Source organism: Myotis brandtii, unplaced genomic scaffold (genome assembly GCF_000412655.1).
Source record: "Myotis brandtii unplaced genomic scaffold, ASM41265v1 scaffold181, whole genome shotgun sequence".
Taxonomy (NCBI): Eukaryota; Metazoa; Chordata; class Mammalia; order Chiroptera; family Vespertilionidae; genus Myotis; species Myotis brandtii.
This window is the reverse complement of record NW_005356712.1, coordinates 4167860-4239948: the sequence shown is the minus strand read 5'-3', so window position 1 is coordinate 4239948 and position 72089 is coordinate 4167860.

Here is a 72089-nt window from a genome sequence, read left to right as displayed (position 1 = left end):
TGGGGTGCGTATGGGAGGCAACTGATCAATGTTTCTCTCTCACATCTGTTTTTCTCTCTCTCTCTTTCTCTCTTTCCCCCTCTCTTTCTCTCTCTCCATCTTTTCTCTCTCTCCTTTCCCCTCTCTCCTTTCCTCTCTTTCTAAAGTCAATAAAATATATCCTTGGGTGAGGATTTAAAAAATCTGATTTTTTTAGAAAAATAGATATCAATGAGAAATAGTATGAAATCCAAAATCAAACTTCAATAGTGGTATTTACCATTTGTGAATGACAAATTTTCCAGGTTAAAGGCACGGGCTATAGAATTCTCACCTTAGCTCTACTACATCCTATCTGTATGATCTTGGGTGAGAACCTCCTTAATTCTCTATCTCAACATGGAGGGAGAAGAGGGAATCAATCACTTTTATAATAAGGTCACTGTAAGAATCCGTTGCAATCATGAAAGCACCCAGCACAGTGCCTGGAACGTAGTAACTGCTCAATGTGTTGTGTCTAATACTATTAAACCTGATGGATTCCATGCCCTTCAGCCAACTCTGGCTTTCTGCCCTTTATCAACAGTCAGTCACGCCAGCAGGCTGAACAAGCCCTTTGCTTCCTAATCTGATAATCCCATGGAGCCCTAAGAGGGGAAGAAAAGTGTTCCAAGCCCAACGGGCTATTTTGGGGGATGAAACATCATCCCATTATTTGCAGAAGAAAAAAGGGATGGGCGGAGGGTGGCTCTTTGTGTTATCCTAAGCCTACAGTTACTAGTAATAGCGCCTTGGGGAAGGTTCCATTAGATGAAGAAAGATATTTCAACTTCCTAGAAGACAAAGCCCCTTTACAATTGTCCTTGAGTTATGCCTCTCAGAGGGTGTCTTCTAGCTCCAACCACAATCCGTTTGGATCTGCCCGAGTTTCTGCTCATGTAGATTCGAAGGCACAGCCGCAAGCCTGGGGTGGAGTAAGGTTCCCTAGGATCTCATGTGTCCTGCTCTTTGGTGGGCCCCTCTCTTGAAGCCGGGGGACACGCCAAATTTCTTCAAAGTTGATTTCTCACATCTTTTAGAAGCTCACCTGGCTAATCTAGGTGTCGTTTTAGGGTAGTGACTTCACACACACAAAAAAAGGGGGAAAAAAGCTCATTTTGGGAGATCATGGTCTGTGGTCCTATGGGGTGGAAGTTAGTAGCGAAACATGGCTTTCTCTGTGATCAGATGACATAAAGCAAATAGCTAAGAGGTGCTCCCTGAATAAGTATTGATGGGGGCCCCACTGTTAACCTTGGCAGGTGGGAAGTGATTGCTGTGCCTAAACTTTCCATGCAGAACCCACCCAAAGAGGTACTGGTGTGCTCAACCCCACTTCACCAGGGTCATACTAGCACTAGAATGAAGAGGTGGCACTGCTGCCTCGGCCAGTGTGGCCCATTTGGTTGGGTGTCATCCCATGCACTGAGAGGTTCGATCCCTAGTAGGTGGCATGCAAGTGGCAGTCAGTCAATGTTTCTCTCTCTCTCTCCCCCTCTCCCTTCCGCTCTCTAAAAAAAAAGTCGATAAAAATTTTTTCAGAGTTTGACCAACACAGCATTCTCTAAGATCCTAGCATTAAACCATATAATTAGAATGATTTATACAATTATTGGGTGATTATCATGTTAAACTATGTATCTCATTTAATCCAGGCAGATTAAATAAGGTAAATCAGGCTTTAAAAACAGAAACAAAATGCCCCATGAACTCCCTCCTAGTTATCTACCCAACAGAAGTGATGGTAGATGTCACGAGAAGACAAGCATAGAATGTTCTTTATTTGCAAGAGCCACGGTGTTGCTTATAACAGCCTAACACTCAGAATGGTTCGAAACTGCTCTCAAGAGAAGAATGGGCTGTACTCATACAATGGAACACTACGCAAAAATAAGAAGTAAACTATTGCTGCACATAACCACATGGACGAAACTCAGATAGTATGTATGTTGAGTGAACGAAGCCAGATGCAAAGGAGTACATTTTGTGTGATTCTGTTTAGGTGAATTCCACGGACAGGACAACCTAAGCAATGGAAGATAGAAGTCGGAGTAGCGATTGCCTCTTGGTGGGAATACGGACTGAGCAGCAGCATGAAGGAACATTATCAGGGGATATATCCTGATCTGGGTGGTAGTTACACACACATGATGTATTTATATGTGAGACAGATAGAGACAGATATATAGATATCTAAACACTAGAGGTCCGATCACGAAATTCATGCAAGGGGCTCGGAGGGCTGAGGCAGCAGCCCCGGAAGGATGTCCGGAAGGACATCTGGTCTAATTAGCATATTATGCTTTTATTATTATAGAAGATATAGATATATAGACATATAGGTATATGGATATATGGACACAGAGATAGAGATAGTCATGTAATATTGGTGTACTATATGCATTTTAATTTTTCTGTGTTATACCTAAATAAATTTGCAAAGAAGAAAGGGAAGAAGGGAGGGAGGGAGGTAAGCAAAAGTACTTGCATAAATGCCCACAGCTATTAAATGGCAGAAAAAGAAATCTGACCCAGGTCTGCCTGGATGCAGAGAGCACTGTAACCACTGGGACACTGCCGCACGGCCGGCTTGATGTTGCCTACTGACCAACCCTTTGTGGATGGATGGTTATCTGTTTATGGAAACTCAGCCCCATTGGCTCAGTGGCATTCAGGATTTAGATCCCAGTGAATTCCCTCCGACCTTCCCTATCACCTTCCACATCTCCCAAGTTTCTTGACGAGGACACTGAGCTGCAAGGCTGGAATGAGCTCCCCGCCCAGGCTGAGGGTGAGGAAGAATCTGGCCTCTGTGTCCAGGCCCACCATCAAGGGAACGTGGACGAGAAGAGCAGAGACAGGTATTGATCCTTGTTCATTATTTAAATGCATATGGCGGCAGGCAGCCCTGCTCAATAAAACCTGACAGAGACGCCGCAGGCCTGAGTGATGGCCCAGCAGCACCAGGGCTCCTCAAGGGGCCTGAAACTCAGTTTCCCCAACTAAGAAAATGGGAGTGTTGCTAGGTCCCTCTGGTCAGACCAGATGGCCTGGGCAGCTGTTATGGTTACATTCACAGGGTGCGATGGGGTCACTTTGATGTGTTTATCTTCATGGAGCAGGGAAGCACTCAGTAATTTTTCTCCTTCTGAGTTTGCTTTTAAAACAGGGTATCTAAAATACTGTGGGTTTACAGACCCTCAGCCTGTTTGTAGGAGCAGCACAGTGATTAGGAATGCCGACCCTGGAGAGACCAACGTTTGTTTCGTCCTCACCCGCTGCTTGCCAACACCGTGAGCGTGGGCCAACGGCTGCCCCTCCTCACCCATGGGCTCCACTTCTGAAACTGGAGGGAGAATTCAATATACCTCACAGGGCCGCTGTAAGCATTAGACGAGTTCAAATGCTTATCACAAACTATACAAACTAATCTCCCCATAAGTAGTAAGCCAATATGGTATGGTAACGATGACATTCATAACCAGGACAACTAGTATTACAAACTCTAGAGTGACCCTTTAGCACTTCAACTAACCAGGTACAAGAAAGAGTAATCTTTGAGACACATATTATATTTAAGTAAAAGTCAATTCAAGCCCTGGTCAATTCAAAGTCAATGAATCATTCATTCATTTACTCCACATACATCTGAGGTACTTTTCAAGCCAGAATTGCTATTATGCTCATTCTCACTTATAATGGGCAAAGAGTACCAGGAATCCATAGGTGGGTCATCTGAGTGAATTCTGCACACCTGAGTTCCCTGCCCCGACTGTGTAAACAAATGCTACCTCCTCCTCCAGGAATGGGTCAAAAATCCTTCTCAATATGATAACTCCTCGCTTCCTTGTTTCTGGACCCAAGGAATCCAAAGTTAGTTAGAGCATTGTCCCAATATGCCAAGGTCGTGGGTTTGATCCCCGGTCAGGGCACATACAAGAATCAACCAATGAATGCATAAATAAGTGGAACAACAAATCAATGTTTCTCTCTCTCTCCCTCCCACCGTCCCTCCTTTCTTTCCTCCCTCCTCCCTCCTCATTATTATTCATCAGAAACTGAGCTAAGGGCTTTATATTCATCAAATAGCTGCAACCAACCAACCAATAGGAAGTTGATTTTATCTTCTTCATTTGGCATATAAGGAATCTGACACTCAATGAGGTTAAGTTCATTATGCTAGGAAGTGGTTTTTTCACCTAGTCTAAGAGACTTGAGGGCCTATAGAGTCACTTTTGGCTTAAAACGTAAATGTCTCTCAGTAGATGTTTCTATGTAACATTGAGGTTTGAACTTGACTTTCTGATGAGTTCAAACCCAGTAGAATGTGGAGCTTTGGAATAAGTCTCAAGTGCGAATGCACGTACACATATTCACTCACAGACATATTTTAAGAGGCTTATATACAAGCTCATAATTCTTCCTGGACATCAAATGGCTCTTTATAGGCTCTATTTTGATGACCTAAGTATCCTACAAATTAAACAGAAACATAAGGATTAAATTTCCCTCCAAGTACCAGGGCTCTGAGAAAAAATAAGGAGAAAAAAGAAATGCCTGGATGATCACGTTGTGATTTTTCCTTTCCTTTATGATTCCCAAACTTCGCAAAGATAGTCTTAGAGAGCATGCCAACCCAAGTGACATCAGCCACCACACATCACAGCAACACCCGCCCCTGAACCATCTCCTCCAGGAATCCTCCACCGGCAAGAAGGAAGTGAGAGGACAGACTCACGTTCTCGTCCCCGTGAATTAATGAGTGGAAGCAGAGTTCACAGACTGGCTGGGTTTTTGAGAAAAGAACTCAGACACAACACCCTTTGTTTCGATCTGAGAGCCATGAATTCATGATGAATGAGGAGTGACCAAGACTGGATAAGGGCAGGTCCGTCTTACATTTCTCTAGCGTTTGGTAATGGACAGCTGATATGTTAGCCTGGTTGGGTTCTACTTTCCCCTTTAATGGGGAGGTACCTCTCCCAGTCCACACCTAGTCCCTCTTCTGCATATGTGAAGCAGACCCTGCCAATCAGAGCCATGCACCCCAATACAGAGATTGGATCCGAAAAGAACATGTGACAGCTGACAGCCAATCAAAGAAGTGAGTGATTTCAGGTTTTTTGTTGGCTCTACTGGGAGAATATGATATAAACCTGGAAATTTTGTTGCTGTCTTATCTTGTTATTATGAAAGGAAAACCTGCTTGAGAATGGAGCCCATACTGAGGAAAGCCGGAACGGAGAGTGAAGAGAATAAAATCAAGTCTTAAATATATCAGTTGAGTCCTTGGATTCACTGTTACTTTTCAGTAACTTAAACCTATAAATTTATTTCCACTTAATCCTGCTGAGTTGCAATTCTATCGCTTTAAATCGAGAGTCCTGATTGAGCTAGCCTTTTGGAGGTGCCCACAATGTTATATCTATTACTTGTGTAAACTATTTTCATCATCATTTCACCCATGGATTAATGACAATAGGAACCTTTTGCATCTGGGCAACACTTCATCCTTTCCTGAATGTCTTCACCAAAGACGGACATTCAGAGTAGCCACCCTACTTGTTATAGCCAGCATCTGTCCAACATCTGTTCCAACGGGTCCATCCCATGCGATACTGATTGCTAAATATCCTGAATGTCACCTTTGTTTTCACCTACATGATTGCATTTAGACCATAAACCAAAGTGGGAACGGACTAAAAGCCCATTTCACAGATGAGCAAGATAAGACTCCAAACTGACTTCTCCAAGCTAATCAACGGTGTCCATCCCATGCGATACTGATTGCTAAATATTCTGAATGTCACCTCTGTTTTCACCTACATGATTGCATTTAGACCATAAACCAAAGTGGGAACAGGCTAAAAACCCATTTCACAGATGAGCAAGATAAGATTGGCCAAACCTGGTTTTGAAATTGGGACTTTTGTTCCAAAGCTGTTTGCCTCTCACTATGCTCTACACAGAATGTAGAGACTCGCTAATTACATTTTCCCATTATTATTCATCAGAAACTGAGCTAAGGGCTTTATATTCATCAAATAGCTGCAACCAACCAACCAATAGGAAGTTGATTTTATCTTCTTCATTTGGCATATAAGGAATCTGACACTCAATGAGGTTAAGTTCATTATGCTAGGAAGTGGCAAAGTCAGAATTTGAACTCAGATCTGCCTACTCTAGAAAATGATGTGGCTCCTACCCTCAAGAATCTAGTTGTAGACAGGATAGGCAAACCTTTATTAATCATAGGCTAAAAAATATAGTGGATGTGACTACTCAGAATATATATATATTATATGAGATCAGGACGAGGGGTCAACAGAGTTTGGGTCATCAGGAAAAGCCTGATTCATTAGGATTTCAAATCAACTCAAAAATATATTTGTGATTTCATAATACTGTGGGGACTTGTAGAAACTCGAACTGTATTAAATCCTGAATGGTGAATGGAGTTTGGTCAGGCAGAGACAAGAGAATTCTGGTAAGCACAGAGGCACGGGTGAACCTAGAATGCTGAGGAAAGGAAGCCAGTAGGCCCATGTCAAGGACGGTAGATCAGCTTTATTCTGCATATCAAGCTTCGCCGTTTGAAAATGGTTTCCTGAAGTACTACCTTGAGGACAGTGGTGAGACTGCATTATTATTCATCAGAAACTGAGCTAAGGGCTTTATAGTCATTAAATAGCTGCAACCAACCAACCAATAGGAGGTTGATTTTATCTTCTTCATTTGGCATATAAGGAACCTGACCCTCTATGAGGTTAAGTTCATTATGCTAGGAAGTAGCAAAGTCAGAATTTGAACTCAGATCTGCCTACTCTAGAAAATGATGTGGCGCCTACCCTCAATAATCTAATTGTAGACAGGATAGGCAAACCTTTATTAATCAGAGGCTAAAAAATATAGTGGATGTGACTACTCAGAATATATATATTATATGAGATCAGGACAAGGAGGGGTCAACAGAGTTTGGGTCATCAGGAAAAGCCTGATTCATCAGGATTTCAAATCAACTCAAAAATATATTTGTGATTTCATAATACTGTGGGGACTTGTAGAAACTCAAGGAACTGTATTAAATCCTGAATGGTGAATGGAGTTTGGTCAGGCAGAGACAAGAGAATTCTGGTAAGCACAGAGGCACGGGTGAACCTAGAATGCTGAGGAAAGGAAGCCAGTAGGCCCATGTCAAGGACGGTAGATCAGCTTTATTCTGCATATCAAGCTTCGCCGTTTGAAAATGGTTTCCTGAAGTACTACCTTGAGGACAGTGGTGAGACTGTGTAAGAAGTCAGAGGGAAGAGTTCTGAGATTGCTTAGTGATGTCTGCCATGGACATGGGATGGGAACCAGGTAGCACAAGTACTACATATCTGCCATCATAAGATTGCAGATACAGAGCATATTAAAGGATGAGTAAGCAAGAAGGCTGAAAGGCCACCTTAGGGTATATCACAAGACTTCTTTTTCTAAGAGGACATGGACTTTGGACTTGATTGAATAGGCAAGGATGGTTGTGAGTGTGAGTTATTCAACAAAGGACACTCCAAATAAAATCCAGGCTACAGTGTGTGGATGACTCGAAGGCAGCTATGTGAAATGTGGTCCTGGACCTCTGACAACAGCTTCTGAACCTGGTCTTCTCATGAAGCGAGTCATCAGGTATTAAAGTGATGCCTTAAGAGGAAGAAATTATATATTCGCGATTGGGTAAAAGCTCAAGTTGTAGGCAAGCATATGGCTTTCATGTGAACTGTAGGACTGGCTAATAAAATCCCAGCCATCACTTCCATGACCCAGGCATCTCAATGGTCATTAGGTTATCGCAATGGTATTCTTGGATATGTGTGGAGAGCGGCTACAGTGTTTGGACAGGTTCAAGCCTCGGACTAATGAGAGGGCACGGTCCTCTCGTGGCAAAGCCACGTGCAGGCCCCAGCTTGGAAGGCAAAGCCCTCCCAGCACAATTATAGCCAAAGGCTATGGTTGTAAGCTTGACCTTATGGTCCGAACCTGTGGTCCCAGGTGGCTGAGTGATGTAGGCTGCAGGAGGTGCAGCAAGTGCTGCCAAAATAAAGCTTGATAGAGTTCTCAGGTGCATATAATTAAGTAGATTCAAAACTCGCAAAAACCTGTAAACATCTTGACCACGCCCTTGCTTTGCCTCATGGGATCTGACTATAAAATAAGACTCGGCTTCGCAAAAACCTGTAAACATCTTGACCACGCCCTTGCTTTGCCTCATGGGATCTGACTATAAAATAAAGACTCGGCTTGCAGGCTGTATCACTCTCTCTCCATCCGAGAACAGTGTCCCACCTGGCCCCAGCTATATTCTCTTGTCTGTTTTCTTTAATCCTTCACGCCACCCCCCGCCCCTCAAGTTCACCACTGACTGTACTGGATATGGTGTTCCACTGAGAAAAATATGTCACTAAAAGCCCAGGTCTGACCTGATCTTATCACAGATTGACATCCCATGACATTTTATCACCATAATCACTCAGATTTATTGAGCATATGCCACATACTGGGATGAGCCTGATTTTATATTTTTATCTCAGTTTATCCTCACAACAACCCTAAGATGTGTCAATGTGTCCACTTATCAGATGAGTAAACTGAGGCTCAGAGAGTTCATGTAAACTGAGGTCTCTCGATTGCCATTTACCATTCTTGTCACTGAGGCCATGGCTCTGCACAGAGGGGCTCCCACTGACACAACATTATGAAAACCACAGACAAGCCTACACCAGTGCCCAGTGGACTGAGACCTCTATCCCACTTCTCTCTCAGATGACATCAACAACCAGGTCACAAGAACCTGGATGTTAATTTCTATGTTAGCCACACACTCCAAAATACGTACTGTCAAGAAAGAGGATTGGACGTGCCCACCAAAAAAACATTGTCTCCAGGGTCTGTAATAAACATATCTGAAGCATGACATACATTTCTAAAATTGGGGGAGGGGGGGCCCTCACAGATCATGATGGCTGTTAAACCCTGAGTTTCCTAAGATCCACACACCCTCTTGGAAGCCTGGGCTTTATTCCGGTTTTCTGAGACACCTAAAACTCCCAGTTTCTAAGTCCAGTTCTCCGCTCATGTGTGTTCTGTTTAGGATGCTGACAAAAAGAAAGCCTCTACAGAAACCTAATGTCCTATTTTAACTACATCTCTGAAAAGTTGGATGGAGACCAGAAACCCCCTCCCATTCTGGTTCAAGATGCCCTTGTTTATTTAACTGATACATAATAAGCCCATTTGCTTTTACCTTTGACCTCTTAAAATGCTCTGTGGTTTTCATAGATTTTTCTTTTCACATGTACAGTGATGCCCACTTCCATTTTCATTATATATAAAGGCTGTATACTTTCCATCGAGCCCACTTTTTTTCAATACAAATCCATTTCATGGTATTTCCGAGCTGAGTAGTATCTCTCTCCAAAAGCTAAAGAAGTGTTTTTGTTGTTGCTGTTGTCTTTATTTGGATCTGTACAATGGGGTTGCTGTAAAATGTGATGGAGGTATGGACCTCTGAAATATTTATTTACAGAATGAAGGTGTCGAGGGCTCAGTTTGCAGGCCCATCACTGTGTCAGTCAATATAGGACGGATTTTGGTGCAGTAACAACCAACCCCAGTTGTTTGCATTAAAACAGTAAAGCTCTATTTTCCATTTGCACAACAGTCCTATTGCAAGTCAGCTGGGGGCTCTGCTCCCCATGACCTTGCTCTGTTACTGGGCTGACAGAACCTTCATGGCCACCATGGAAGACAGAAAGACAGACATGGTAAATTGCACACTGGCTCTGAAAACTTCTACCCAGAAAGGACACATCACTTCTATTTATATTTAGTGGCCAAAGTAAATCACGTGGCCATGACCAGCCCTAACTCCAAGCTGCAGGGGAGCGTGACCCTTCCCAAACCAGAGCAGGACATCTGGAGCACCACTGATGACCTCCATGTGGCCACAGCACACGACCTATGCAGGACAGTAAGGGGAGCTCATTTGTCCTGAGTGCTTACCACAAGCACACATGGCTTTAAACACTTGGCACATACCGTCTCATGGAAGCTTTAAGACAGCTCTCTGACATAGGCACACTTCTCCCCCACTTTAACGATGAGGAAACGGAGGTACAGGAAAGTTGAATCACTTGCCCAAGATCACCTAGGCAGTAAAGAGTTGTGCTATATATATATTATATGAGATCAGGACAAGGAGGGGTCAACAGAGTTTGGGTCATCAGGAAAAGCCTGATTCATCAGGATTTCAAATCAACTCAAAAATATATTTGTGATTTCATAATACTGTGGGGACTTGTAGAAACTCAAGGAACTGTATTAAATCCTGAATGGTGAATGGAGTTTGGTCAGGCAGAGACAAGAGAATTCTGGTAAGCACAGAGGCACGGGTGAACCTAGAATGCTGAGGAAAGGAAGCCAGTAGGCCCATGTCAAGGACGGTAGATCAGCTTTATTCTGCACACCAAGCTTCGCCGTTTGAAAATGGTTTCCTGGAGTACTACCTTGAGGACAGTGGTGAGACTGTAAGAAGTCAGAGGGAAGAGTTCTGAGATTGCTTAGTGATGTCTGCCATGGACATGGGATGGGAACCAGGTAGCACAAGTACTACATATCTGCCATCATAAGATTGCAGATACAGAGCATATTAAAGGATGAGTAAGCAAGAAGGCTGAAAGGCCACCTTAGGGTATATCACAAGACTTCTTTTTCTAAGAGGACATGGACTTTGGACTTGATTGAATAGGCAAGGATGGTTGTGAGTGTGAGTTATTCAACAAAGGACACTCCAAATAAAATCCAGGCTACAGTGTGTGGATGACTCGAAGGCAGCTATGTGAAATGTGGTCCTGGACCTCTGACAACAGCTTCTGAACCTGGTCTTCTCATGAAGCGAGTCATCAGGTATCAAAGTGATGCCTTAAGAGGAAGAAATTATATATTCGCGATTGGGTAAAAGCTCAAGTTGTAGGCAAGCATATGGCTTTCATGTGAACTGTAGGACTGGCTAATAAAATCCCAGCCATCACTTCCATGACCCAGGCATCTCAATGGTCATTAGGTTATCGCAATGGTATTCTTGGATATGTGTGGAGAGCGGCTACAGTGTTTGGACAGGTTCAAGCCTCGGACTAATGAGAGGGCATGGTCCTCTCGTGGCAAAGCCACGTGCAAGTCCCAGCTTGGAAGGCAAAGCCCTCCCAGCACAATTATAGCCAAAGGCTATGGTTGTAAGCTTGACCTTATGGTCCGAACCTGTGGTCCCAGGTGGCTGAGTGATGTAGGCTGCAGGAGGTGCAGCAAGTGCTGCCAAAATAAAGCTTGATAGAGTTCTCAGGTGCATGTAATTAAGTAGATTCGAAACTGGCAAGAACATTGTAAACATCTTGACCATGCCCTTGCTTTGCCTCATGGGATCTGACTATAAAATAAAGACTCGGCTTTCAGGCTGTGGCACTGTCTCTCCATCTGAGAACAGTGTCCCACCTGGCCCCAGCTATATTCTCTTGTGTTTTCTTTAATCCTTCATGCTCCCCCCTCAGGTTCACCACTGACTGTACTGGATATGGTGTTCCACTGAGAAAAATTATGCCACTAAAAGCCCAGGTCTGACCTGATCTTATCACAGATTGACATCCCATGACATTTTATCACCATAATCACTCAGATTTATTGAGCATATGCCACATACTGGGATGAGCCTGATTTTATATTTTTATCTCAGTTTATCCTCACAACAACCCTAAGATGTGCCAATGTGTCCATTTATCAGATGAGTAAACTGAGGTTCAGAGAGTTCATGTAAACTGAGGTCTCTCGATTGCCATTTACCATTCTTGTCACTGAGGCCATGGCTCTGCACAGAGGGGCTCCCACTGACACAACATTATGAAAACCACAGACAAGCCTACACCAGTGCCCAGCGGACTGAGACCTCTATCCCACTTCTCTCTCAGATGACATCAACAACCAGGTCACAAGAACCTGGATGTTAATTTCTATGTTAACCACACACTCCAAAATACTTACTGTCAAGAAAGAGGATTGGACGTGCCCACCAAAAAAACATCGTCTCCAGGGTCTGTAATAAACATATCTGAAGCATGACATACATTTCTAAAATTGGGGGAGGGGGGGCCCTCACAGATCATGATGGCTGTTAAACCCTGAGTTTCCCAAGATCCACACCCTCTTGGAAGCCTGGGCTTTATTCCGGTTTTCTGAGACACCTAAAACTCCCAGTTTCTAAGTCCAGTTCTCCGCTCATGTGTGTTCTGTTTAGGATGCTGACAAAAAGAAAGCCTCTACAGAAACCTAATGTCCTATTTTAACTACATCTCTGAAAAGTTGGATGGAGACCAGAAACCCCCTCCCATTCTGGTTCAAGATGCCCTTGTTTATTTAACTGATACATAATAAGCCCATTTGCTTTTACCTTTGACCTCTTAAAATGCTCTGTGGTTTTCATAGATTTTTCTTTTCACATGTACAGTGATGCCCACTTCCATTTTCATTATATATAAAGGCTGTATACTTTCCATCGAGCCCACTTTTTTTCAATACAAATCCATTTCATGGTATTTCCGAGCTGAGTAGTATCTCTCTCCAAAAGCTAAAGAAGTGTTTTTGTTGTTGCTGTTGTCTTTATTTTTTATTTGACAATGGGGTTGCTGTAAAATGTGATGGAGGTATGGACCTCTGAAATATTTATTTACAGAATGAAGGTGTCGAGGGCTCAGTTTGCAGGCCCATCACTGTGTCAGTCAATATAGGACGGATTTTGGTGCAGTAACAACCAACCCCAGTTGTTTGCATTAAAACAGTAAAGCTCTATTTTCCATTTGCACAACAGTCCTATTGCAAGTCAGCTGGGGGCTCTGCTCCCCATGACCTTGCTCTGTTACTGGGCTGACAGAACCTTCATGGCCACCATGGAAGACAGAAAGACAGACATGGTAAATTGCACACTGGCTCTGAAAACTTCTACCCAGAAAGGACACATCACTTCTATTTATATTTAGTGGCCAAAGTAAATCACGTGGCCATGACCAGCCCTAACTCCAAGCTGCAGGGGAGCGTGACCCTTCCCAAACCAGAGCAGGACATCTGGAGCACCACTGATGACCTCCATGTGGCCACAGCACACGACCTATGCAGGACAGTAAGGGGAGCTCATCTGTCCTGAGTGCTTACCACAAGCACACATGGCTTTAAACACTTGGCACATACCGTCTCATGGAAGCTTTAAGACAGCTCTCTGACATAGGCACACTTCTCCCCCACTTTAACGATGAGGAAACGGAGGTACAGGAAAGTTGAATCACTTGCCCAAGATCACCTAGGCAGTAAAGAGTTGTGCTGAGACTCGAACCCAGGTAGGTAGCTTAGGGTAGATCTGCATTGCTAATAGGGCTGCAATAATGCCTCTCAATGTTACAGTTTCTACTACCACTCACACCCTCTTAGCTCACTCTCTATGTAACCATAACGACAATCCCTGACTCTCATGGTTCTTGTGTGGGTGACCTGAGAAAGTAAAGCAAACTGCTCCTGCAGCAGCGTTTAACCACACGCTACCCAGTCTGATGGAGACATAGAGACTCAGAAACCACCAAAAAAAGGAAAAGACAGCATATGGACTGGGAGATTTGCAAACCACACATCTCATAAGGGGTTAACATTCAAAATGTACAAGGAACGCATACAACTTAATAAAAATAAATAAACCAATTAAAAACGAGCAAAGGGAAAAAACGGGCAAAGGAACCAAATACATGTTTCCAAAGAAGCCACATAAATGGCCAGCAGATACATGGAAAGGTGAGCAACATCACTATTATCAGGGACATGCAAATACAAACCCAGTGAGCTATCAGCTCACACTTGCTAGGGTGGATCATCAAAAAGATAAGAGATAAATGCTGCTGAGGACGTGGCGAAAAGGGAAACCTTGTGCACTGTTGGTGGGAATGTAAACTGGTGCCGCCACTATGGAAAACCGTATGAAGGTTCCTCAAAAAATTAAAAATAGAACTACCATATGATCCAGCAATCCCACTACTAGGTATACATCTAAAGGAAATGAAACCTCTATGTCGGAGAGATATCTGCACCCCCATGCTCACTGCAGCATTATTCACAACAGCCACAACATGGAAACAGCCTGCATGTCCACCAATGAATGAATGGAGACAGAAAATGTGGGATATACTAGTATGTCGACAACGGAACATTTCTCAGCCTTTACAAAGAAGGAAATCCTGTCATCTGCAACAACATGGATGAACCTGGAGACATTACGCTAAGTGAAATAAACCAGACACAGACAAATAATACTGCATGATCTCACTTACATGGGGAATCTAGGTTGAACTCCGAAACAGAGACTAGAATGGTGTTTGCCAAGGACTGGTTGGATGGGGGAATTGGGAGAGGCAGGTAAAAGGGTAAAGTTATAAGATGAATAAGGTCTGAGGATCTAATGTATAACATGTTGACTACAATGGGTAAATAATGTACAGTTAAAATTTGCTGAGAGAGTAGAACTTAAGTGTTTTCACTAATATAAGGAGGGGTGTGCATGGGTGAGGTGATGGATATGTTAATTAACATGATAGTGGGAATCCTTTCACAACATATATGTATGTCTAATCATTGCACTGTATATTTAAAATATATTATAATCTTATTTTTTCTATCATACCTCAATAATACTCACCACTCACTCACACTCATCACATGGACGCACAGACACACAGACACCCACATTCACTCATAGCCTTTCTATCATCATCTTGAGTCAGAAACTTTATAGCCATCTTTTTGGTTGAGGGAAGAGAAATAACCTATCTCAGCCATCTAGATGTAAAAGCCAGACACTTAGAAATTATCCCCCCTTTAAAAAATGTTTTTATTGATTTCAGAGAGGAAGGGAGAGGAAAAACATTGATGAGAGAGAATCATTGATCAGCTGCCTCCTGCACACCCCCTACTGGGGATCAAGCCCACAACCCAAACATGGGCCCTGACCGGGAATCGAACTGTGACCTCCTGGTCAACCACTGAGCCACGCCAACTAAGCAGAAATTATTCTTGATACCTCTCTTCCTTACCTCCCACATCCTCCATCACCAAGTGTTGGCACATTATTTCATCTGTTTCTCAGCCATTCACTTCTTGCCCACCTCACAGCTGCTTAGTTCAAGCCACCATGCTTGTCCACTTGGACTACTGCAGCGGCCTCCCCTGAAACTGGCCTTCCAACTTCCGCTCTTGTCCTGGTCCGAGAGATGCCGTCTGAGCACAGCACACCTTCAGTGTGGTGATGTGCTGTCTGCCTGAGCCCTGCATCTGGCAGTGCCTGAGCCAGTCTTCCCCCACCATCCTGGACACCTCTTACTGATTTCATAGCCACCAGGCCTCGCCGAGGCCAGCACATATCACTCAGTGCACACTGGATCTGACGCTATTCAAAGTCCTGCTCAAGATCAAAATGGGGCCTCGAGAGGGAAAGTCTTTGGCTTTGGCCTTGAAAAACCCACAGAAACGTCACTACACAGAGACGCAAAAGTCAGACATAACGCTCGACAGTGAAGTGGTGCCACCAGCCCCTTCTCCTCCATCAAGCGGTTTTTAAGAGCAGTTTAGGGAGTTTTTCTCACTCCCTTAAATGTGGTTTTGCTTACTTACTTCCCAACCCTGGGAAAGGCTCTCATCTCCTGGGCCTCTTTCATTTTCAAGTCCAGCCCGGAAAAAAATGTGCATGTAGAAAGTCCTATAATTACTGAATCTGATTTTCATTTGAACTTTTCCTCTCTGACATCACCGCGGAGTTGTTTGGTGAATGGCGGCCGACAGGGCTCCAGTGCGTGTCTGTGATAGAGAATCTGCCGGCTTGTATGTGAGCACGAACGTGTGTGTGTGTGAGTATGTGTGGGTCAGGTATCTTTGTATGTGTGTGCTCGTACAAATGCATGTTTGAGTGAGTGTGTCAACGAAAGTGTAGGGGGTGTTTGTATGTGAGTGTGTGTGCAAATGAGTGTGGTGTGTAAGTGAATGCGTTTGGGATGTGTGCCATGTGTGCTGAGTGTGAGTGCATGTGTGTGATAAGGAGGAGGCTATGAGTGAATGTGGGTGTCCGTGTGTCTGTGTGTCCGTGTGATGAGTGTGAGTGTGTGTGTCTGTGTAAATTAGAAGAGCTTTCCAAGGGGGGGTGCACTGAAATGATGTTGGAGGTGCCAGACAACAAGCCAAGGAACGCATGCAGTGAGGGTGAGCACCAAGTCACCAGGGCGGAGATGGAGGGGGCCTCGGCTCCAGGCAAGAGGAGTCCACGTGAGGAAGCAGAGACGGGAGTGCACACTGAGGTGGAGGCTCGGAGTCAGCCTCAGAGAATGAAACCAAAGATTTGTGCCCACAAGAGTCCTCAGCAAGTCTTTGAAGAGAGCAATGATAGCAAATAGCATGCGAATGTTTCTTGCATTCAAAGAACATCCACGTGTGTGGGAAGACTGTGGGTGAGTTTTGTTCTTAGATAACCCACGCAGGTAGATAACCCAGGAAGGTAGATGGCCCACGCAGGTTGAATGTGTTAAGTGAAACGATACTTGTATCTCCCCTACCCTTTTGTCAACTGCTGTGAAGGCTGCCTGGTGGGTGTTCTCTTCCGCCACTGACCTGGAAGTGTGGTAACGTGGGCCTGAGCTTGTGGAGTGCCTGACAGGAGACCTCGGAGCAGAGTTCACCAGTGCGTGTGGGGTGTCTCAAAGAAGGGGGGAGCTCTCACATTTGTTAGCTACACCTAAAAACGCTGCTCACTGCAGTTCTGTGTCCTGGGCTTGGTGCTTTTTGCAAGAGTTGTCAGTGTTGGAAATTCTTTAAAAAAACTGATTTAAGTTAAAAAACTAACACAATGTTATATATCAATGATATCTCCTTTTTAAAAAAAAATCGGGATCTTTGAAACATTGAGCTCCTAGATCAAGACTTGCCTGAAGCCTTACTGCTAAACTTTCAATTCCATTAACTTCCCTTCTGTGTGAAATCCAGTTTCAGGTGTGTTTACTAACACTTGAACCTGAAAGATTACAATGGCTGCAGCCCCTTAATCTCTTTGTGCCTCAGTTTTCTCATTTGCCATACTGATATGAGCACAGGAGGAAGGCAGGAAGTGTTAAAAGCAGACACTTTGGAGTCAAAAGACTAGATCCAACTCTGTGGTCCATCATTAGCCAACTGCAAGATCTCAGTGGGTCACTTCATTGCCCAAGCCTCGGTTTCTTCATCTGTACAATGGGTCCAGTGCCTACTAATGACTCTGTAGGAAGTCTTAAATGAGATAACGAAAGCTCTGCACACAGCACCCCGCACATAGCAGGACTCATTAAATGTTGACCAGACATGAAGCTCATCTCCCACCTCATCAAGATTCCTACTTGTCAGGTGAGTTAAGCGACACGGAAGCATATCCCTATGTCACAGACCATTATTATTAGTAGTAAAGCAAACTGATGTGCAGAGTGGAGGACAAAGGGAAGCGAGATTGTTCTGGAAAGCAAACCAAGGAAAGCAGGTGGGCACAGGAGGAAGAGCCAGGCTTTCAGGCAAACACAGATGTTGTTACTCAGAGGAAGAGAAGAGCTGGTGCAAAATCGAAGAGGAGTATTTTCACACTTTAAATGAACTGTTTTTCCCCCAACTCAATTCAGAGAGAAGAGTGCAGCCCGATCTCATCCAGGGCAGGCAAAGAGCAACATATTTATTCCGGTAAAAACACTCACCGTTCCCAACTCACTTGAAACATTTCCTGCTTTCTAAAGACACGCTTAGGAACTCAGAGCTGCAAAGAATCACCTGGGGAGTGGCTGTGCCAAGAGGCAACTCAGTGCTTCCCGGAAAAGGCCACCCAGACCGGAGTCGGAGCCCAAGGTGGCCTTGAAGGGGCTTTGTACCTGCTGCCACTTAAGGGCTAATGGAGATGGCACTGTCAAGATGCCAGCCATAGATGGGGACGCCTGGAGAGGTGGCAGGGGGTAAACTGAGGTTGTTGCCGTCTTTTTCACTGTTTTATGCCTAAATATCCTGCTGCCGTCTCAAGGCCTAGAGAGGGTGAGGGTCTAGGTCCACACTGTCCAATAGAAAAACAATGCAAGCCACACTTGTACTTTTCAATTTTCTAGTAGAGACACATACACACACACACACACACACACACACACACACACACACACACGGGGGGTGGGGGGGGGGTAAGACAGGTAACATTAACTTGGATTAACATTTTTATCTAACCCAATCATACCCCAAACACTCTCATTTCAACATGTAATCGATGTGAAAATTATTCATGCGATATTTCACATCCGTTTCTGCCTAAGTCTTCAACATGCAGTGTGCACGTTATTTACACTTCAGCACATGTCATTTTGACCCGAAGGTCACAGAGGACGAGAGGATGAATGGAAAGCACAGTGCTAGAGGATGCGGTCCGCGACCTCCCCCAGGACTTACGTTTCATCCTCCTGGTGATAACAGCAAGTCCAGTTTCAGAGGAGAGGAGCCCTTCGGGAAGTTGGGAAGGGATGCCTCTTCTCATCGTGGGCGCCCTCTGTATTTAGTGTTGGGGGAGGAAGTCTATCTTTCTGTCTCTCTCTTTATGCCTCTCTTTTCCACTCCATTTCTCTTTGTGTTCTTCCAGTCTTTGCCTCTCCCTCCTTTTTTCTGTTTCTGTCTTCTGCTCGAGCTCTCTTTCTGCCTGTCTTCATCTCTCTAAATCTGAGAAAGTGAATTTTTCATTTCCATTCATTTTCCTTTAACTAGCCACAAAGGATGAATGGAATAACAAGCCCTTCTGTTAATAAAATTTAGGGCAGCAAACTTCTAGTTAAGGAAACTCTTGACTCCTCAGATTTTCATGTTCATGATTATTCATCCCCCACAATTCAATCAGTTTGGGAACATATATATTTGGAGAGAGAAAGAATATTTCCTTTTCCCTTAATGTGAGCTTACCAGTAATTATCATTTAGTTCCACGCTCCTCAAAGAGTCTCTTGTTCAATATTTACCATTCCTAGAATAACAGGCAGATCCAGTCCTTAGTGTACAATAAAAGTCAGCTAAGGCAGGACACAGATCTCCCCTCTCCAAAAAAAGAACCTCTTCTAGAAAAACTCAGCTTTTCTCATCTTGTGCATTCGATACTTCATGTACACAACTCTCCCATGGACTCCAGCTGCCCGGAGCACACTGAGCTCACTGGAAATGAGCTTAAAGAGGGAGAAGACCACATGGTTCAAGAGTCAGAAGAGAGTTGCTTATTGTATGACCTTGAGCAAGACCCTCTTGACTAGGGGCCTCAGTTTTCCCATCTATGAAATGGAAGCATCTTGGCTAAATGAGTTCTAGTATCTTTTCGATTTTAAAGCTCTTAATTAAAAGAACACAATTTATATGTACTGAGGTTTATTTGTTAGATACTATGTATTTGATGAAGTGAATGTAGCAAGTTTCCCATCTATGAAATATATGTGGGGGGGGGTGTACATATATATGACACATAGATATATGTATATATATACATAATTATAACATGTTGATATACACACACAATAGATAGTAAAATAGAAAGATAAACACACAAAGAAAAAGAAGTCTGGAAGTGTGCAATCCAAAGTGTAACCAAAGGTTAACAGAAGTAACAGCCTCTGGGTAGTGTGTGAACAACACCCATTGGTCTTGACCTGGGATTCCTAATTTCCCCTCTTCTTTCAGTCAGTGTGAGTTGCATGGAGTTGACTCCATGTCTCTTCTGCTGCTCCAGTGAACATGTGACTCAGGCCTGGCCAATAGGAGAACAGCATCCCCTAAGCTTTTCAGGTTAGGCACATGACCCAAGCCAGCCAATCAGAATCAATCCTGGGCCTTCCCTAGAACCATGTGGAAAGGAGGTACCTCTGGAGGATCCTTGGGGCAATTGATCTACCCTGTGCAGAAGAAACAGCTGAGAGATTGAAACTGAGGCTGGTGATCTGCTTTAAAGTTCTAGACCCAGCTGTATGTGACAATATCTCTACCCTGTGTCAATGGATTCCTTTTTCATTCTGAACCATGTGGGGTTGGCAGACACTTGCAACTGTTATTAATAACTAGGGGCCCAGTGCACGAATTCGTGTACCTTGAAAGGAACTGTGGGCTGTGAGGTTGCACTGGGCACAGGGGCCGGTCTCGGCCCATCCTCTGCACCCCTGCCTGGCCCCTTCCACCGAGGCCCTTGGTTCCCTGTCTGCCGGCAGCCTTGCTCCCACTGCCATTGCTCCCACGCGCTAATGGTGCCGGCCCCACTCACACCTGCTGACAGAGCTGAGGGATCGGGACCAGCGCTGGGCACTGGCAGTGGGTGCAAGCGGCAGCTCTGGCGCTAGCTACAGGTGCGAGCGGGGCTGGCATCAGCAGAGGGTGCGAGCACCGGGCGGAACTGTGGCATGCAGGAGCAAAGAATTTTCAGTAACCACCAGAGGCTCGCCCGATGACAGCGACCAGCGCCCCACCTTGGTCTGGCGCCCCTGCCCACCTGCTCCACCATCCTGCCATGAACAATGCCTGTCATGTTCCATGCTCTGCCGCCTGCTGCCCACTCCCACCATGTTCTGTGCGCGCCCCCTGGTGGTCAGCGCACATCACAGCAACCGGTTGTTCGGTTGTTCCGCCATTCGGTCTATTTGCATATTAGCCTTTTTTTATATAGGATAGGCCAGTAGTTTAAAAGGACAGACCTCCACTTTTTATTTCAGGAGTATGAATTTACTTTTTTAAAAATATATTTTTATTGATTTCAGAGAGGAAAGGAGGGATAGAGAGATAGAAACATCAATGATGGGAGAAAGTCATTCATCGGCTGCCTCCCACATGCCCCACAGTGAGGATCGAGCCTGCAACCCGGGCATGTGCCCTGACAGGGAATCGAACCGTGACCTCCTGGTTCATAAGGTCAACACTCAACCACTGAGCCATGCCAGCTGGGTTGAATTTACTTTTTAAAGTACTCTGATGTCCTTGGTCTTGATAATAAACATAATTCCCATGAAAACTCTTACTGTGGATCAAATACTAACCAAAGTGCCTTCCATGCATTATCTCATTTAATAGTCACTCTCACCCTATAAGGTAGGTACTATTGTTATGACCATTTTATAGATGGGGAGACTGAGTCTGGAAAAGGCAAAGCAACTGTTCAAGGTCACAGGTCTAATAAATAGGGGAGTCTGGGGTGGGACCCATGTCTGTCAGTCTCTGGAGACCCAGCTTTATCCCTTCTTTATTTAAGTTCACTGATAAGAATGCTTGACAAAAATGGTTCTTAATAAAGTTCTGTCTTTGTTTCTAGAATACAAGTTCCCACAAGGAGCCTTGTTCATTACTGAATACCCAGCACCTCCCACAGTGCCTGGCACAGAGGGGCTCAACAATCCAGTGCTGAATGAGCAAATGAATGAATGAATGAATGAATGAATGAGATGTGCTGTCTGAGATCTGAGGAGGCCCAGGTACATGAAACACCCATTTCAAGCCAACATCTAAAGCATTCCTTCCAACTTCATCAGGATGTACCTTAACAGCTCAGACATGCTTTCCAGTTGAAAACATTCATTTAATTAGCAGGCATTTTCCAAAACGGATGTGCCTTTCTCAATCACTGTGTCTGCCGCGGACATTTGTTGAAAAGGTGCCCCCTCCCCCAAACATCAAAGCATATGCTCCACAGACCTTTCTCCCCCAATTACTTCCACTGGAGAAGGACAGCCGGGCGGACGGGAAATCCGTCACAACACGCAAGATGTTTTCCCTTTGCAAGAGATGCTTGTGGTGTGAAGTCCTTTTTGGGGAAAGAAATGTATGTCTTTTTTAAGTCTGTGTCTTTTAAAATGTTTCTCTTGCCAACAGGGACTGCAAGCTGCGAACTGCCAAAATCACTTCTTATGGAGATCTACCTTCCCCTCCTGAAAACAGTACCAGGAACAATCTACGTGCTACCGTTTCATTGGGATTGCTGTACTTCTTCCTGGGTTTGGTGGCTACTGGGATGCGCGTTCTGGCCCATCCTTGTTTTATGCTTTGGTTTGACCATTAAATTCAGCTTGAATAGAGACACACACCTTCTCTCTCTAGTCCCTGCATCCCAGAACCAGGGGCAGCTGCAGCTATGAAGCGGAGATGGCAACTAGAGTCCTTAAGAAAACATGGTTCTCCAAGTCCACTGAGGTATGGCTGGAATTGGTTGGGTCAGTCCCTTGTCCTAAACCAGTGATGGCGAACCTATGACACGCGTGTCAGAGGTGACACGCGAACTCATTTTTTTGATTGATTTTTCTTTGTTAAATGGCACTTAAATATATAAAATAAATATCAAAAATATGTCTTTGTTTTACTATGGTTGCAAATATCAAAAAATTTCTATATGTGACAAGGCACCAGAGTTAAGTTAGGGTTTTTCAAAATGCTGACACGCCGAGCTCAAAAGGTTCGCCATCACTGTCCTAAACGCTTCCATTGCTCTCCCCGCTGCCATCTGGATAACGAACAAATGCCTTAGCGCGGCCCACAGACCTCAGTTGTGCCTACTCTTTGCCCTCCACTCGTCCAGGGCCCAGCCAAAGAACTTACCTGCTGTCTCCAGCATCTTCTTCCTCCTCTCACCACCGCCACTGGCCCCTTTGGACGTGCTCTTCCCACTTTCTGGAACATCCTCTGGGTCCCACCTTCTTCACCTGGTTAATTCTGCTCAGTCTCAGATCAGATACCACCCCCTCCACGTAGCCTCCCCTGCCCCTTCCCTCCACTCCCCATCTAAAGAACTGAATTAAATGCCCTCCCCAGCAAGATCACAGCGACCCCCTCCAGCACTGACAGCCGTTATAAACGTCCATTTATCTCCTCAGCACCCTCACTGGGCCTGGATCCCTTGGGCTGAGTGAGTCTCAGAGCCTGGCCTGTAACAGGCCCTCCGGGACAGTTATGAATGAATAGGATAAATAAACACATGGGGCCGGGCCTGCGAGGGAACGCAGCATCCAGGTAGAAAGTACTTCCGTTGTCCTCGTTGAGATGGAGTTGTGGACGGCTGAACCTGACCATGAGGACAGTCACACTCCAACCCTCACCTTCCACTCCAGGGTGCACAGGAGACTTCACCTGCCTGCCATGGCCCCAACACCAACCTCGCCTTGTACGTACAAGGTCATTCCAGCCGAACAGTTCTGCCCATAGTTCCCCAAGCAAGCGAACTTTGCCCTGCAGCCTAATCCACTTGAAGCCAGCCTTTGAGGTCACAAAGAGGCCAGGTGAGACCACGTGAAGGTAGGAATTCTTGGGCAGGAGGGCTCCCTCTGCCTGAGCACCAGAGCTGAGTCATAAAGATACAGTGGGACAGGGGTGGCAAGAACCTGAAACCCTGCAAGAGTCTTTTCCCTCCAAATCTCAGAGCCCCCCAAAAATGCCATCTTACTCTGTGTTTGCTCTGTCCCACGTGACACTTGAGCAGGTAAAAAGGCTTTGGGTGTTTGTTTTCTCCTGCCAGATGAGCATTGTGATGCCAAGTTCATTGCTGAACAGGAACTGCTGGCTTCTCTCGGCCTCCACCCACATGGCATCTCTCTGGGAGACGGTAAGTTGACACGTCCGTCTCAGTGTCTCAAGCCTCTTCTGGGCCACTCTAAGGAGACGCAAGTGCACTTCTGGGTCGGTGGGTTCTTCTCATTAACCGAGAACACTTTCTTGCCTCAAGATGTAGGCTTGAAAATCATGCTTAGCCCAGGATGGAGTTCACTCTGCCAGGGGTTTGAACTCGACCTTTGCATCTTTCAGGCTGTGTGATCTTGGGCAAGTGACCTAACCTCTCTGAGACTTAGTTTCCTTGTCTGTAAAGTGGGATAATAATGGACCTCTCCCATGAATCGTCGTGACGACTGAATGCAATGTTACATGCAAAGCACCAAGCGTGGCCCTGGCTTTAACGAAGTGCCTGTCGCCATCAATTCCCGCTTTGGCTTTAGAACGAATAGCCTTCTGGAGTGAGGGCTTGCATTAGGTGCCACTATCTTTTCCAACTCAGATTTTGTCATCCTAAAATAGTTTGTGGAATACACAAAAATAGACTTCTCTGCCTTCCATAAATGTAGAGCCTCGGAAAACGCAGAGGAGACAAAGGACTGGTTTACGTTGCCTCCAGGATGTGTCATGAAGGAGTTGTGTTATTTCTGTCGTTTAATACATTCCTGATAGCCACCGTTTCCTGGTTGCTCGCCTCTATGGCTCTGATTGGCCGACTTCCAGTTTCTTGAGGTTTTGACTACATTTGGAAGCTATGTTATGAAAACCTTGAAGCCTCCACACAAATGAAAACTTCCTTTTCTTCCCCTCCCTCCCAGAGTGTGGTGGCCAAGTACCCCTGGTTTTGGAGGACTTTCCGATTTCAAATGCCTTGCAGCAGTGAGTCTATACCCATCAGTTGTCCCAAAATGACAGCACTTTGGGGCATCTAAATGGTAATGCGCTTCCTCATCTCTCACACTGGGAACTGGTCAAGAAAAATGCACTGATGGTTCAAGAGTCCCCAGCTTTGATTCAGATCTTTAGACATATATTCATGATATACCTCACTTTTCCCTTCATGCAGTACCCCATCACCGAGCTATTACATTCGTCATCGATCACCTTCCCCCATTCCTAACAATGTCACGCACATACACACGAATGCACACACATACGTTCATCTCTCTCCTCTCCCTGCTCCTCCATGGCAATTCCTGTCATTACAATTTATGCTCAACAGAAACTTTGGTTCAAAGGTTTGAGGAAAACCAAAATGCCTTTCATTACCACAGGGTGTGTGAAGGTGTTATAATTATACCACTAACCAAAAAACACACCATTTTTTCCCCAAATGCCTGAAAGGATTTAGATAATCTTACAAAGTCACCGTCTTGTTTTCTGCTCAGTGGTGGCAGGCCAAAACACACCCACACACAGACATCCGGGTCTGGTTTAGCTCTAGCAAGCTTCTCAGAAGCCAGCCAGCCCCATGACCTGCAAATACAGCTCATTGGCTTCATTATCCTTCTCCACCCCAAGTGCCTATCCACACTCTTGCTTGAAAGACCAAGAATGGCACCAAAATCAGGCTCAGGAGTAGTAGCCAGGGGTGGAGTGCCATCTGCTGGCCATTTTGATAAGGCAGCTGCCTGCTTCTCAGTCCACACTAGGAAATGTTCCGGATTCAAAACTGAGGGGAAAAATTTCATGGTCGATTCATGGGATGGGAACAGATTATTTTTGCTGTATTAATATCCTACTATTGTGAATAGGCACTTAGAAATAAATCCTCCTTTTCTTTCAATGATTTTTAGGTATTTAAAGGCAAAATCAGAAATCTGAGAGACCCTGACTGCTTATAGTCGCTTTTATTGTTGCGGTGGTGAAAGTGTTGTGTTGGTGAATAATAATAATCAATTCTTTGTAATTTTGGTTTTGCACACTCATACTCAGGACCCCTCAATCAGCATATCACAATGTGCAAAGGGATTTGTGATCCTCAGTGAGTTTACAGAACTTAACACAACAAAGGGGGGGAATAATAAAACTGAAATGAATGAGCCCGTTTCCAAAGGAGCAAGAATACAGCTAACTAATGTCTATTTTTTTGCAATTAGGTGGCTATGTTTCACGTGAAAATAAGCATTTCTACTTAAACTCATATGTGCTCATTGCTTTTTCCCTGGCGATTCCATTTTTTGTAGACTGCTGAAATCCAGAGAAAACACTGGCGTCCTCCTTTCTACGCAAGTCTGCCTATCCTACGAGAGAGCACGGAAACTCTCATGCCTACGGGTGCCGCTTTCGAGCCGACTTTGCCTATATTCCTTCTGTTTTCAAATTAGACAGCGAACTGGCAAAAGTGGCAGGCGGGACAGGGACGCCTTCTTGCAAAGAACCTATGGCATATTTTTATTTGTAATATTCGCCAGGAAGAGTGTCTGATCACACACAAAAGTCAGATGTTTTCTTTCCAACTACACCATATGGAAGTTTTCCTTAATGACCGTCTACACAAGTTTAGACAAGCAGATACAGTACAAATTGCATGTACACACATACACACGCTGCGACCCGCCATGCCTGGAAGCGCTCGCCACTGAGGGGCCTTGCTTCTGGTGGGAGGCATAGCCTTCTCCACCCGCACATCTCTGGGACTCTGACGGTTCCTTCCCTCTGTGTGTGCTTTGCTCTGGCTTTCAGGGGCCCCCACACGCTCCCACCTTTCTACAAGGGGAGGTTTGGTTAATAGTTCCTAGTATTTTCAGTCCCTTCATTGATTTCCTTCCTTTCTAGTATTTTTAGTTCCTGAGACAAAGAAAACCTCATTTATAATAAAGTCAACGTCCCTGGAAAACATTTCGTCAATGAAACATCCAGCTTTGTTGTTCATTATTTTACTGAATGAATGTGCTTTTTCTTTGAAACCCGGAGACCTGGCTCTGATGACACAAAAGCAGGATTGGGGAGTTGGGGAGGTAATGTTTTAAAATGTAAAAATATTATTTGAAAAGTTTGCTCTTTGCCTAAAGTTTGCTAGGACCAACTCTTTCACTTTAAGGAGCTAGAATATGGCATTGGCAGATTCCATGTTGGTAGATCCTAGTTAAACATCTATCTCCAACTCTTTTTATCATTGGTCCCTGGTCTAAAATGTTGAAATTTTGAGGCAAGATTAGAAGACATATTTAGTTGAAACTAGTCAAATAACTAGTTCTATTTCTTTTCTGGTTTTTAAAGTTCTATTTCTTTACAGGGTTCTTTCATTACTTCCCCAGAAATTTGGGGAGGTTTCTGCAATCATCGTACATTTGAAATACCAGCTGCTAACTTCAACTCAATTTTCTGCCCTGTTTGAAAAGGATTTTTTGTTTGGATTTAGAGGGGTTAGGAGTGTGAGAGAGAGAGTGTGTGTGTATGTGTGTGTGCATGTGTGTGTGTGTGTGTGTGCAGAAAGATAGAGAAAAAAAGGGGGGAAAGCACACAAATAAAATAGTTTTGCTTTGAAGTTGTCACATAATTACTGTTAAGATCTATCAAAATGTACGGAGAGACAGCGCTCCTTGCTCCAATCTGATGAATGAACATGCAAGCAGCGTCCAGGAAGTCTTTTTAAAGAATGGATCAAATTAAGAACAAGAAGAAATACAACCAAGGTAGGTAGAAAGATGTGATTTTTGCCGTTGTTTACTGGTAGAGAAGGATTAGAAAAAAAAAAAGGAGGGAGGATGAAGGGAAGATGAAAAAAGAAAGAAGGAAACGGAAGGAAGGAAGGAAGGAAGGAAGGAAGGGAGGGATTGAGAGAAACATTTCTGAGCTGTTTTATCTTTGTTTTTTTCCTATTCAAAACCTTGTGTCCTTGGTACCGAAATTAAACGCTGCATATGGAGCACAGAGAGAAGGGGAAATAGTAGGTTTCCCTTTTTCATTTCCTTTGTTGGAACACTGGCTTGGAACATCTGAAGAGAAAATGGTTGCAAACTGGGAAGATTTTTCTCCTTTCAGCAATGATCAAACTAGCAGCCTCTTCCAGCCAGAGTTCTTCATGCCACAGTGCCCCCTGGAGCACCGCCTGGAAGGGACCCCAACTTCCCCTTTCACCCCCCACTCTTGTTTTTCTTACAATGGGGAGGAGAGGGGAGAGGAAGCGGATTGGAAGGTTTTTAAACAATCTCAGCTCTTTTGAAGGGTTGCCACTGGCCAGGGGAGAGGAGGATTTTGAGAAATAACTTCCAATTTATTTCGAATAGTTAGGAGAAGGGGGAAGGAGGGAATAAAACCCTTCTCTTCATTTTTTTCCCTTCCCCCTTTCCCCCTTAATCCTATTTTAGTTGAGGTCTGACCTTGGAAATTTCCAAAAGACTTTAATCTCTTGTACTCCAAATTGCTAAAGGGAGCTGAAAGAGAGAGTGTGTGCATGTGGGTAAAAGCGGTTTAAAACTGTTTATTTATGAATGGGTTAGACTTTCCCGATAGTAAGAATGTTAACTAGTTCATTAGGCGCTCTTCGTAAATTTAATTTTTTTTTCTTTTCATCCCCCCATTTTTTTTCCAGACAAATGCATTAAAATCATTAAAACTCAGCTGAGGAAAAATGATCTTAAGCCATGCCTTCCGCCTGTGGGCAGATCTGACCCACTCAAATGCTAATATTCTCAGATAGTTGGGAAATGCCATTTGGTAGATTTTTTTTATAACTACACCGGCTCATCTCCACCCTCCCAACTCTTCCAGAGAAAACAAATTACCTTCATGTCAAAAGAAGGGGCAGGGGAGAGAAAACAAGAGAAAGAATCATTTCCATAAATATGTTTGAGCTACAAAAGAAACGCAGGCACTAGGCAGATCTCACATTTGGGGAGGCACGAACTCATTGAAATCATTAAGTATTTCATTTTTCAGATGAAAGGCTCTCCTTTTGAATTACCGTGTAGAGTTCTGATGTAATTTGAAGTGTCACTTTGGAGGGGCTTTGGTGATTAAGTCTTTTTCATTTCTTTCATTAAAGGGCCAATTTTCCTGATGTGGGTTATAACTTCGTTCCGATCTGAAATTTCACCCCCTCCCTTGCCCCCCTTGAAAAGGGTCTATATGTATGACTGATTTTGAAAGAATAACAAATCCAGTTGGATACTGATTTTTTTTAACTGCTTTTGATTTTATTGACCTACGCAACGCAGAAAGCCCTTTACTATCATTGTCAAAGGTCCGTTTTCAATCACAGGCTGCGTGAAGGTGCAATCACTCATATTTAAAACATTCTGTAATTAGAAGAAGAAAGAATGGAAAAATGGCCCTTTCTTTTTTTTAAGAAAAGGATTATTGTAAGCAATTGACTCTCCAGAAACGTCTGCCTTTTATAAACTTTATAATTTCCCAGTAAATTCTTTTAAGTTAATAAACATCTTGAGCATGAAGAACCTTAAAAGCTACCCCCACCCCAATTTGCCACCACACATACACAAACAGGAAATAAAAAACCTAAAGTCTTTTAAATATGCATTTTTTTAAGACCTCAGAGAGACGGAAATATTTCTCAGGAAATGTCAAACACGAACGTCTACATAATATCTACATGAAATAATAAATCAAAATCAGCTTTTGTTATCTGACAAAACACAATAAACGGGTTCGGAACATTATTTTTGTGCCTGTTTTTGAACTCTCCAAAATACCCAATAATAGAGAATGCCCTTTTGGGAAAGATAACGTGTGTTTTCTTGTAACTTGGTGGGAAAAGTTTTTTTCGTCTTTGTAAAGGAAATTAGATATATTGGGGGGGGGGGATATAATGTTTCACTGTGATACATTCCAACAAAAATCCAGGAAATTCGAAGTCCAACTGATGCTCTGCTAAAAATTCACACCATTGTACCCCTTAACTGCCAACAGATTTAAAAGCCCAGAATGTCAGGGTGAACCTCAAATTTCCTGCCTCCCACCCTCTCGCGTCTAAATTCCAAATTGTTATTTAAACATCAGCTGGCCATAGCAGGGCTGCCATTTTTGGTTCTTCTTTTGTTTCCCCAGGTGTATTTTATACCTTTCCAGCCCTTGTTTTGGGTCACCTGAACTATATATATTGCATTTTAACCTCAGTCAGGGGCTGATGTGCTTGCTGGGGAAACTGAATTCTTTTTTCAATGAGAAGAGGATTTAACAGGAGAGGAAAAGAATCATGGATTCATGGAGTTTCCGAGCTGGGAGAAACCAAGGCTATAGAACAAATAAAAAAGGGGGAGAGTGAGAAGGGACCCCCCAGATTTGTTCATAAAGTAGATCTTTTGGGCTGCGCTTAGAAAAACATTCACTGTCAGGGTGTCACGCCTTTGTGAAAGTTTCAGTTACAAAATCAAATTCTAGAAAAAGCAGCACGCTGTCAGGAGCCCCTTCTGCGTAGTTAAGCCCTGTAGTTCCACACCATTTGTGGATTCCAGACCATTAATTTACTACTGGATTGTTAATTACAACGGAGTCATGGAAAACCGGGCTTGTAGGTTTTATGGACACGGCTTCTGTGCAAGTAACTGTTGCTACAACCAGGGACTAAAAGCTTAAACTTTAACTACATTGTAAGTAGTTGGGACTGGGTGAAGGGGGACTTGTGAGCAAATGCGTGGAGCAGGTAAGCAGTTAGTTATTAAAACGGGCTTTGAAGCTCTCTCGCTATACGTCTGCATATTTTAAGGGTCCCAGCAAAACAACTTTTTTTAATGCGCCTAATTTGGATTTCATTGAATGTTCTGCATGCACCGATGTGAGGATATTTGGGTGAATTTAATTCCCCCAACTGCTCCGTATGGAAGAAAAGAAACTCGCTCTTGGAGAGATTTAGAAAGGGAAGGAAAACCCTTTTTTAAAAGGCTTAGGGGAGAGTGGAGTGGAGGGGCTAAGTGGGAAGTAGGCTTTCTTTTCTAAAGCTCAAATTCCAAAGGAGGAGGACTGTCTATGTAAGAACTGAAACTAATTTACCTGAGTCCTTTGTCACTGCTCGGCTCTTGACTATCAAATGATTCTTTCCGCTAGCCCATAAAACCAAATCAAAAGTGGGTTTGGGGAGCAGGGTGGTGCCAGGCAGGCCCCCACACATGGAAAGCCAGCTTTCTAGGCTGTGTTTGTTTTTATTTCCCCAAGAGGGCTTTCGGAGAGAGAGCTAGGGTTCTTCTTTGATGAGGGAAATATGGGGGACTCACTGGCTCTTGTCTGTGAACTAAATGCCTCTTTGGTGTTCCCCAGAAAGGAAAGAGAAAGGACCTGCCTCCCAGCCAGGTCGGCAAACGGCAGACACGTTTTCTCTTTGTTTCCCTCTCCAAGGCTGTTTCAGGATCTCTGCCAAACGCACAGGGTTGGGAAGTGTTTGTTCCTCCTCAGAAAACAGCTCCGACTTTCTGCACCTCATTCCCTACCTTTTCAAACCAGCAGCAATGCTCACTGCGCCCGTCCTGGGAGGCGGCCGAAAGGAGGTGTGAGAAAGGTTTGGGAATCCTTAGAAGCAGGGAGCTATAGCAAAATACAGACTTTTAAACACACCTATGACAGTTCCCTTTATTCCCTTCTTGACATCCTATTGGTTCGGATGACAAAGAATACATAAGAACTGCACAAAAAGTGCCTGACAATTATTAGTAAAATAAGCAAAAGTACCCAACACAGAGTAGGCATTTAACAGGTAATATTTCATTTTAAGAGAGGCAACAGGCTTTCAGACTCTTTCTTCCTGTCTTTAAGCTAGAAAGGATTTTTGTTGTTGTTGTTGTCATTTTTCTTCCTCTTTTATCATAGCAAACACAGTGGAGGGAGAAAGGAAGGTAAGACTGCTCAGTAGTGACTTCCCCTGGATTTTTCATGCTCGAGCGAGGTTTGGAGGCCTTGTTCTCAAGTCTCTCTTCCAGACAATGACCTGCACCCAATTGAAAAAGTGGATGAAGGAAAGCTTTCGACATTCTCCTGTTCCAAATTGGATTGGTTACCCAATTTGACTGAGTGCTTAGAAATTAGTCAATAACTAATTAATAATTTGACGGGAGTGGGGGGACAAAAGTCAATTTCTCAGCTGCACACGTGTAAGTCGGGGGGCATCTCGAGGCACCTCACTGCATGATTCCAGCAATGCCTCGCTGCATTGAAAATGTGCAGTTAAAGCAGGAATTTATTTAGGCTTTTCTTCCCAATGGAATGGTACATTGGAGGGAAATTAAAAACAAAACAAAACTGAGAGATAATTAATTTAATACCAAGATACAGTAGTAATAGATTCTCTGTGACCTACTAGTATATTTATAAACTATACTGCACAGAAATAATGATAGTCATTATAATCATGATACAGTAAGTGCTTATGATGGCCCAGGGACCGTGCTAAGTACCTTAAATAGATTATCTTCTTTAATCTTCATTGTCCCACAATGAGGTAGGTACAATACTCTCCATTTTATAGGTAAGGAAACTGTAGCCCAGAGAGTTCAGCCACTTCCCAATCAAGATCATAATGACAGTAAATAGCGAGATTTTGTGCTCGGACCCATGAATTTCAGATCTTGCTTTCCTGCTCCTCTCCTCTCGGACCAGGGACAAAATCAAACCAGTGGCTTGTGACCAACTGTCTTCCTTGCGGCCTAGAGGAAAACTGAAGGGCTTCCAAGAGTGGCCCCAATCTGCTATGTGACTGTGGACAAGGCGTGTCCCTCTGGGCCTCGGTTTTCCCTGAACAAAGTCATGGAGGTCCACCAGCAGTAGGTCCACAAAATAACCTTGACCTTCGACACTCCTGGCTCTAACAAGAAGCATGTTTTTGAGAAAGGACACGTTCAATCTGTACTCAGAGATGACAAAACTTGAAAAGACACTAGGATTTTTTTTTTAATCTGGACTAGACCCTAACAGAGAGTTTGGAGAGGTTTCATAACTTAGTTGTTAAAAACAAAAGCAGACTGGATTTCATTCTGGTTCTACTGTTCACTCAGAAAGCAGGGTCTCACCTCCCTGAACCTTGGTTTTCTCACGTGTAAAACTGGAACATCAGTATTCATAATACAGCAGGTCCTTGAATAACATCATTCTGTTCAACATCATTTTGTTATAATGTCAATGAGATGCCATAGGGAAGTTAACTCCTGTTTATGTCAATGAGACTGTGGTAAAATTGATTTCATTATTCGTCACTTCACTTAAAATTGCAGAATCTATGGATGATGTTAAATGAGGATTTACTGTACAGATGTGCAGACGTACATGCCTCATAAGGGGGTAGTGAGACTTAGATAAGAAGATACTTCACACAGTGAATGGAGAATGCTCAGTACGTCATCCTAGGATAAGGACGATGAGGATAGCAGTGGAGTTGATGATGATGACAATGGTGATGATGGTATAATGATGGTGGTTATGGTAAAAATGGTGATGAAGATGATGGTGGTGACGATGAAGATGAGGGTGATAATGACAGTGATAGTGATGATGGTTATGGTGAAAATAATGATGAAGATGATGAGGGTAGGGATGATGATGATAATATTATTTACCCAGATTATAGCTGAGGAAACTGAGCCGCCCCCGCCCCACCAAAGTCTTATATATACTAATCACTAGCCGAGCCAAAACCAGAACTCCATCTGCTCAGGGCTGGCCACTGTCTCTTCCATGGCCCCAAGCTAAAAATAACTGGGAGAGGACTTGGCTGCAGAAAGCTGGGAGCTGCAGGTCATGGCTGCAGTCAGCAGCTCAGGCCTTCCCTCCACCCCGGCTCACTTTACAATGCCAGAGACATCACTTTGTCCTCACCAGACCTCGCTCACTGCCTTTTATGGATGTTGATGCCACCTCCTGCTGCTTCACTGAGAATGAGAGGCAAAGGAAGAAGGTGGGTTCCACAGACCTGCTTCCACCGAGCAGCTCCTGGGACTCTCCTGCAGCTGGTCTCATGCAGCATTCTGAGAAATTCTCCCTCTGGGAACTGATTTACGTTCTGGTTTCAGCCCAAAAAGACAAAAGAACCTATTGAATTTGTCAATTTAGCTTTCCAGATGGGGCTAAGTGGTCCCTCAAGGGGCTCATGATCAAGACTATGAGAAACCAGAGTTGAAGGGAAAGAGGAGAATGAAAAAGGGAAAAATTACTTATATTTCATGCCAAGTAGTAGCAGCAGAATTGATATTTTGCGTCATCCTAATAATGAGAGAGGGCTGGTTTTAGGACTCAATTGAGTTCTGCCGTGTGGGGTCATAGCTAACCAATAGGAACAGGTGATGCTGTTTCCCTTAAAGTATCCATGGCAGACATTGCTAACAGATAGTGGCATTCTCCACCATGCCCATAGCAGTCTCCCAAGGCTTCTAACAGAACTCCAGGCAGCCATGAGCAATTGATCAGAGTGGACACAGGGATTAAAATGATTTTCCACTTGGCATGTGGAAGCAAGATCAGTAAATGATTCATAAAATCTGTGCCTTTTCAAAAAGCCATTAAGTGACTATGTCAGGAGAGGGGTGACCCTGCAAAAAACCAAGTGGCAAGGGCTAGATTTAGGCCTCCCAGCTTAATCACATTCCAAACATTGTGGGTGACATTTCATTCATTCATCCATCCATCCACCCACCCACCCATCCATCCATCCATCCATTCACTCATTTATTCATTCATCTATCCATTCATTTACTCAATTAATTTTTCATGCTATCATTCATTTTCATTTATTCCCTCACTCATTCACCCCTCAATCATTCATCTACTCATTCCCACTATCATTTTTTAATTCAACCAATATTTACTTATTGTGCATAAGTGCCAGGCACTGTCCTAGATACTGGAGACATAAAAATGAACAAGAGAGACCCAGCCTTGTCTACATGGAGCTTACAGTCTCACAGAAAAAAAATTAAACAAGTGCACAACTCATCATTTCTTTTGACTTGGAATCATTGGAACAAGGACCAATACTGAATGCTTTGAAAGCATAGATCAGGGACTTAGTCTAGCAGGAAAAGGTAGGGGTAGAAATCAGGGGACATTACCTAGAGAAAGGAACATTTGAGGGGAACGCTTAAGGATGAGGGGCAAACTCGACAGAAAGAGGGAACGGGTTTCCAGGTGGAAGGAACGGCTTCTGCAAAGGCCTGAAGGGGGTAGCAGCCTAGCACATTGCTGAAAACAGGAGACGGTCAGGTGGACCAGAGTCCAGGGAGCGCAGACAGGAGTGATGGTGCTACAGAGGTGGGCAGGGGGCAGTGCCACCAAACAGGAGTCCGAGTGGGACCCTCACCTGCTTCAGTGGCTGTCCTCACCCTCAGAATGAACTCCAAACCCCTCACCATGTTCTGGCCCTGCTCACCTCTCCTTGCCCCAGACCACCTTTCTCACTGAAGACCCTCAACCCGACCAGACATCCAGCTGGTCGAATGGGAAACACTAGGCCAACCCACAGGAGCAGACACTAAGTGGGTTTTCTTTCCTGCTGGGTCCCCAGGGCCCAGGGTCTTGACACAGTGCCAGACACCTAGATGGACTTGAGAAATATCGTAAATGTACAAATGACGGATTCTTTGACCCACCCTTGGCACAATGCCTGGCACAATGCCGGGCACAATGCATTGAAGGTTTCGATGCTGTAAGAGAGGAGGGAGGGAAGAGGAAGGGAAGGTGGGAGGAGTGCAGAAGGAGGAGGAGGAAAGGGAGGAAAACATCTTCTGTGAGTATTAGGAAAAGGGCACGCCATAAACAAAGGTTTCCAAAAGCTCTAATTCCCTTAAAAGACCCAGTCATTTTAAATCACTTCCAGAATAAATTATTTTAAATTTTTTAAAAGAGTCAGACTCCCCAGCCTGGCAATGCAGGGTCCCGTGGTGAGAAGGAGGCCTGACTTTAAGCGGGGTGGGGCCCATTTGGATGTTTCAAGCCAAAAAGCATTTTTGTGGCCTCGTAATTTCTGAAAGCTCTTGGCGAGCTGAACTGGCTCCTGGTTCAGTCTCCTGTGAAGACTTCATCTTTGCCTGTACCTCAGGTCCACCCCGTGTACCTAGCACAGGCCAAGCTATCTGTTGGGCCTCAGTTTCCCCATTTGTAAAATGCAGTCACTGGTTAGATCAGCGGTTCTCAACCTGTGGGTCACGACCCTTTGGGGGTCGAACGACCCTTTCACAGGGGTCACCTAAGACCATCAGAAAACACATATATAATTACATACAGTATTGTTTTTGTGATTAATCACTATGCTTTAATTATGTTCAATTTGTAACAATGAAATTGGGGGTCACCACAACATGAGGAAGACCCTTTCACAGGGGTCGCCTAAGACCATCGGAAAACACATATATAATTACATATTGTTTTTGTGATTAATCACTATGCTTTAATTATGTTCAATTTGTAACAATGAAATTGGGGGTCACCACAACATGAGGAACTGTATTAAAGGGTCACGGCATTAGGAAGGTTGAGAAACACTGGGTTAGATCATCTCTAATCCAAACCTAACACTGTGTGTCTCTCTTACATTCATTTCTCAGAATTCCTTTCTACCCATCCCCCTCGATCCCCAAGACATTAATGATAACTATGATGATGATGATAACAGCAATTATGATTATACTAGCTACCACTATTGAAGCACTGTTTATTTCATCTTCACAACTGTTATATATGGCAGATCTATGACCTTTATTTTACCTGGAGGAAACTGAAGTTCAGAGAGTTATGCACCTTCCCCAAAGTAACACAGCTAGTAAAGGGAAAAGCTGGAATTTGATCTCAGACATGTCTCAATCCAAAGCCCACACTCCCACCTCTATCCACAGCCCTAGCAGGTCCTGGCAGGGCCCGTGTTTACCAAACACAAACACAGATTCCCTCCCCAGTGTGAAAGGCAGAGAGAAAAGAGGAGAGGGAATGTTTGTGGTGGTAACATCCTTATAGTCTGCCCAGCCTCCTGGTTTCTCGTTGGTTTTTTGTTTGTTTCTTTTCTGATAAAGGGTTCTCTCACACACATACAGCATTTTAGGAAATGCGCCCCCCGCCCCCACTCCATTGGGACATTGCAATGATCCGCATCCAGGACAGCGGTCCCACTAGATTACAAAGGAGCTGAGAAACTCCTGTTGCCTGGTAACGCTGTAGCTCTTGTCACATCACAATGTATTACTCAGGTGTTTGTGGTGATGCTGGCGTACCCAGACCTACAGCACTGCCAGTGCCATCAAAGTACACCTGAGAATTACAGCAGCACCATCTAGGTTTCTGTAAGCACACTCTGTGATGTACACAAAGCGACCAAGGCCACATTTCTCAGGACGTATCCCCTGGCATGACTCTAGTTCTGATGGAATCACCAATCACAGCCCCCTCCACAGGGAGGGTGTCACGTGTGGCCTAGGGTATGTGGCTCATGCCTCTGCCACTTAATATAGTATGCCACAGACTGGCCACAGCTATTGGTGATTGGTTCAAGAGTGGACATGTGACCAAAGAGAGCCAATCAGAGCCCTCCCTTGGTCAGAAGTCCACAAAGAGAAGCTTTCTAGAGCTGCTGAGATGATAGAAGCATAATCTCCTGTGACCTTGCCCCACTGTCACCCCAGGCATGTAAGCCTGCTGCCCTCCTTCCTCCTTCCTCCAGGCTGCCCCCTGTGCCTTCCTGCCCATCCCCTGGATGCCCCACTCTTACTCATGGGAAAGCATAGATGTGACCTCTTCAGGCAACTTCCTTGACCCCCTTCCCCCAATGGTGTTAGGCCCCGTAAATCTTCAGGCGGCTTCCTTGACCCCCTTCCCGCAATGGTGTTAGGCCCCGTAAATGATATCGTTGCTTTGTCAGTCTCACAGCTCGTTTCCTCTTTTCTGGTATCAGAAAACCCTTCCTCCTTGGAAGAACACATTCCATGGAGTTCATGTGGGGCTACCCTGAGCCTCCCCCCACCCCACCCCCGCCACAGGGGACCCCAGACACAGGTGACTCCAGCCTGGCTGTCACTGAGCTGAGCATCACCGAGACCCTACTAGTCTCTAAGGGCCACAGGTGACTGCAGCTACAGGTGACCCCAGCTTGGCTGTCACTGAGCTGAGCATCACCGAGACCCTACTAGTCCCTAAGAGCCACAGGCCTGTTTGCTTCACGGATCTGACCTCAGTACCTGACACAGGTAGATAACCTATGGGCTATCAATACATACATTCCGAATAGATAAAAACAGAGAACTTAAAAACTGCTTCCAAATTTGACGAAACAAAAAATAATGAAATTCCTGCCACCCGACATCCTTCTTTTGGTCACAGAGGGCCAACTTTCAATGCAGAGTGACCGGGGTCCCAATCCCAGCTTTGCCAGCTAAGAACTCAGTGGTCTTGGGAAAGTGGCTTACCCTCCTCAAGGCTCAGTTTTCTCGTTTGTAAAATAGGATTAAAAATGAACCTGCCTCGTTGGGTTGGCGTGAGGGATAAACGAGATTATATGTGCAAAATTCTTCGAGCAGGGGCTGGCCCACAGTGTGAATCAGTCCGTACACATCAGCTGCCTCTGAGATCCTATTTAAACTAAAGACAGAGCGAACGCATGGCAGACACTGCAGGGAGCAGGTGGCACCCTCTACAGATTTACCTGCGCAGAGTTGGATGAGGGGACACTTTGCAGAGGAGCAGACAGGGCTAAGAGAACCAACGAGGTTTGCTGGTGCACCCATGAACCAGGACAGCGGAGAGCTGGTACCACCCGTAGAGCTGGTACCACCCGTACAGCTTTTTTTTTTTTAAAGTGTTTATTTTTTTACTAGTAAGGATGAAACCGGGCAAAGAGGTTTACAGAAAAAAATGTGCATATATAAAGAAAGAAATAGCAAAATATTTTTGGTCATAATTTAGAGACAAATGAATCTATAAAAAGGAGAGAGTTTTCCCCAGTTCATCTCTTCCCTAGAAGAGTGTAATAAGAACGGCTCTCAGTTCCGTGATATCCTCAATAGGCCTCGGACACGTCTGACAAAAGCTTGTATGAAACTATAGCGAGATCGAACTTTTGAATATAATCCTTCAATGTCCAGAAGTTTCTTTTGTAGTGATTCTCCAAAAGCACTGATGGCGTCAGCCTGAAGCTGGTCTATGTCATGTTGGCTCACTACTGTCAGTCCACTTCTAAAATCCATATTGGCTTCTGAAGCAAAAGAATCTTGTAGCCTTCTGCTTTTTAACAATGTCCTGGAGGCAAACAAAGAATCTTGAGCAGCAGCTGGGAGGGTATTAATGGAGCTTGGTCAATGCTGGCTCTGTAGAAGTGAGGCCCCTCACAGGCAGCCATTGCAAGGAGCATGGTGAGGCAGAGCAGGGAGAATAAATGTTTTGGCTTCTGTCTCCTCTCACCCTCAAGCTCTGGCTGCTGCCTCCCACTGGCCAAACCCAACAGTGGGCACTGAGCAGGGCAGAGGAGGATGAATACGGAATAATCAACATGGTCCATAAAGCAGTCTTGGGATGGATTTCAAAGAAGGGCCAGAGGTACTGTGTGTGCCTCTGGATAGTTACTGAGTTATTAGCACAGAAGAGGAGAATTAAAGGGAAAAATGAAACTGTATTGTAGGGTGAGAATCTTTTAACCAGCTCGGGTCTGTAATATTTTTTCCATTGGTTTCTAGAGAGTGGAAGGGAGTGGGGAGGGAGAGAGAAAGAGATAGGAGAGAGAAGCATCAATGTGAGAGAGGCACAATGATTGGTTGCCTCCTACACACACCCTGACCCTGGTGGGGATTGGACCTGCAAACCCGGTACATGCCCTTGACTGGGAATGGAGCCTGCAACCCTCCAGTGTACAGGCTGACTCTCTAACCACTGAGCACACCAGCCAGGGCACATTTTCCTTTTTGTTATAAGTGGGGTATCTGTTGAGGTGGTAGGTGGGCCAGGGCAACTAACTGCTTGCCACGTCTTACCTGTCTGCCATGTTTTACCTGGTTTTTGTTTTGTTTTGTCTTTTGTTTTTCGAGTAAGCTGGAAGGATGGGAGCACAGGTGGGCTTGGGGTGTATTACTCACCCTGGGAAATGGGCAAGCATTCACATCAGCCTCCAATTGAGAATCTTCCTGAATTTTGGATTCAAGTCCTGCCAATTGCCTCCCACCTTCACAAGGTCTGTCCAATTGGAAGGAGTTTCAGAATGTGTCTTTTCCTTCACAGCTGCCTCCTCAGCCCTGTGGTCCCTCTTGCTTTTCAGAAGAGTTGGCAACTGGACATCTGTTGACCATCAGAAAGTGGACCCTGAGACCAGTGGGCATGGCTCAGTGGTTGAATGTCAACTTTTGAACCAGGAGGTCATGGTTGATTCCCGGTCAGGGCACATGCCCAGGCTGCGGGCTCCATCCCCAGTTTGGGGTATGCAGGAGGCAGCTGATCAATGATTCTTTCTTAACGTTAATGTTTCTATCTCTCTCTCCCTCTTCCTTCCTCTCTGAAACCAGTAAAATTATATTTTTTTAAAAAAGAAAGAAAGGGAACCCCACCAGGCATTGGGAACTAAATAGGCAAGAAAAGATACACTTTTCAACCTCAACTCAGCTAGCCAGGAATTTCCCATGGTGCCTTAAGGAGCATTATTTGGCCACATCCTCTACCCATCTCTATATCTAAGCATTGACCTGGACTGAAACTGCTACAATGCAAGACAGAGGGATGCCTGCTAATTATTTCTATTTTGTGGGCTTTGAAAGGCTTGCCTCTCCCATACTCTTCCCGTGGGATCTGATTTAGTGCTGTGCTTTCATTGCCTAGAAATTCTGAACCGTTGGTGGTGTTTCTTCAGGTAGTGTGGTTGTTCCTGAAAGGGATGACTGAAAATAAGGCTACTTTTAGGAGAGGAAACTGGCTCACTCTCTCCCCGTCAGATCTGATTAGCTTCTTCCACAGTCAAAACGCAGCACTGAACAGACCAGAACCTGTTGCTCAGTGCCCATCTGGGACCTGAAGTCCTGCTGGGAGAGGATCTCTGCCTGGTGGGTAAGAACATGAACTCTAGAGTCAGAAAGACCAGCTGTGTGACCTTGGGAAGCTTTCTAACTGGTAACACGGGGACCCCTGTTCCTCCTAGTTGGTGCCCTAGATGTCCTGTCTGCTATGCTCCTGAAAGCAGAGCCTAAGTCATGAACTCATGGACAGGTAACTTACTGGAAAGTGATCCCATTGTGCTAAATGTATTTTATCTCAGTTAATTTCCTAACAGTCCTCTGAGGTGTCCCCTGTTCTTATACCCATTTTACAGAGGCAGAAACTGAGGCTTAGAGGAGTTTGATAAGTTGCCTGGCACAACTTAGTCCACCTATAGGTTATCTATGTGTTAGCTGCTGAGGTCAGAAGCAGGAGTGAACAAGTGAGGAAGGAAAAAAAGCCATTTTCATGAACATATCAAGGTCTCTGCCATAGGAACAGGGTCTTGATTTTGCAGGGCATCCTGAGAAGTATCCAGAAGGCCTCCTAGAACTGTATCCCTGGGGGTTGGGAAGCTGGAGTATTTATTCAGTGGCTCCCAGTGTCCCTGGCTTAAGTCCCTGCATTTCTAGACAGAGCTTGGGTGCCACCTAGCAGGCTTGAGGTGCATGGGAGAGGAGCCTGGGACAAATGCAGGAATACGGGCAGTGAGGCCTTGAGTCTGTCACCATAAGGCAAGTGAGAGTCCACAGGGAACTGTCCACCGCGGCTGAGGCTGAAACCAGAACTGACCAGAGGAGCAGTGAACCGGTGCCACGGCACCTATGACATCTACCTGGAATCTTTCTAAAAAAATCAACAAGATGACAATTTATCCTGGCAGATAATGCCAGCTCCAAGTGGGAGTGTGGAGTAACTTGCTAATTCCACAGATACTAACTGAGCAGCTCAAAATAACAAATGAGTTTCCTTTCATGTGCCAACCCTAATCAACTTGAGCCTGTGTGGCAAAGATTCTGAGACACCATTTGAGCTCAGTGGGAAGGAGTGTGGGGAAGGATTATTGATGTCTGCCGGGAGAACGGGATGGGCTGTAGTAGCACATAGGCTGCTAATTTTGTATGGCTGCGATTTAGAATAGATCGTTTCCTTCTCCAAGTCTTCCATTTCACACCTAGAGGTGAAGTGTCCTCATCTGTAAAACGGGAGTAATATTATCCTTGACCTTGCCTCACAGGAAGACGCTGAAATCATAAAGTGCTTTGGAAAGATATGGATATACATAAATGGAGGACTTCCCAGCCAACTCCCTGCTTTCCCAGGAGATGGGAGGAGCTCTTGGGAGTAAGGTGGTTCTATAGGCAGACAACCCTGGGTTTCTCCTTACTATTTAAGTGCACTGAACAAGACTGATTGATGGCTAGGGAACCCTTATGTGATAATCACAGGCAATAAGTTGTTTGTTTTTTTAAAATACATTTTTATTGATTTCAGAGAGGAAGGGAGAGGGAGAGAGAGAGAAACATCAATGATGAGAGAGCTGTCTCCTGCATGCCCCTCACTGGGGATCGAGCCCACAGCCTGGGCATGTGCCCTGACTGGGAATCAAACCGTGACCTCCTAGAGATCATAGGTTGACACTCAACCACTGAGCCACACTGGTCATGCAATTAGTTGCTTTTTCTGCCCCTCCAACCTTTAACATGTTTCATGGTAAAACAGTGCCCGGAATTTCCCTGTGGACCCCACATACTCGGTCCACCTGGTTGGGGTCCCTCCCTTTCCAAAGATGGGGCTTTAATTGGTCTAAGCCAGAGAAGTCAGCAAACTGCCACCTATGGGTTAGTCTGCTGCTTTGTAAGTAACGTTTTATTCAAGTACAGCTATGCCCATGCATTTATAGATGGCAAACGACATTTTTCATGCTAGAACAGCAGACTTGATCATTGCAACAGAGATCATATTGTTCATAGCCTAACGTATTTACAATCTTGCCTGTCAAGAAAAGGTTTGCCAATCCTGAGTCTAAGCTAACCTCCCTACCCATCCCCTGGGTACTACAATCGGTTCATAGATAAAATTTGACCCAAATCAAGCCAGTGAAGCTCAAAGCTCTCTTTCCCTCTGGACATGAAGCTGAGAGGATGTGAGGGCTGGAGCCCCTGCAGCCATTTTGCAGCAAAGAGAAAAGACTCGCCTCTCTGACCTCAAAGATCAAGTAGAGGAGGCAAGACATACATAACTGAAAGCATAGAAGAACATACATATGTAACATAGCAGCCAACCACAGCCTGGAGTTCAAGGGTTTTCCTCGGAGGAGGTGTCACATCCCCTGGCTGGGGGAGTAACGGGGCACACGCTGTGTACCAACCGTTGTGCTGAACATATATTATCTCAGTTCATTTCCTAACAGTCCTCTGAGGTGCTCCCTGTTCTTACACCCATTTTACAGAGGCAGAAACTGAGGCTTAGACAAGTTTGATAAGTTGTCTGGCACATGACAATGATTTGAACCAAGCTCACTGCCACTAACCCTCAACAACGTCCCTTGCTTTCCCAACCTGGTACCTTTGTCCCCAGGTTGGCCCTTCATTGATGTGTGAAGGAAGCTGTGGCGTGTGAAGGAAGTTGTGGAAATCCCCACCACTCTAGTGCTTCTCTTCTGCTCCCCTCTCTGTGCTCTGGGGCTCTTGTTATCGTCGGGGCTGAGTGATGACATTCTGTTTACCTGGCCACATCCTGGGCCTCTGTGGGAATTCCTGCACTGGAGAAGATTATCTGGTAAGTCCCAGCTGGGAGAGGGGCCAGGGGTATCCCAGCATCCCCAGACGTTCAGAAGGCACCTCCGTGGCCCTTTCCTGGGACATCATACCCAGAACAAAATCAGATTCCTTACAATGGCCCACCGTGGCCTTGCTTCTACCCAACTGGCCCCATCCTACCCTACACTGCCCCTCACCCTTGGGCGACAGCCACACTGGCCTCCCTTCCTTCTCCCCCACACTCCACATGTCAGATGAGAGCTGAGCTACACAGCTATTGCTCAGGACTTGCTCCGTTGCTCTGGCTACAGGTAGCTGTTGTCCCTTGCCACAGAATTCCCTCTTCAGTTCATCTTTACCTCGAAGTTTCTATTCGACATCTCTGTGAACAGTGAGGATGCTCCACCCCTGGAAGTCAGACCCACGAAACTCTGTCCTGTTTCCCTCCCTCCCTGTAGAGTTCCTTCCTCCTTCCCCATTCTGGGTCTTAAGTCCCTGCAGAGGTCTCTGTCCTGGGCTCCGCTCCCCAGGGAGCAGTGGTCTCCACTCAGAAGCCCAACCCGAATGGACTAGAGACCCTTCCTGCCCCGAGATTACTTAGACCCACGTCTTAACCTTTGCTCCAAGTTCACAGTCAACAGAAAGCACCTGTAATTCTGCGGCTTTTCTTATAGGCGTACAGCCTCTCACTGGGCAGGCTCACAGCTCCAGCTGACACAGGTGATTAAGGGGCTGGAGAAGCGAGGAATCACTCCCAGAAAGCCCCACCTGATAGAGGAAGCAAGGGGTGGGCTGGCTTTGTTCATTCCCAGTGTCCCCATGCCTGTCTCTCAAATATAAACATCGTCATCTCTCTCCATAATATATATGATGACTATTAACATTGAAATTTAGAGAAAATAAAAATGTCCCCTTAATCCCACTTCCCACAGATAACTGTAGTTACCAATGTGATATATTTTAAAGGCTTTTTATAGAGAAATAAGTGTCTAGTACATATGTTATTTTGTTACCTACATTTACCACTTCAGTATAAGACAGGCATCTCTCCCCGACAATATAAACATACCAAACCTCATTTTTCTGGATAGTTTTGCCCAAATATTCCATTGTCTGGATATACTATAATTTATTTACCCCATTCCTAGTAAGACATTAAGGTTGTTTCCACTGTTTCAATATTATAAACAACATAGCAATGAACATCTTGATCCATATATCTTTGTACCCTTGTCCTTTTTTGTTTGTTGTGTTGCTTTGTTTTGAGTCTGTTCTTGGAAATGTGATTGCTAGGTCAAAGGGGCTCACCTATTTAAGGCTTTGTTATATATTGCTGAGTCCTCTAAATCTATTTCTCAATTTGTCACCCCACTAGCAGAGCGTGAAAACGCCAGTTTTTCCACATCCTTGGCTTACAAATGAATGAGATTGGTAGATTAACATGAAGGCTACTCTAGACAAGTAGGTGCAAGCATGGACACCCACCCCAGAAGACTCAGGTGCCAGGTCGCCCATTCCAGGGTCAATAATATGCCAGTCTCATGCATGAGGGAAAAGGCTGGCAAGGAACAGCTCAATGCGCTCGCTTGCTCTTTCTCTCTCCCCTCTCTGGTCTCCTTTCTCCCCTCCTCCCTCCCCCATGCTCTCTCTTTCCTTTTCTTTCTTCCTACCAAATTGCTTCACTCCTCTTGCCTCAGTTTCACCATCTGTAAAATGGAGATAACAGGAGTACCTACCTGTTGATAGGAGTCAATGAGATCATGGCTGTAATGCCTTCCAGCCATCCCCTACCCTTCTCCCCACCCCACACACACACCCCTTTCACATGGGGAGACTGAGGCTCAGAAGGATGAGTCACCAGTCACAGGCTGCGCTTTGGGAAGAGGGTCAAGCCGGAATGTCAGAAGCCAGCTCCCACCTGCCTATTCCCACGCTCGGCATGGAACCTGAAGACGTCCTAGAGGAGGAGCCAGGCTGTGTGCACAGCCAGCCTAAGGCTCTTGTCCCGAGGCCTCCAGTTTCTCCAGTAATGAGGCCAGTTGGAAGCTGTTAGCGCAGATGGGAACCAGCCAGCAACAGGTGAAAGGCCGTTCAACCTATCAGCACTACCTTCGGCTATAACACGCTCCTGGCTTCCTCTCCAGTTTCCAGGGGCCCCACATGCACCTGCCAGCAAATGAGAGGCGGCCTGAGGGGTGACTTGGGTCTCCCCCACTCCTATCTGGCTGCCATGTCCTCCCATTTCCTGGCGACCCCTGGGAGAACAGTTTCTCCAGGTTAATATGTGGTGCTAATGAGGGGTAGCCGGTGGGAAAAGGCAAGCTCTACTTGATCCGGGGCTTGGAATGGAGCCAGGGTCTCTCTGGCCATAGATTCCATCTCTCTCTCCAGGTTAGTGTGCCGTGCGGGGAGATTAAGATGTATAGTCTGCAAATGGATTAACCTTTTCCAGGCCTCTTTAATGAGGCCTCCTATAATAGGGCCATTTCTCTTTCTTATGTGTGTGTACACATTCACACACATATGCACACACGTATTTCTTAACATAATCCATATGGAAATAAAACTCTCTCCCTTGCTCTATTTTTTTAAGTGGACTCCATAATGGGCAAGGCTTTTTTCCTTCAAATGAAAATCCACGGTTCAACAGCATGCATTTCCCATAAATGAAGAAGGTAGTTTCAGCCAACTAGCGAGGCCCCTGTGAAAGTCAGCTTTATGGGTAGCAAGTAATCCATCCACTGACCGACAGTTCCCAAGGGTCAGGGGAGCCAGCACAAGGTACAGTAAAGATCCCCAAGACACATACTCAGTCCTGGGACTCTCTCAGAGAGAGGCAGCATGAGCCTGGATTCCTGAAGCGATGGGACATTATGTTCTCTAGATCATTCCGACCTTCATCTGTCTAAAGGGAGAAAATTCTAGCCTCTGATACTGCCCAGTACCTTCCAGCTTTAAAATGTACAAGGGGATCCCTGGTCAGTTGTTAAGTGGTTAGAACATTGGCCCTCAGATCAAAGGGTCGAGTGTTCAATTCCCAGTCAAGGGCATGTAGCCTCCAGTTTCTCCAGTAATGAGGCCAGTTGGAAGCTGTTAGCGCAGATGGGAACCAGCCAGCAACAGGTGAAAGGCCGTTCAACCTATCAGCACTACCTTCAGCTATAACACGCTCCTGGCTTCCTCTCCAGTTTCCAGGGGCCCCACATGCACCTGCCAGCAAATGAGAGGCGGCCTGAGGGGTGACTTGGGTCTCCCCCACTCCTATCTGGCTGCCATGTCCTCCCATTTCCTGGCGACCCCTGGGAGAACAGTTTCTCCAGGTTAATATGTGGTGCTAATGAGGGGTAGCCGGTGGGAAAAGGCAAGCTCTACTTGATCCGGGGCTTGGAATGGAGCCAGGGTCTCTCTGGCCATAGATTCCATCTCTCTCTCCAGGTTAGTGTGCCGTGCGGGGAGATTAAGATGTATAGTCTGCAAATGGATTAACCTTTTCCAGGCCTCTTTAATGAGGCCTCCTATAATAGGGCCATTTCTCTTTCTTATGTGTGTGTACACATTCACACACATATGCACACACGTATTTCTTAACATAATCCATATGGAAATAAAACTCTCTCCCTTGCTCTATTTTTTTAAGTGGACTCCATAATGGGCAAGGCTTTTTTCCTTCAAATGAAAATCCACGGTTCAACAGCATGCATTTCCCATAAATGAAGAAGGTAGTTTCAGCCAACTAGCGAGGCCCCTGTGAAAGTCAGCTTTATGGGTAGCAAGTAATCCATCCACTGACCGACAGTTCCCAAGGGTCAGGGGAGCCAGCACAAGGTACAGTAAAGATCCCCAAGACACATACTCAGTCCTGGGACTCTCTCAGAGAGAGGCAGCATGAGCCTGGATTCCTGAAGCGATGGGACATTATGTTCTCTAGATCATTCCGACCTTCATCTGTCTAAAGGGAGAAAATTCTAGCCTCTGATACTGCCCAGTACCTTCCAGCTTTAAAATGTACAAGGGGATCCCTGGTCAGTTGTTAAGTGGTTAGAACATTGGCCCTCAGATCAAAGGGTCGAGTGTTCAATTCCCAGTCAAGGGCATGTACCTTGGTTGCAGGTTTGATCCCCAGCCCCAGTTGGGGATCTGCAGGAAGCAACTAGTCGATGTGTCTCTCTCACATTGATCTTTCTCTCTTTCTCTCCCCTCCCCCACCCTCATCCTCCTCCCTCCCTCCCATTCTCTCTAAAGATCAATGGAAAAAAAATATGCTCGGGTAAAAATTTAAATAAATAATTAAATAAATAAAATGTATATGGGGAAAGAGAACAGAATGGCAGTTGCCAGAAGCAGGAGAATGGGGAGGAAGAGGAGGGGTTGGTGAAAGAGGTGAAGGTGGTCACAATATACAAAGTTCAAGCTATAAGATGAGTAAGTCCTGGGGATGTAAAGTACAGCGTGGTGACCATAGTTAACAATACTGTATTGTGTATTTGATGAGATCAGGCACCTTTAGGGTGGTATGGCCATAGACTGTATTGTCTATTTCAAAGTTGCTAAGAGAGTAAATCTTAGAAGTTCTCATCACACACAAAAATTCTATAACTATGTATGGTGATGGATGTTAATTAGTTACATTGTGGTAATCACCTGGCAATATATACAAATACCAAATAATTATGTTGTGCACCTGAAACTAACATAATGTTGTATGTCAGTTGAAAAAAAAATTTTAAAGTTGCTTAAACCACACAAGTTGACCTAATTCAACAAAAAATGAAATCCTAAAAAAATGTACACAGGGAAGAAAATTTAAAAAGATTCCGAAGTTGACCTTCTAGTCTCTGACTTCTCAATCGGCATCACAATAAACCATGTTAGGGCTACGGATAGGAACCCTCTGCAGATTTAAGCTCTTTGAACTCCATCTGGGTCAGCTTTCCTTCTGACTTTAAGTTTCCCAAAGAGTAGGGGCATTCTCAAGCCTACCTCAGGTACATGAGTGTCTGACCTCAAGAAGGCCAGTGATGAGCAGTTGCTCAAAATTGAACTGTGTGACCACAAAATAATAAAACTTGAAATTACTTGAAGTATTTTTAAAAACCTTGACCACTTAAAAATTTAAAGCCATACACCCCATTAACCACTTGTACACCATAAGCATCTATAGATGCAAGCACCGGACCTTTTTAAATTAAATTCAAAATATTGTGGCAGTTAACTGGTTAACTTGAGTCAAACTGAAAATCAAAACCAATAATTACCACAAGGAAAATAACAACAGGAATACTGCATATTTTTTAAATCTCATGGGAAGTCTCCAAAGCTGTAATCAGAAGCACAGTCATAGTATTAATGCTACCATGATTGTATTTAAAAGGGTACAAATAATGAGCTGAGCATCAACTCAGGAAGTTAGAAACAAACAACCAAAGAAAAATTCAAAGAACTATTAACAAAGAGAAAAGCAAAAATACATGAATTTAGATTTCAAAAATCCAAAGCAGATACAAAACTCTAAAACAGCAGTTCTCAACCTGTGGGTCACAACCCCTTTAACAGTCGAATGACCCTTTCACAGGAGTCGCCTAAGACCATCCTGCATATCAGATATTTACATTATGATTCATAACAATAGCAACATTACAGTTATGAAGTAGCAACGAAAATAATTTTATGGTTGGGTCACAACATGAGAAACTGTATTAAAAGGGCCAGAAGGCTGAGAACCACTGCTAAAAGATCTAATTGGGGCAGGTGGGTAGGAGGAGAAGCAAGATACACATAATTAGGAGGAAGAAGGTTAGTGGAATAATCACAGAGATGGAAATGATTAAAAATAGCAAAGCCTCGCCCAGCCGGCATGTCTCAGTGGTTGAGCATCAACCTATGAATCAGGAGGTCTCGGTTTGATTCCCAGTCAAGGCACATGTTCAGGTTGCAGGCTCGATCACTGTGTGGGGTATGCAGGAGGCAGCCAATCAATGATTGTCTCTCATCATTGATGTTTCTATCTCTCTCTGCCTCTCCCTTCCTCTCTGAAATTAATAAAAATATTTTTTATAAAGAGCAAAGCCTCTTGATCATGTGCAAAAATGTCTCAATAATGGATATTATGAGCTGGGTTGTGTCCTCCAATATTTCATACACTGAAGTCCTAGGCCCCAGTGCCTCGCATGTGATCAGTATATGGAGACAGTCTTTAAAAGAGGTGATTACTAGCAAGTTAACATAAGGTAATTAGGGTGGGCTGTAATCCAGTATAACTGCTGTCATTATAAGAAGGAATTAAGATATATACACACAGAGAAAACCATCTAAAGACACAGGGAGAAGATGGCCATCTACAAGCCATGGAGAGAGGCCTCAGAAGAAACCAAACCTGCTGACACCTTGATTTTGCACTTCTAGCCTCCGGAACTGTGAGAAAATAAATGTCTATTGTTTAAGCCCCCCAGGCTGCGGTTTTGTTATGGCAGCCCTAAAAAATTAACACAGTGGGCTTGTTGATAATTTGTTAGGTGAAAAAAATTAAGTTAGAAAGGAGTACATAAGATATAAGTTTTGTGTGATTAACTCATGTATCCAGTATGTATCCAGGGTGTGTGTGTGTTAGAGAAAGTATACACCTACAAAGGAAAATATTTGCGACATTAAAGGCCAAAATGTTCACAGTGGCTCTTTCTAGATGGTAGAATTACTGGTGATTTGAGGGTGTGAGGGTATGGTTTCTTGTCCTTGCTAGTCAATACTGCTTTTTCCACAAAATTCTAAAAGATCTACTCAAACTCATTTAATCCTTACAATCACCCCACGAGGTGGAACCCTTATCCAGATAAGAAAACTGAGGCACAAAGAGATTCAGTGACTTGCCCAAGATTACGAAGCTGGCACATGGTGGAGCCAGACCTCCAAACTAGGATGGTCTGGTTTCATGTCCATGGCCTTCACCACAAAGCTGCCCTGCTCTCTACAGGTGTCTGATCAATTCACTTCTTTACTGAGCATTTATCTGAACACATTTGGCTTTGTGAGTGACTTAATACAAGCGTGCGTATACACACACACACACACACACACACACACACACACACACATATTTAGGCCCGTTTAGCTATGCTTCGTGGTGCAGCAAACTACTTGAGTCCTTTCCATTTGAGGTTCACAATGTCATTGGATTCAAGACCCCATACCTGGCAGAGTGAACCCCTCTCGTAAACACACGGAGATCAACCTCAGAAGCTCCACTGGCCAAAGAGAAAGTACACACCTACAAAGGAAAATGTTTGCGCCATTCCAAGGGGGTGACCCTGATGCACTTGCCCAGGGGGCAGGTAAGCAACCCATCCATATTTTATAAGGTTGTTTAATGGAGCCTTCTTTTTGGGGTTATGTATTTTTAAAGACCACAGAGCTTAGATGGATGGAGACACTACTCTGAAAGCCAGGGAGCTGGGGGAAGCCAGCCCTTCTGGGGCTGAGGAAGGACAGGGAAGAGTCGCAAATGGACAAGTGCTGTCAGCAGGTTTTATGTTCAACCCCATAATGGAATATGTGCAGCTGCTGGGAAGGAACTAGTGCCAGGGGCCCTGGTGAGGAAGGGTATCCATGACATGCTGGTAAGGAGGTACGGCGAGCCCAGACCACTAGAGAGAATACGTTCTTATATGGCAAGGTTGGGGAACCTTTTTTCCGCCAAGGGCCATTTGGATATTTATAACATCATTTGTGGGCCATACAAATTATCAACTTAAAAATTACCTGCTATATTTGGTCAAATATTTCATTAACTCACCCCTAATGCCTTGTCAGGGTCAGACCAAATGATTTATCAGGCTTTATACGGCACTCAGGCCAGATGTTCCCCACCCCTGCTATATGGTGACAGAAAATTGTTGGGGGGGGGATGCATATATGTGTGTGCCTATGTGTGTGCGCGTGTGCATGTGTAATAATGACTAAGAATATGGGTACTGGTGGAGCAGAGTTCACATCCCAGCTCCACTAAGACTAGCTGTGTGACCTTGGATTTTCTTAACCTCTCTGAGCCTTGGTTGCCTCACCTATAAAATAAGGAGAAGCTCTAGTGCCCATCCCATCCCATCCACAATAGGGTGTGAGGGTAAAATGAGAGAATGCAGGGGCAGCATTTTCTCTTGCTTGACACATCTTAAGCACTCAGAAAGCACTTCTTGTTGTTGTTACATAGAAAAAGTCCATAAGGAAACCTGGCAAAGATGATGATAAGACAAGATAAGACAGATGCTCATTTCATCTTTCATAGAACTTCTTTAAGGTAAGTACTAAGAGACCCCCTTTTTAGAAGTGGCAGCTGAGGCTCAAAGAGGTGAACACCCTTGCTCAAGGGCACACAGCTCATAGTAACAAAGCCAGAATTTGATTCTAAGTCTACCTGGCCACAGCAATGACCTGTGTACTCTGTCAGAGTGAAAGGGAATAGATCCTTACTATGGTCAATTAAATACCTAACTGGCCTTCCCAATCTAAATAATACCAAAGATGAGTGCAAATTATTTCATATTTGTGATCTTCCTTGAAATTTTTGCAAAACCCCAAGTTCACTGTTTCCTGAATTGTTTCTGTGATACCATTATGCTTTATGTGCAAGTGATAGGTGCTTTATAAGAAAAGAGTTTCTAGATATAATAACTTTAGGGAGTTCTAGGTTAAATTAATTTTATTTAGTATGCTCCTTATTGCAGGACTCGCCAGAGCCTTTGGTATGCCAAGTATATTTGATTCCCCAAGACTATTGAGAACAGCATTGCCCAAACTTATATGATCACAGAACCCTTTTCTTATGAAGCATATCCCAGAACAGCATTCACTTTGGGAAATGCTATCCTGAAGCAAACACACCTTCTTTTTCCTTGCTTGCCTTTCCAAGCACATTAAAAACAATAGGACAGTTAAAATATGTTTAAATCTAAGTCCACAAGAAAAATTATCCAGGTCTCTGCTGAAATCATCCTTGTGCCTTCTAAAATACCCAGGATCCTTAGAGATATAGCTGAAGGTAAGACAACTCCAATATGAGATGACCTCACATATTAGGTCAGCCCATGCTTTTCCCAATGGGAATATCTAAAAATAATATTTAAATATTATATATATATATATATACTTGAGTTTACAAAATTTTAGGGACTAGATGAAGGAGTCACATGTTTACTTATCATATATAATTTATTAAGTTTGACATATATTTTTAAAATGTAAAATAATGTTAATGCAGAAAATCCTCTTCCTCCCACTCACACATATCATGAAACAACTCCATGCAAACTCTTTGTCCTAAGAAAGCCACTCTTGGTGCCACCTCACATGGCACTCCAGTGCCTGTCACGCCCCCTTCTGCCTCAGTTGTTTGGAAAGGCAGCCATTTTTAACCCGTGCATTGTGCCGGTCACTGGATGTGTTAGCCCAGGCCACGAGTCCCGGCACTCACCACGGGGCCAGTGGGAACAGCTGAGTCTTTCCCTCATTCACCCTATAGGTGTCTATTTGTGATCTCCACATCGCGGCTCCAGCGCTGACTGTAAAGTGACCTTTGGAGGCTTGTGTACATGACCTCGAACATGGGCAGCTCTGAATCACAGCCTCCTGGCATTATGGGTAAGTCTTGTCGGTTCTGACAAGTGGACGCTGGATTCTGCAGAGACCTAGCTTTGAAGTTCAAATCATTCCCAGCTAGAGCTTTGCTAGTCTAAACAAAACAATGACGGGAGTGCCCCTAGCCGATGGGAGACCTTCCAGGAACCTGAGGATTCCCAACTCTCTCTCCTGCAGGATAAGGGAGGGCCCCCTCATGTCACAGTTGGGTGTGTGCAGTCTGTGTAAAGGAAAGACCTCTCTTCCCAGAGGATGTCTGTTCTCAGTCGGCATTGAGTGGGTTAAGCACAGCTTTGCACTTCGGCTCGGGAAGCAGTCAGACCTGGCGTGGCACAGACCTCCTTATGCCCGGGACCAGGAAGAGTGAGGGCAAGAAAGGAAGAATTATTGACCTAGGAGAGCACTCAATTGCAACCTCATGAGTAAATGGGCCATTTATCCCCGGTCCAGAGCTCCTTGAAAAGGTGACCGTCCATCAATCCCTCCTCTGAGCTGCCCCTTGATGAGCTGTTCTATCAATGGGCTAATTTAGCTGATTACAGAGGAATTTGAGAGGAATGGGCCGCCAGGGCCTGGGTCTCAGCCAGCGATGCATTAAGTTCACCAGTGTCTCCATCACCCCCACCCCCCGCCCGGCTTGGGACTGATAGGGGAGTCTTATTCCTGAAAACATGGCCCATCTGATGGGCTTTCGTTAAACTCAGCTCCAGCTTATCAGGTGCCAGGTGGAAAACCTCCTGCTAAAGGGCATGGTGTTCTGTCCTCCGAGTCCTTGGTGGGGAAGGATGGCCTCTGGGACCAGTGCCAAGCTATTCTCAGCTGCCAGTCAGCAGCATGTCAACGCCCAGCCCCAGTGGATGGGAGGGCAGGAAGAGGTTTCGTAGAGGCCCAGGTTAGGCTGCCATTGCTCCTTTACCCCCATCTGACTTTTTACAGCATGAAAGGCTTGGGAAATGCCCCCATCCTCCTTCAACAAAGGAGGGCTAAGCTTACATGTAGCTGAAACAGATGAAAAAACATGTTGGAGCTCTCCCCACTCCTTCCAAAAGGAATTGCCTTCAAGATCTCCTCCAATAGCTTCTAACAGTTCCTATAATTCCCAATGTTTGGATCAGAGTACTGCCCTTTCCAGTTATCTCACTTAAAACATTTTATTGTTAGCCATTCACACTTTAGTATGAATTACTCTGTTTATTCTACTTAAGGTTCTGGTAACTGGACAATCAAGAATAAGTTCAGAAGTCTACACAGAGGAAAGAAGGGCTGAATGATGCTACATTGAAGCTGACAAAGGCATTCAGTTCTCTGCACAGTTGGAGCACAGCAAGTTTTTACAGGGGGGAAAAAAGGAAGGTACTAAAAGAGGAAGAAAGAGGGCCCAGGCAACAAACTTGTTACATTCCCAGTTTGACTGAGAGGGATCCCAAATGCAGAAAAACATGCACCTTCCAGCTCAAACCCCTATTTAAGGGAATAGGAACACAGGCTTGTATAGATGATTATAAAGTACCTAGCATATCAGTCATTTCCACTGAGGTGGATCTGAAACCAACCCTACCTCTTCTAGTGGACTTCTCTATTAGGACTGCATTGGTACATAAGTAATCCCACTTGTTTATTTCTCCAGCTTAAAACCCAAGGCCATTTGTATTAAGCAAAATAGTTTGATTACAAGTGACAGAAATCAAATTGAAACCAGCCTGAGCAAAAGAGCCACTTTGTTGGCTCATGGAGCTTTAAAATTTAGAAGATGGATTTCAGGCATGGCTGGATCCAGAGGCTCAAATGATGTCAGCAACTTCTTTCCAGCTTTCAGCTCTCCTCCTCCCTGTTCATTGACTTCAGTCCTATACAGGTTCACCACATGGTGTAGCTTCCACCAGGACCCCCAGACACACATTCTGCCAGCTTAAAAACTGCTGGAAAGACGGTAGCTCCAACAAAAGTCCCAGGACTGATTCTCACTGAACCCATCTGTGTATTGCACCCATCCCTCAACCAATCACTGGGGCCCAAGGATGGACTGCCCAATTGGCCAGACTACATCCCACGCCTAGCTCTAGATCTAATGGGTTCAGCCCCATCCCAACCACGTGACCTGTGAGTGGAGAGGGGTGGTTATCCAATGAGAAATCAGGAGGCTGCTTCCAGATGAAGAAGGGAGGGATTCTAGGAAGGGAAAAACTGGCTTCCCATAAAGCTCATAAATAGATTAGTACAATAAATCTTTTGGAGTTCCCACATGGAAATTGTAGATCCCAGTGGAGATACATAGAGACAGGACAAATTTCAATGACTTCCATAAGATCTCATCAAGACAGGTTACTCCCCCTGTAAGTTTTACCTCATTTCCTAATATTCTGAAATCTGCTGATTTCCAATTTGGTTGGCCTATCCGTGGCTTAAATGGCACATCGACGACCAACTGCTAATGAGAAGAGGCTTGACCTCAGAGGAAACATGTAGAGTGAAGTTGAGAAAGATGGGTTTCTTTCTTCATTTCAAGGAGTAATTTTAACCAACCAAATGCCCTCTCTAAGCCCCTCACTCGATTCAACCCAACAAGGACCAGCAGGGAAGAACTTCTTTGGAATCACAGCTGTGTTACCTCGGGCTAGTGAATTAACATCTCCGAACTTCAGTTTCCTCAACCATAAAAAGAAGCTAAATAACCTCTGCCATTAGAATGTTCCAAGGATTAGAATAATCTCACATTCAACATTAATTGAGCATCCATGCTTGCCTGGCACAGTGCTAGGCACTGAGGATTATAAAAGAAACAAAATTAACAAAATTCTCTGCCACAATGGAGCTTATATTCTAGCAAGGGAAACAGACATTAAGACAAAAATTATCTGTGGTACATCTACACGATGGAATACTATGCTGCTGTAAAAAAGAAGGAATTCTTACCATTTGCAACAGCATGGATGGAACTGGAGATCATTATGCTAAGTGAAATAAGCCAGTCAATGAAAGAAAAATACCACATGATCTCACTCATTTATGGATAATTAAGACCATTATAAACTATGAGTGCTTGGCTGCTTTGCAGAATTTCCTCTCCCTAGCCCTATTATCACTTTTGTTTACATGATTTAATCATTTAAAAGATTTTCTTAGCTTTAAAATGGCCTGGGAGGGTTGGGGGGTGGATAAGAGATCAACCGAATGACTGGTATGCATGCATATAAGCATAACCAATGGACACAAGACACTGGGGGGTATGGGAGGCTAGGGGAAGGTCAAGGGGAGAAAAAAAAGGAGACATATATAATACTCTTTGTAATACTTTAAGCAATAAAACAATTTTTAAAAAAGACAAAAATTATTTTGAGTGTAAAAGGTAAGTTCTATCGGGTTGGGGAAGTAGAACAAAGTATTATAAACTAGGGGCCCAGTACACGAATTCGTGCACCTTGAAAGGAACTGTGGGCTTCGAGGCTATGGTGGGCACCGGGGCAGGTCTCAGCCCATCCTCCGTGCCCCTGCCTGGCCCCTCCCACCATGGCCCCTGGTCCCCTGTCTGCCCACAGCCCTGCTCCCGCTGCCACCCTTCCCACCCACTGACGGCGCGGAGCAATTAGGGCCAGCACTGTCAGCGGGTGCGAGTGGCGGCTGCTGCCCCGATCGGAGTTATTGGGGTTGGCAGTCACCGCTCGCACCGGCTGATGGCACCAAGCAATCAGGCCTGGCACCGGGTGCCAGCAGCAGGTGTGAGCGGCAGTTCCAGCACCAGCAGCGGGTGTGAGCAGGGCCGGCACCGGCAGCAGGTGCAAGCACCGGGCAAGACCATGGCGTGCAGGAGCAAAGAATTTTCAGTAACCACCAGAGGCTCGCCCCAATGACAGCAACTGGTGCCCCGCCTTGGTCTGGCATCCCTGCTCACCTGTTCCACTATCCCACCATGGCCAAAGCCTGCCATGTTCCACATGCGCCCCCTGGTGGTCAGCGCATGTCATAGCGAACCGTTGTTAGGTTGTTCCGCCCTTCGGTATATTTGCATATTAGGGTTATTGATAGATAGATAGATAGATAGATAGATAGATAGATATAGGTATAGATGAGCAGTGGTTATGGCGGAGAGAAAGGTTTTAGTATTAAATAGGAAGGTTGGGGTGAGTCTCACTGAGTACAAGATAGTTGAGCAGAGTCGTGAAGAAGGTGAGTGAGGGAGTGACAGAGAAGGTGGGGAAGAGTGTTCAAGTCAGAAAGGACAACCAGTGCAATGGTCCTGTAGAGGACATGTGTCTGGTATCGTCAAACAGCACAGAAGCTACTGTGGCTACAGAAGAGTGGACAAGGAGATGGACAGAGAAGAAACAGGGTTCAGATCCTGTAGGGACTGTTGGGCGCTCCAAGGACATGTGCATACCAAGTGGTTAGCACAGCTTGGCCCCAGAAGATTCCAAGAGGTGGAAGTGGGCGGTAAAGATGATCGTGAACATGGTGCCGCTGACGGTGCTGATGTTGATGGCGATGATGACAGAGATGTGACATGATGGGGTAACCCCACACTCCAGCAATAGCATCCAGGCAAGCAGACACACTCTCGCCTTTTGGAGCTGCTCTGAGGATTTCCAAATTAACACAAGCAATTTGCACTTTGAACCCATGCTGAGAAAATGGCTCTGTAAACACGGGGTGTTTCCTGCCATCACAAGTCTTTATCATGTGCCTGACACCATTATCACCAAGAGGTCACCAGGTGGCACCCATTAGCAGGGCTAACACTTACCCTGCGCCTGCCTCCCTGTCCTTTACTTCCTCCTGCTATCAGCATAAATGCCCCGAATCTAACCAACTGCCCCAGGGATAGTGTGTGTTCCCCTCTCGTGGCCTTTTTCGCAAACCAAGTGGGCCACAGCCTAGGCCAGTGATGGCGAACCTATGACACGCGTGTCAGAGGTGACACGCGAACTCATTTTTTTGGTTGATTTTTCTTTGTTAAATGGCATTTAAATATATAAAATAAATATCAAAAATATAAGTCTTTGTTTTACTATGGTTGCAAATATCAAAAAATTTCTATATGTGACACGGCACCAGAGTTAAGTTAGGGTTTTTCAAAATGCTGACACGCCGAGCTCAAAAGGTTCGCATCACTGGCCTAGGCAATATGTGGGCTGTGGGTCCAAGTTACCTGAATATTATTAACAGCAACTGACAAGGCTCCAGGCTACCAGTATTGACATCATCAGACCAGCGCTTGCCCCATTGGCTCTTGACTCCGGGAAGCTATTCCAAAGTGTAACTAATTCTTCTCAGGTGGCCACCGCCCCAGCTGACTGGTTCCTCGGCACCATATCTCCCGAGGAGCTTCTCGAACATCTCCAGAGCCTGGACAAACTCATGGAGATAGCCTCTGAGGATGTGCCCTCCCATTATCTCTGATCTGGCTACATGGGCTCCTCCCTTCACCTAAATTCATTTTCCAAATTCCTTGCAGTAGGAAGGTTCTTTCTGGAATTGAAGACTGACACTACACTATCAAACTATTCAATGTCTTCTGAATGGCCTCAGGAAGGTCCAAACTCCTTAGGACACCAACAAAGCTCAGCCTGCCTGGGCTCCCGCCTCCGTCTCCGTCTCCGGCGTTATGTCCCACTAACCCGCCCAGCCAGGCAGTGACCTTGAGAGCTACTGCACAACCAGTTCCCCACTGCCCATGCTGTTCCCTCAGCCGGGCCAGCTCCCAGGTGTCCTTCTACTTAGCCTCCTTGTCCAGGCATGCTTTGTAGACACCCCTGGCCAGGAGCTCCTGCCATGTGTGCCTGGGCACCCTGTCCATTACCCCACTGCAGCTCTAACTGCCCATGTTATGTTGTGCCTTCATGTGTCTGTCTCACCTGTTGAATGTGATGCCTCATTCACCTTGGTCTCTACCTCTGAGAAGGGTCTACAAGTGGCACATGCTCAATAACTAATCAACACTTGAACAGGAGAACCAGTTGCGTGTTTAGCCATGTACCATCCTCACCTTATGCCCTGAAGCTGCCGCAGATCGACAGTCCGCAGTGCACTGCAGCAGATGGTTTGGCACCCCTGGGTTCAGACCTCTGCTCCACCTCTCATCAGCTGTGACCTTAGCTAACTCAACCTTTCTGGTTCCGGTTCTTCCATCTCTAAAAGGGGGTTAGCACTCGCCACTCATTACGGGTAGGGTGGGGATTAAATAAGATATTCTAGTGGTGGTCAATGAGTGTTTATAACCAATATTCTTATGTGCTCCACAATCAATTAAGTGGTCCCCATTTCCACAAAGTTAGCAGTGTTTGTCTATTTGTTCAATGATGTATCCCTGGTGACTATGACTGCCTGGCCCATAGTAGGTGCTCAACAAACCTTTGTGAAATGAATGAACAAGCTGGTCTTACTAGACTGAGGGAGACACTCCCTGTGTTTCTACAATCTTTGGCGTCACCTACCTGTAGGATTCTCAAAATAGCATTTTCCCATTCCCAGAGGTACTGATTTGGAGGGTGTGGGGGGCCCAGAACCCTGCATTTGAATGGGCTCCCAGTGATCACCCTGTTCTCCATCAGTTCAGGAACCTCAGCCTTAGATGATTCACATCTCCACTACCCTCCCCCTTTCCTCCCCGCATCCCCTTTCTGAATTCAGTCATCTGAGAGCCCAACCTGAGGATCAGGAACGACCATCACTCGGGGGCTCATATTCTTTTCGTGAGGCCCAGAGACCAGTGGAGGCTTTTAAGTGAATACTTGGTAACAGAACAATCAAGTTAAAAGATCAGTGTGACACGGAGCATGAAATAGGAAAGTATCGTAGCCAATTGATTTGGACCACACTGATTGGTCTGGGAAATGAATTCCATTTTCGGGACCGAAAGGAAGCCCGTGTGATAAATCACTGCCGCTCGACGATTAATAAAGGAAACAGGCCTGATTAGGAACTCAGAGCGCTAGACCCACTGCGGATTTATAGACCCAGAGGCCTTGCCAAAGGGGTTTCAAGACGTCCCACCTGTTAATTGTCATTTAGGAAGATGACCCCTGAGCTGCTGGCAGAGACTGCAGGGCAGAGCCCAGCCCTGCTCGGGAGGTGAGCCAGATGCCACGGAACAGACTCCTCCTAGTGTTTCCAACCCTCCCTGAAAACAGACCGGCCATGTGACCCCTGACAAAACACTCTGTGGATGTAGACCTAGATTCCTTCTGCATCGCTCCTAAAAAGTGATTAGGATTTTAAAATAAAAACGAAGCAAAAGCAATGGGGTGGGGGTGGTGGTTAATGAAACCCCTGGATGCAAACGAGCCCCATCCGCTCTCTGAGGCTGCACACCTGCGAGGAAAGGCTTCCAGTGAATGCCGAGGCGTGGGTGCCCAAGAGCATCTTTTTTAAAATTATTATTTTTATTTTAAAAATTCAGTATTATATTATTTTCAGGTGTACGACATAGTGGTTAGACATTTATGTAACTTACAAAGTGATCTCCCTGGTAAGTCTAGTATCCATCTGGCACCATATATAGTCATTACCATTCTAGTGACTATTATTCCCTGTGCTGTGCTTCAAAGCCCGTGACTATGCTGTAGCTGCCAATTTGTACTTCTTTCACCCGGGCCCCCCATCTTTGGAATTCCTGACTCGTCAAAGGCTGTCTGTTCAGGATGAAAAAGACAGTAAACTTGTGAAGCCAGAGGACAGGACCACGGGACAGTTTGCTGAGAGAACCAACTCCAGCTATTCGGTGAAATGTCCCACTTTGAGATCGGTATTTGCAAATGTGTGCTCTGCAAATAGGGAGTCATGCTATTTTAGCATTCTGCTTTATAAATGGTTTTGATGCTGATGGCTTAAAATTCAGCAAAACCTGGAAGTCAGGATGGCATTGGCAATGAAGAGAAGGGTACAAAATTAATATTACAATAGCCAAGTTATGGAAGCAACCTAATAGGTGAGTGGGTAAAGAAGAGGCGGTGCATATATATAATGGAATACTACTCAGACATTAAAAAGAATGAGATCTTGCCATTTGCAACAACATGGATGAACCTTCAGGATATTATGGTAAGTGAAGTAAGTCAGACAGAGAACGACAAATACTATATGATTTCACTTACATGTGGAATCTAGAGGACAAAACAGAAACCAATTCATAGACACAGAGAACAAACTGGTGGTTGCCAGATAGGAGGGGGGTGGGAGGGATAGGTGAACAAGGTGAAAGGGATTAAGTACAAATTGCCAGGGTGTTTTTTGTTTTCTTTGCCAGTTATTTTTAAAAAGTCACGGGGATGTAAAGTACAGCACAGGGAACATAGTGAGTAATATTGTAATAACTATGTATGGTGCCAGGTGGGTACTAGAAATATCAGGGGGATCACTTCATAAGTTATATAAATGTCTAACCACCAGGCAGTACACCTGAAAGTAATATAATATTGTATGTCAACTGTAATTGAAAAGTAATTTTTTAAAAATTTTAAAAATGACGAGGAGGAGCCTAAGGGAAGTTTTTGAAGGGCTGATAATGTTCTGCTTCTTGGTCTCCTTGTGCTCAGTTTGTAAAACGCTATTAACTTTACACTTAGGCTATGTCTACTATATTTATACTGATATTTATACTTCAATAAAAAGTTAAACACTGAAAAAAACAGCCAAGGCTGTTGGAACCCAGTGAGTGAATTTAATTATTCTGCAGCACCCTGACAGACTGCTTAAGTAAAAATACCAAGTAGAAAGCCTTGCGTATAGTTTGTATTCACTCATGCCATAACCCCTTATGCCCACTCTATTTTACAATCTGCTGTGCCTTCTTCTGGGAGCTCAAGTGGACATTTGTTTTGTTGACTGGTGTCTCATCTGTCTTAGCAACCTCATGAGGGCAGGGGCCTTGTCCTTGTCACTGTATCATTCCCAGAGCTAGGAAGTGCCTGGCACGTGGTAAATGCTCAATGAATATTCGTTGGGTTTCCCAAATGAAAGAAATCAAGGTCATGCCCTGAGCTCTGGGGTTTCCAGATGCACTCCTGCATTGCAGCATTTGATCGCATGGTCATCTTAAGCCAGTAAAAAAAATTACTGAGCACCTTGAGGTTTTGTGATTATAGCAATGAGCAAAACTAAACAGTCCAGTGCAAACTCCCTACCTCTGGTAGCTAAGAGTTAAAAAAGAAAAGTAGACTTGTAAGGGGAGACCAATATTTATCCAGTTGGACACCATTTATTCAAATCTTATGTTATCACTCATAGGTATCAAGTGATAAGACGTGTGAAGGAGGGAAAATAAAGTGCTGCTGGAGACCAGGGAGAGTGCAATTAGAAGTAAGACAAAGCACAGGCAACAAAAGCAAAACAAACAGACAAGTGGAACTAAAAAGCCTCTGCACAGCAAAGGAAATAATCAAAAAGTGAAAACGCAACCCACGGAAGGGGAGAAATTATTTGCAAACCATATATCTGATAAAGGTTTACTATCCAAAGTATAAAGGAACTACTGCCGCTCAATAGCAAAAAACAACCTGATTAGAAAATGGGCAAAGAGCCTGAGTAGACACTTCTCCAGAGAAAGCATACAGATGGCCCACAGGTTTATGAAAAGATACTCAACATCACTAGTCATCAGGGACATGCAAATCAAAACCACACTCAGAGGTCAGCTCGCACCTGTCAGGATGGCCACTATTAAAAAGACAAGAGATACGGGTTGGTGAGGATGTGGGGAAAAGGGACCCTTGTGCACTATTGGTGGGAGTGTAAATTGGTGCAGCCACTATGAAACACAGTACGGAGGGTCCTCAGAAAATTGAAAGTGGAAGTGCCATGTAACCCAGAAATTCCACTTCTGAGTGTGCATCCAAAGGAGATGAAATCAGGATCCCAGAGAGATAGCTGCCCTCCCCTGATCGTCGCATCCTTATTCACAACAGCCAAGACATGGACGAACCTAAATGTCCAGCACAGATGAATTGATAAAGAAGAGATGACATATACATACAATGGGATATTATTTAGCCTTAAAAAAAGAAGGAAATCCTGCCATTTGTGACAACAAGGATGAACCTGGAGGACACTGTGCTAAGTGACCTCAGCCAGACGCAGAGGAACAAATGCCACATGATCTCACTGATGTCAAGAATCTAAAACAGTCAGTCATAGAAGAGAGTAGAATGGAAGCTACAGGGGCTGGAGAGATGGGAAACAAGATGCCGGTGGTCAAAGGGTCCAAAGTTTCCTCTATGCAAGAGGACTCAGTCCTAGAGAGCTACTGCACGGCATAACAACTGTAGTTAACAACACTGCACTGAATACTTACAATTCTGCTGCAGGATAGATCTTACCACCAAAAAAAATAAATAATGAAATAAAATAGGGTCAGAGGAAACATTTGGGAGTGATGAGGATATTTATGGCACTGAGTACGGTGACAGTTTCATGGGTGCGTATATATCTCCAAACGTATTAAGTTGTACTATAAGTATGCACATTTTTGTGTATGCCAATTATACCTCAATGAAGTGGTTTAAAAAAAAAAAGAGTGAGACAGCCTGGCCGGCATGGCTCAGTAGTTGAGCATCCACCTATGAACCAGGAGATCACAGTTCAAATTCCGGTCAGTGCACGTGCCCAGGTTGTGGGCTAGATCCTCAGTGTGAAGCGTGCAGGAGGCAGCTGATCAATGATTCCCTCTCATCGATGTTTCTCTCTCTCCCTTCCTCTCTGAAATCAATTATTGTTGGTGCTTCCAGTTATTGTTGGTGCTCGGGTGCCATTTATTGTTGGTGCTCTTGTCCCTGTTCGGGCGCCATTTATTGTTGGTGCTTCCAGTTATTGTCCCTGTTCGGGCGCCATTTATGCCAGGGTTCATGTCCCAGCATCAAGAAGGGTTCAGGAATCTGGAAAAGGGGCTGTGCGCAGATGACATAGAAATCCAGAGACTAATAAAGAGCCTGGAGACGAGATATAATTTTGAAAGCATTGGGGGTCAGAGGACCTTCAGCTAAAGGAACTGAAGACTGTCCCTCCTTGTCTAGGACCCTTGCTTTTATTAACACAATTTGTCCTAAGGCAAGGTGGAGATAATACACTTCAAAGGGTAAGGTTTCAAAGGATACAAAGGCATTGTCAGTTTGGGGAATAGCCTACAGCTGTTCAGGTGTTTGGCCAGTAGGAGGCAATAACATGTAGATTAAGATGCCCTTTAACTGTCTGGCAGCCACAATCAGTTTCCTATTCAGGTTTGGGGAAATGCTTTTAGCCATTCCCAACAGGTGACTACATGTGTGCCTCAACCCTGTTGAGTCCCCAAATCTCATCAACCTTTTGATGAAACTCTTGAAATTAAGACATGCTGGAATTGGTTCCCGGCAATCAATAAAAAAAATATTTTAAAAAAAGGGTGAGAGAGAAAGAAGTGGTTGCTCACTGAGGTGCTCACCTTGATGGTAGAATTAGAATAGACATCACAGACTAGCTTCTGAGAACCCGAGGGCCCTTCCACCAAGAAGCTCTCCTGTATTCCTCTGACATTCCTATCATAAGCACGTTTACCTGGAGTTAGCCTAAGTCAGAATTTCTTAAAAGCAAGCATTATAGACTGAATTGTGTCTCCCTTCTCTGCCACCAAATTCCTATATTGAAACCCGAACCCCCAATGTATATTTGGAAATGAGGCCTTTAAGGAAGTAATTAAGTTTACGTGCGATCGTAAGTATGGGATCCTAACCTGATAGTGCTGGTGTCTCCAGAGCTCTCTCTCCATGCACTCACAGAGGAAAGGCCATGTGAGGACACAGTGAGAAGGTGTCTCCTGTGCGCCAAGGAGAGCGGTCTCACTAGGAACCAACCCTGCTGGTACCTTAATCTTGGACTTCTAGCCTCCAGAACTGGGAGAAAATAGATTTCCATTGTTTAAGCCCTCCAATTTTGGGTATTCTGTTATGGCAGCCTGAGCAGATTAATATACCAACTGTAAGTGGGTCTGTGGCTTTCAATTAATTTCACAGATTAGCTGGGACTCTACTAATACCTACAGACCACAGAGGTCTTCAAGGGAGCAGCTTTATCAGCCCAGCCAGAGTCATTCAGCATCAGTATATTAGTGGATGACCTATAATTCCTGCTAGGTCGGGGTGATCAGAAGGGATTACTGGAAGTCGTTCAAACATTGTCCCTGTAAACTTTCTTCTGGGCTGTTCATTCATCCAGCAAACACTAACTGAGCACCAACCATGCATCCGGTGCTTTGCCAGACTCAGGGAAAGCAGCAATAAATAAGACACAGCAAGTTCTCACATGGGGCTGATGTTCTAGTGGGAGAGACAGAAAATCAACAAATGAACAATTTTAAAGAGTGATAAGGTTTCTGAAAGAAGCTAAATAGGGTAACAAGGTGTGAACAGTGAAGGGGATTGTACTTTTGACTGGATGGTCATGGAAGGTCCCTAAGAGAAGGTGACATTTGAGCTGAGCTCTAAAAGGCAAGCAGGGCGTGGCCAAGAGAAGCCTTGGAGAAAGAACATGTCGGGCAGCGGGTATAAGAGCACATACCCTGAGATAGAATTGAGGACGGGTAAAGGCCCCATTGCCAAAACTTAGAATGGTCACTGGATTTGAAGGGAGGAGGAGTAGGTGCTCGTAACTATTTGTTGCCTAAACAGAACCACTCACCTGTTTAATCATATGTCACCCTCATCTTGCTGTCTCAAGCCGATGGAGGTATACCAGAAGTCTCTCGAGCATTGCAGCAGGCTGGTTCAGCAGACATGGGTTTGCATCCCCGCCCCACCTCTTGTCAGTATCAGGGGCTGTTGAGGGTCTAGTGAACTTGTAAGGGGAGACCAATATTCATCCAGTTGAACACCATTTATTCAAATCTTGTTATATTACCCAGCCTTGTTATTCAAAGTGTGGTCCTCAAACCAGCAGCATCAGCTGGGAGCTTTTTTGAAATGCAGACTTCCCTGTCCCTGCCCAGACCTACAGAATCAGAACCTGCATTCTAACGATTCACATAAACACTCTAAGTTGGGACCCATTGCTCTAGAACACACTTGCCCCCATCATTTGATTTCATCCTTGGAAATCAAATGGATTTGGAAGAGAAACATGAAAAGATGTGGACCCATATGCAAAATATGACAATATCATCCTCTCCCTCGTCTTTGAGTGATGCCAACTTATTCTAATAGCCCCAGAGAAACACAGTGCCACATGGGCTGTAGAAGCACGATTCGGGGGCAAGACCTGGATCTGGAAAGGGCTCATCACTCATAAGGGCTCAGAAGGTCTGGAAATGCAGAAATGTTTGGTCTTCATTTTCTGTTCAGCTCATCCGGGAAATCAGAGTCAAGTGAGGACAGACTCCCCCGAGGAAAACCAAGACAGACAGCCGCACTGAGTCATGACTCGTGTGCTTGAATGGTGGGGGGTAGGGGATCCTTTGTAATAAGCTCTTGGAATGCCCCAGAAAGGGGGGGCAAAGAGGGGTCAATGGTTACTCACTGCTTCAGGGTCTCCATGCCTTCAGGACCAGTGGCCTGTCTTCCCAAGGAACAGTATCGTGGCCACTCCTGATCAGTGTTATCTTTGGTGGGAAGAAGGCCTCAGCATTTGATTAGAGACAGATGGTGCGGCAAGGGGTTGTTTGCTGGGAAAACTGGGGCTGTCTTATCCACAAAGCCCTAAGTGGGGAAGGTGCAGGGTCAGCTGAAATGGTTTCAGCATCCATGGGTCAAATGAAAAGGCAAAGAGAATATAATCTATAATTCAGGAGCCCAACCAGACAAGATAACTCCATCAGAGGGAAAAGCACGCGCGCGCGCACACATACACTCACACATACACTCACACAGGATGGGCTCTGTCGCCTGAACATCTTCAGGAAGATGATTATGATTATTTTTCACAGGAAAGAAAAATGTTTCCAGGAATCGATGAAGAAGGTTGTTCAGAAACGTCTATAAGCAGCGTAAGAGACCGGACAGGAAGGACCTGAGTATGTATTTTACAGATGGTTGAAGGGTGCTGACGGCGCAATCAACTCCTTGGGCGATACTCTGGCTTAGGAGCATCATCCTAATGGTGGACTTTTCCATCCCCACCTTCAGATTCCTCTTCCCAGCCGACTCTGCCCACCCTCCAGCAGCAGATGAGGAGAGTCACAAGATGAATCATGCACCAGGGAGGCTCACAGTTCAAAGGCCGTTCTTGACCACCTTCCCTCCCATCCTGGATTAAGATGGGGATCAATCAGGGAGAAGAATACAAACCCTACCCCCAAGATCACAGGAGAGGAAAACCAAGCCCTAGGCAACACAGATTCCCATATGGAATTCAACTGAGAGTCCTCTAGACCAGGGGTCAGCAAACTTTTTCTATCAAGGGCCAGAGAGTAAATATTTTAGACTTTGCAAATCATAGTATGTCTGTAGCAACTACTCAACTCTGCCAGTGTGGCAAGAAAGCAGCCACAGACACTATCTAAAAAATTAGCATGGATTGTTCCAATAAAACTTTATTGACAAAAACAAATAGTGGGCCCTGACCAGTTTGGCTCAGTGGATAGAGCATCAGCCTGTGGACTGAAGGGTCCCAGGTTCGATTCCAGTCAAGGGCATGTACCTTGGTTGCAGGCACATCCCCAGTGGGGGATGTGCAGGAGGCAGCTAATCAATGTTTCTCTCTCACTGATGTTTCTAGCTCTCTATCCCTCTCCCTTCCTCTCTGCAAAAAATCAATAAAAATATATTTTAAAAAAATAGTGGGCCAGATTTGGCTCACATGCCAGAGTTTACCAGCACCTTATCTTGAACAATTTAGTCCTATCTTCAAGACTTAAGGGGGATATGACTTGCCCAAAGCCACACACCTCGGTCAAAGCAGAGTTTGGGTTGAAAGTCTAAAATGACTCCATCTTCTAAAGCTCTCTCCACTGACCACAGGACCTCTTTCTGCCTCCCTTCCGGCCTGCCTCCTTTTATTATGTGCTAATACTGGATACCATATACAAACACAGTCCCTGTATTCCCAAAACTTCAGCCTAGTACTATATTCAGAAACCATTCTTTAAATAAGCTTACTTAAAGAATCAGCATTATTTGTGTTGGTTTGTAAAAATATTAATATTCTAAAGCCAGTGCACTTAAATTATTAGACTAGTAATGACTTGAGATGTGCAATACCTTTGAAAATATATTTTATCTTTTCATAGGTATGTAATTATTTGATTAATTCTACAACTCATCATGGTCATCGATGGGAAGAAATGGTTAACATAACTAACAGGTGGAAAGAAAAACTGCCCATTATCCCATTATTCAAAGATACCTGCCTTATCAATTTGGTGTATATTCTTCTACTTTGTAATGCATCTTTACATAGACATGGACATATATGAGAGAAAGTGTGTATGAGGATGAGTGTTGACGAGGTAACAAAAATGAGATGCTTCTATGCTTACTACTCTGCACAGGTGTATCAATGCTTCTATGGTAAAATGCATAATCATTCCCATTGACTGACTTATCATGCTTCCGGAACACAGCCTGCTCATGAGTTGGCATTTGCCTGAGTTGTTCAAGAGCCCATGGGGCGTCAGATGGAATGGTGTTGGTCGTAGGTGGAATGCCACATGAAAATCTGCAGTTGCTCCTCATTTTACCCCACACTATGAAAGGTACAGGGAGCAACCAAATCCTTGAGTACAACTTTTTACCAGGTTGCCTAATGGGCCCACTTTCTGGGATGACTTTGACAGTCTGGAAATAAGCATGCTAGCATTAGTAGAAGGCAACCTTCACAAAGATCCAGACCAATGACCATCCGAAGATAAATAACCACGGCAGGGAGATATTTGGCGTGAGCCTTATAAGCATGCTAGCATTAGTAGAAGGCAACCTTCACACAGATCCAGACCAATGACCATCCGAAGATAAATAACCATGGCAGGGAGATATTTGGCGTGAGCCTTCAGGGAGTGGAGTGTGTGTGTGTGTGAGTGTGTGTGTGTGTGTGTGTGTGTGTGTGTGTGTTTTTACTCTTCCATCTCAGATTTATGCATCTGACAAGCAAGTAAAACATGAGATCCCCTTGGGCAGGGGGACTCCAGTTGTGACATCTAAAACCCCATGAGCTCAGTGGTTCCCTCCTCTTTGCATGGCGCCTAATGTCACGTAAATCATCCACGTCCCCATCCAACTCAAACATGACCACTTTCCGAAGCTGGCAAGGGGAGGTCTTTATGATTCATAATGATTAATTCCACTCATCCATTTCTGAGCCCTGACTATACAAGAGTATTCATTTAGGATTTTCTCAGTTGTAAGCAACAGATGCCAACTCTGGATTACATAAGCAAAGGAGGACATTCCTGGAAGATGACAGGGTAACTACCAAACCCTGAAGCATGGACCCAGAAAAGACAAGACACAGGGCACTGTGGCCAGGAGCTAATGGTGGCAGTCCTCAACACACGACTGTCTGGATGAATCAGAGCCGACCAATTTCAGTCTTCACATCATTCCACTAAGGCTCCCATTTGCACCCAACTTTACTCTCCACATGACAGACAGGGCACTGTTCCTAAGATTCAAATCCAGTCATGTCTGTCCCCTAGTTAAAGCCCTTCACTGGTCTCCCATTGTCCCTTATATGGATGCCATGTTATGTATTAGTGATGCTGGGGTATGGTGTCCATCTGCACCATCTTCTACCCATTGTCTCCCCTTGTTCCTGGTTCCACATCCTCAAATGTGTCAAATTCCTCCTCCCTCTGAGATTTGGCACATGCCCATTCTTCTTCCTGGTTTTCTCTTCTTCCACCCTCCTTATTACTCCCCGCTCCCTCTCCCAGCTAACACCTTCCCACCTGTATGAGTTTGCTAGGGCTGCCATGACAGAGCACCACAAAAGGAGTGGCAAAAATGCAGTCCTGGACTTGTCTCACAATTGTAGATGCTACACATTCAAGTTCAAGGTGTGGGCAGGGCCATGCTCCTTCTGCAGGGACCAGGGAAGGACTATTCCAGGCCTCTCTCCTAGCTCCTGGAGGTTTGCTACCAATCTCGGGTGTTCCTGGGCTTTTACGTACCTCACCCCAATTTCTGCCTTTATGTGCACACATCTGTCTCCAAATTTCCTCTTTTCAGAAGGACATACTGGATTAGAGGCCCACCTGACTCCAGTATGACTTCATCTCAACTAATTACATCTACAATAACCTTATTTCCAAATAAAGTCACATTCTGAGGTTCTGGGGGCTAGGACTTCAACATATAAATTGAGAAAGTGTGCGTGGGGGGGGGGTAACACAATTTAACCCAGAATACCACCCCTCAAGTCTGAAATTAAAATGTCACTTACACAAGGCAATCTTCCCTGACTCCCCAGACCAAGCAGTCTCCCCAGACTCATTACACCCATGCTTTTCCCTTGTAGCACTTCCCAGGCTCAAGTAAATTACGTCTTGTCATCTTCTACCACCAGATTAAGTTCCATGGAGGCAGGGCCTGTCCTTCCTCTTTGATACAGTATCTCCTGTGACCAGCACAGCACACAGAATCTCCATCCCCAATGGTTCAGTGAATGAACCAGTCGCCAACCAGCCACACACAGAGTGGTGTGAGGTAGACAGGCTCAGGTGTTCGAAGCAGATGAACTGGATTCGAATCCCATCCCCACTCCTTTCTAGACACATGAGCTTGGTCCTGTTACTCAGCTTCTCCATGACTCAGTTTCCCCCTCTGTAAAGCAAGGATAATGACAGTACCTCCTTCACCAGGATGTCAAGTGAGTTAAGACACACAGAAGATATAGACGTTGGCGGTCAACAACAGTGACGTCTGCTCTTCAGACAGGGAACGCAGGCATAAGGACCCTTGGTGACTTTGCTATGACATAAAACATGCAGCTTTTACTACTGTTCAAGGCAATGCTCTCTCATGTCACAAGGTCACCGTCCTCAGTCTCCTTCCATCCCTGCATTTTTGTGTTTCTGGCTGGTCTGGCCATGCTTCTCATGGGAATGCAATTTCACGCGGTTTGGGGAGAGATGATGTTCCTTGAAACTTCCTCCCACGGCTCTCCCGAGATGTCTCAAAGATAGAAAAAGAGATTTGGCTCCATTCAGAACCTGTTTGAACATTCGCCGCACAAACTTCCAAAACCCAAGCCCTTTGGACTTCTCACCCATTTACTCTTGGCAAAAAGCAGCTTCCTGCTTCTGCGAGGTTGAGCTTTCAAGCTTAGGGGGAAAGGCTTTTTGGACAACAAACGGCCCTTTAAAAACAATATTTTGATGAGTTAAGTGTAAATGAATCAGAAACACATGGATTAAGCCTCTCTTGATGTCCACATGGGTTTAATAATAATTCTAGGTGGGGAAGGGAAATGGGGCTGGAAAAGCTGTGTCTTGGGTTTTATCAAATCTAAAATGTTTGAGAAGTAATTCAAGACATTCCACACACCCCCAAATGTAGCCAGATTTTCCGATTCTGCTTCCAAGGAGCCACACAGGATCTTTCTAGTAACGACTGAGTGCTCCGAAGTGCCAGGTTTCCGTGGCTTCTGATTGGCTGGGCATGGGGCTATGATTTATGAGACCATTCAAAGATTTATATATTGCCATTATAACAAATTCCTTCCCAACTCAATGGTACCCAAATGCAACTTTATAAATATCTTTCCTGTTAGAAGCCTCTTTCTATTCAAACACTCTCCCTCTTTGCCTTTCCCAGCCCCCCTTTAGGCCACAGATCCCCCCATGAGGTCTCAGAGCAATGAAGAGTGAAAGAATTAATTTTACCATGGCTGAAACGTGTTTCACTTTGGATTGAGTTTTAAATGACTTGGGTCTCTATAAGCTGCGGGTCACGAGAAGGTTAGAGTTAAAGGGCTCATAAGTTAGGTGAAGGGTGGAAGCGGTGGATTTTTATAAATGCTTATTGCTTTCATAAAAAGAAAAGCTAAGTTTGTTCGTGCCGAACACAGTCAAACACTCGATCCATCTGGCCATGCTGTTTCCTGACGGAAATGTCCCATACTGGATTGGCTTCTGTCTTCCTCCGTTTCCATGACGTCACTGATGTTGCATAAGTAACTTCTTCCACATGTCCCCGCTCTCTGTGTCCTTCCCCCAAATAAATTTGGAGTCACTCAAAGCTCTGAGGTCTCCTAAATTACATGGCTTAATGGGCAGCAG